This window comes from Sebastes umbrosus, chromosome 23 (genome assembly GCF_015220745.1).
Source record: "Sebastes umbrosus isolate fSebUmb1 chromosome 23, fSebUmb1.pri, whole genome shotgun sequence".
NCBI lineage: Eukaryota > Metazoa > Chordata > Actinopteri > Perciformes > Sebastidae > Sebastes > Sebastes umbrosus.
Window position 1 is genome coordinate 9348623 of NC_051291.1, and position 60948 is coordinate 9409570.

Genomic DNA, 60948 nt, shown 5'->3' on the forward strand with positions numbered 1-60948 from the left:
AAATGCTGCCCCAGCTGTTTCCTGTTGAAAATGTCTGTGTAATGTAGATAAATGTGAGGGATTTTCTCTCTAAATCCGTCTCCTGTTCGCTAAATCTCACTTCTCCAAAAACGAGCCTGCGCAATGGAACAAAGTGGGAATATTGAGATGTGACATTGCCCCTGCATCTCATCCTCTTTTTCTCCACGTTTTTTAATGACTTCAAACAAGTTCCTTTTCGCCGGGCTTTGTCTTGCAGGAGGAGACCCGTGGGGATGTCTAGCGCTCTTTCCTTTCAGTGGCATTTATGTGATGTCTTCAAGGTAACTTACCTGCTTTATATTATCACTTTCACTTGCTCACCATTTTTGCACAGAGCATCCTCAGTTTAAAACTTGTTACAGTTTCATTATTGCTCTGATTTCGAATGCATGGATTCTGATTTCGAATGCATTGATTCTGATTTCGAATGCATGGATTCTGATTTCGAATGCATGGATTCTGATTTTAAATGCATGCATGTATTCTGATTTTTTTTATCCAGTTGGATATCAACTGTCCAGCATGTCTTGATGATTTTTTTTTTTAACAGATAACAAGAGATTCTCCACCTTCTCTACCTTTTATTTACTTTTTTTTTCTCTTTTTGTGCATGACTTTTCTCGGCTCTGGATGGATGGATGAATGGGTTTCTCTTTTTTTTGCACCAGAAAGTCCTAATGCATGCAGCTCTGCAAACTTTCAGAGTAATTACTGCTGAGTGTGCATTATTATGAAGTGCTAAATATCTAACCTGAGGCTGCTGGGGGGGTTAAAGAGAGAGGAGATGAAATACTTCAGATGGATAGTGTCCTGTGTTTATTCTTTTTATTATGTATATTTGGCTCACTCAGCTTCCTCGGCTGGGTTTGGCTGGAGAGCAGTTTTCCATCTCACAGTTTTGGATCAGAAAAGATTCCTTTTGCATCTCTTATTCTGCTTTTTTTTTTTCTTTTTTTTTTTGAAGCACTTCTGGTTTTGTTATGTGCGTAATAATGTGCGTAAAACAGCTGGTTTTTGGCACAGGAGGGGGGAAACGCTGAAGCCTCATTATAAAGTAATGATTTTTTAATTTAATTGATTAATATGGCTTGATTTTAACTTATGAGGATATATATATAAAGGGCTGTGATGATAAGGAGAAACGTGTGTTTTCTATTTGGATTGGAAGTCAAGTCAAATTTATTTCTATAACACATTTAAAGCAACATGAGCTGACCAAAGTGCTTTACAGACATAGTGCAGAATAAAAACAGGTCATCAGAGCAGACAACAAAATCTCACACATCCACAGACAGAGACCAAGATAAAATCCATGAGTAAAAGACTGTTATAATGAGCATTATAAAAGGCCAATTAGTTATTAATTACAATTCAAGTACATTCAAAAGCCAAAGAAAAGAGTTGGGTCTTGAGCTGTGCTTTGAAAGAATCTGTAGAGGGAGCAGATCTGATGCTGGTCAGCCTCCTGTTTGACTTGTTTGACTCTGGCACCAAAGTGCAAGTTTGGGTTTTTAATACATTTTTCCTCCACATCTCCAAAAACCCCTGTAAAGTTACCATCTGTGGCCACTTTTTATTTCTTCTTTTATTTCCTTTTTTTAGCAAGCCTGGAAGTTAAGGAAACAAACTCACTGGGTTCAATCTTTATGTGGGAAAATGTTTAGTGTTGCCACCACTGATGTGTCACTGAGCAAAGGCACTGAGCCACCAACATGCAGATGTGCTCCAGAGGTGCAATATGAGAGCAGTGACTTTAAAAGTGTATGACTTCCCTTGAATTTAAATGGAATTAAAATGCAAATGTCTGTGTGGTGATGCTCTGTGTACTCGTACTCTTAAATTCGTGAGCCTGGTTTGATAGCTCAGGGCTTATGCCCTTTTCTATCCATAGGCAAGCGTTGGAGGGAGGAGAGAGGAGATGGAGGAGGAGCCCAGTTGGTGCTGAGGCATCATGGCTCTTGTCCGGCCAGTTGAGGATTTATTTATTTTATTATTTTTTTTCTTCCTTTTCCTCATAATAAAATAAAATGAAATGAAATATGGATAAAACAAAATGGAGAGAGAAATAAATTAAAGAAAGAGAAAAAAAATAAAGAAATAAAGAAAAAATAAATAAACAAATAACTAAATAAATTAACAAATAACGAAAGAAAGAAAACTTTAAAAAAAAACTTTAAAAAAGCCAACATAACTGGGCAAGATCTATATCATGTAAAATAAATATAAATAGGTAGATAGAAGTAAATGATGGCTAAAAGTATGGTGTTTAATATGGTGATGGCTAAAAAGATGATGTTTTAAAAGAGAATGATGGATAAAAAAAGGATGGTTGTATGTGGTGTGTGGACTGTAACTGGAGTTAAATGTAATCATGGGTTAATATTGATGGTGGTGGTGGTGGTGGTGGTGGGGGGGGGTTTGATAGAGTATTATGGAGAGGGGTGTTCTGGTGGCCCATTGTCCTTCATGGATTAACTGTGTCCGTCTCTGTGTTTAGCAGCAGTGGAAACCTTAAAGCTGTCCTCTCTCTCTTCCTTGCTGCAGAGTGCGATGTGCTGTATCTCCTGTAGCCACACCCTCTCACTACTGCTGTGCGTCCTCAGCCTGACTCCGACGGCAACAGGGGCTGGCCCAGAGACCCTGTGTGGGGCGGAGCTGGTCGACACATTGCAGTTTGTGTGTGGAGAGAGAGGCTTTTATTTCAGTAAGTGCACCTTTTTATTTATTCATAAAGGTTGGCTGTATCTGTCCCAGAGCTCTCCACCTCCAGCGAGCTCATAAATAAAAAAGCAGGCCAGTTTGACATCTTGTCTTGACTTTCCCCTGCATTAATGTTCCCTTTCTTCCTTCATCTTCTCTTTAAGTTCATCCCGTGCTCCACTCTCACTGATGGACAGGAGCCCAGATTTTTGAAAACTTAAATTAAATAATGATAATTAACTATATTGTTGGTGGCAAATCGCAGTTTTTGCCCATGGGCAAAGGGGCTTTAAGTGGAATTTGGCTGACTATCTCTAAGAAAGAGGAGGGGTAGAAGCTAAATGTTGCAGTGAAGTTTTTTCTTTTTTTCCACCAGAGAAGGGAAAGCGACCCAAAGAAAACCCTCCACCAACAATCCAGGATTTAAATCTCAGATTTTTCCATTAAGGGTACAACCCAGCCCAGAACAGCACAGGATATATGGAGCTACCGAGGTTAGGTGCAATGTTCCACCGGCTGCCAGTGGTTCTCAGGACATGTATCCTGATCCTTCTGTCAGAGACGAACAGTGTGACTGTACATTAGCAGTGTAGCTGGCTCGAACGCAACGGAGCTGAGGTTTATAACCTCATTATTCACATTTCTTTGGCCGACGTCCACCAATTAAGCCAATTTGCGTGGAATGTCCCGGAGGAGCGTCGTATCTCTTCTACAATAATTGATTGTCCCTGCGACTCCTGTGCAGCTTTGACATAACAATCCATTATTAATGGTTTGGTTCGGTCCCAAAGTTATGAAAGATTTTTCCACATGTGGTAGACTTTGTCAGCTGCCAATTTCAAAAAGAAAAGAAGATATAAGATTTCTGTGGGAAATCAGCAGCATCTATAGTGTTCTCTTTTCCAGTAATTGATTGCTTTCGCCTCAACCTGAACCTGGAGTGGTTTGTAGATACACCTTCCCGAGAACTTGGTGACTGATGGAAGATTAGGGGCCAGGAGGAAGGGGCCGGTATTTGTATCCCAGCCTCAGTGCCTCAGTACAGCAGAGGGATAAGGGAGTTATAGTGGTAGCCTGAATTAAAGGTGCAGTGTCGAGGATTTGGCGGCATCTAGCGGTGCGGTTGCAGATTGCAACCAACTGAAACTTCCCCCTTGTGCCAAGCTAACGAAAACACAACAATTCCTTTTTTCAGGTGATTATGCACTAAAGAAAAGATACTTACCCTAAATGCTACATACTGGTCCTTTCTTACAAGTCTGCTGCAGACGACATGCTCGTCTCAGTCTGCTTCAGAGTGCTGATCACTTCTTTATTTAAAGTTAATTAATACTGAACGAGTCATGGGTCCAAATTGCACCAAATTCGACAAAGAACCCACCAATACACCGCCAAGTGTGAAGAAGATCGGATGAGCGGTTCTCGAGATATGAGAAGGACATATATTAGATGCTAACGTGAGCATGCTAACACGCAATGTCATTAGTTTTGGAGGTAACTGGTCATAAACCAAAGTGTTGAACACACGTTGAAATGTTGACATGATGATGGCGCTGTAGGAACATTTAAGGGATGACCAAAGTTATTACAATTCATCAAATTTTATGTGAATCTGTCTAGTAGTTATCAATTTGATTTCACACAAAACCTCATGGTGGCGCCAGAGAAAAAAGTCATTAGGATTCATCCTCTGGGGACCATGAATGTCTGTACTAAATTCAATCATCCAATAGTTATAATCCACTGGATTTATAACCATTTTAAAGCCCACTCTGCAGTTTATTCAGGGCTTTGATGATCTATATCCTCCACCCATTTTGTTGGAAACTGCATGTGGTGCTCTTGATTCTTGGCCATTTTTGTGTGATCGTCTTCTCAGTCCACCGCCTGTTCACTTCACTCTGTGATCACCTATGTTGGTGTTGTCTAACAGCAAATGATTGCTGGTGTTTGAATAGCCCCTGCAAAGATTTCGTGGGATTTGAGCTGCCGTCCTGTTCCTCAGCACTTCACATCTTTGATACTTCTGGAAAGTCCAAATGGCTGTTTTTGAATGGGCTGTTGTTTTTTTCCTGTTTGAACCAAATCATGCTGTCGTGCTGGTTGAATTTTTTTGCTGTTGGTGGTGACTGCGCCTATGATACCTGCTTCAGCCTTTAACACCTGCTCATGATACCAACAAAGCATCCTTTTATGAGGCAGCTGAAGATGTGCTCCGACATTGTGTTCTTATAACACGTGATGTGATGGTGATGGCTCTGCTTTGCCTCAGAGGACGTTGAATGATCAAGGAAGCACAGTGTAGCATCCTTTAACCATCCAGTGCTGTCGCCAGACAAAAACATTGATACTGGACAATTCAGCAAAACCCAGGATTACGTTCAATGCCAGTTTTTAGCATCCAATGCAAACGTTATAAACGATCTGTGCATGATAACGTATGGTATGGTTCAACGTATCCTCATACAACGTTTCGTATGATGTCTTACGAAAAGTTATTCCTTATTGTTCGTTTCCTACGAATGTCGAGCAACATATGTCAATGTCTGCACGTAACACCACACATACAGTCCTTTCAAAATAAACTTCCGCCTTCACAGGAAGCAACTCGGTTAGCCGCGGCAGTATGTGACGAGTTGGGATGAGAACGTGTTGTGCACCCACGTAATTAGTTCAGTTTTGACCTATAATACGAATTTTCGCAACGAATAGAATAATAAAACGCATCAGACTCAGTGTGCAAGGTTTCTGTGCAGAACGATTTTTATCGGATGACGGATTAAAAAAACGCATAACCCCCCCAACCATAACTATATCCTACATCATTGTTGTTGCCATCCACAGACATTGTAGAAATACTTTAAAACGGTAGCATAGATTGTCCAAAATGTCATTAAACGTAATCCCAAGTTTTTTGCAGAATCATCCAATATCAGCGTTGTGTCTGGAAGTCGTGTCACCATGCACCTTGCTGCTGCTGCTGCTCCCCACCATCCCGCCGCCACATTCCTCCACCCCTTGCATGCAGCTTTTCCAGCACCAGTCAACATCATTCTCTGCATCGGGCCCTTTTTGCGCGGCGTTTGCCAGAGACTTTGTTGGAGAGGCACCAAGCTGCTGCAAAGCTGCGAGTCTTGTTCGTCCAGATGCTGCTGGCAACACCCACATGCTGTGAAGTGGTCGTGACAGCCTGCTCGATTGCCAGTTTTCTGCCAGTTAAGACTTTTTGGTCTTTGGATTCCCTCTGCTGCAGCACTTCGCTTGCATAAATGACCATGTTCTCTTCATGTAGGCTGAGAGACGGTGGAAGATGGTGGGACTACGTGATCAAAGAGAGCTTTTTAGTAAATCATGCATCACATTTAGCATCTATGTGATGCAAGAATCACATCTTTAAGACTACGATTCGTATCTCAGTTTGAAAGTTTGTAAAATGGTCCGAAGCAGCAGTAGCTTAAAGCTGAAATGTTCAAGATGTTGACATGGTATGAGGGTGTCCAGAGATTGGATGATGTGTGAATGTGACAAAGTGTTGGCTACTGATCGCAGAGTTTTACGACAGCTTTGTAAATGTTTCTCACAGGCTACAGACGTGCAGCACTACTGTCCATATTCATCTCATGAGAAAGTGTTGAACGGAGGCCAATGTAACTCATGAATCCTCATGCAGGATAGACGTCTTAAACAGGAACAGACCTTTTTGTGGTACGGGGAATGTATTTGTCTTTCCCGCATTACCTTACACTGTGCAGTCACTGAACTGCACGGCGTCCATCTATCAATGCCACATTTTCCTGTGTTGAAAAAGAGGTGTATTTCACGAACACTTTTTTTTTTTTCTGAAAAGACGATGAGGTTTGAGCAGCGGGGTGCTGTGCCTCGGAAAATATGCTGTCTTCCTCTGTTTCTCTCGCTCTCTCATATTCTCTCCGTCATTCCTTTTCCTTCTCCTCGCTTTTTTCGGTCGCCACATGCACCAGCGGCTGTTTGCGTAAAAATATCTGGAGAATCCATTTGGGTCCCGTCGTCTATGGCAGCGTAACAGCTTGGCCAAAGGAGGCGAGCTCCTTTCCCTGAACTCTTCCCCTCCAGTCTGGCCGTGTTGAACTTGGCAGCCCTCCGATTGATAATGTGTCCAGAGACGGTGTTGCAACGACTTTCTGTGCTCAGAGTGCCAATCCACCTTACGCATGTCACCAAAGTAGCACAGATTTTAAGATTTCCTGCCCTGACAGAAATGCTAAATACTAGCTGGTGGAAATCTTTTTTTTTTTTAGGTAGTGAAACAAACTGCGGTCTATGAAACAGAAAAAAAAAAAACACCACCGTAGTCAGTTTTTCCAATTATTAGCCTGACCTAGAAATCCTCAGTTGTCTTTGTAATGCTTTAGCAGGCAGGACCGCGGGGTGATTTCACAGCGATGTTCATTCCATGAATCAGATCTGTTATGGGAGTTTTTTGGCTAAAGTGTGAGTGCTAAGTGGCTCCCAGTCCTAAGTCACTTCATATTTTATCAGTTCTCGCTCTAAAATATTCACATTTATTCTAGAGCGAGCGTATATATATAATCTTACTGTTGATTTTTGTGACATGAATGATGCGCAAACTCTCTTGAATTACGACAAAATGGAATAATCCCTCATTTTTGGGCCAGTTGTTGGCACACAACGTTCTGCCAAATATGAAACGTGGCCATATTTTTAGGTGTTTTTTTTGGCTTGTATTGATGTGAAGGTGGAAAGGAGATGAGACTTCCTCTTCAGTTTGTCCCTGTCAATTTTATTCAAAGCCATTGGAGCTGGAGAGAGGTACAAACAGCATGTCACATGCATGCACGCGCACATGCACGCACTCAAACACACACATAGCTAGGCCTTGTCCCTCAGCAGCAGGGGATTATGTGGATTACAGGATGATCAGGACACCCCCGCCCCTCTCTTCCCCTGGTTTTATACTGGACCTGGACACACAGCGGAAAGCACTGAGGTCTGAAGAAAGACCTCCTGTGTCCTCTCCATCACTGAGGAAAAAGGTGTCGTTTTCCTATTAAGACCTGAACCAAAACTCTCCGACCCTTCTGTGAATTACTGCTCGGCGGAACAAAGAGGCATCTCATGAAAAGGACAGGCAGGCGTCCTCCAGATTTAGATCTGTACATTAGCTGAAGTTGAGACACGAGGGATTTGAGGACACTCTGGGACTAAACAGTGCTTTACCTTTGAGACTCTTCATCACTTTAATCCAATCACATAATGTCGGACCTCTACAAAGAAAAACGAGGATATATCTAGTTGCATTAGTGCAGAGATCACCGAGGTTCATACCATTTATGGCATCCTTTCTTGTTCACCTTAGGTAGTCTCATAAATTGTCTTTCATTTCACATTCCAGTTGTAAACGAACCAAAGAATCCTGCACACTATTGATCACTCAGCCCGATCTCATGGGAAAGCGTATGAATGACCAACACGTTCTCATCCCGACTCGTCACGTACCGCCCCTTGGCGTCACTTTCTTTTTGGCATCAAAACCACTGCAGTTAGGTTTAGGAAAGAACTACATGGTTGGGCTTGAAACTACCACGCTTGTATAGTTGTACAGTGAAAATGACACTAAAGTAAACACGGGACACGAACAAACATCCACTTCCCTCCCGCCCGACCGTTGTGTCTTTATGCTCTTTAAACTACGTGCACTTTCTCAGAGAGTTTACCATTGCCGCAGACGGGTTTACATTTTAGTTAATGGAACATCTGGTGTGTTTCATACCGGCGATGGCTGTCTCTGCATTTGACACCCTGGGAATGAGGACATGCTGGAATGACAAGGCATTACAAGGACATTTCGCGTGAGATCGCATTATAGCCTTTTTTACGCCTCTTTTTACGTGTCATTTTTAATGCCATGCAACAAAACTATGGTAACGGCTGCAGTTAGGTTTAGGCAACAAAACAACTTAGTTAGGTTTAGAAAATAACATCATGGTTGTGCTTAAAATAATTACTAAACTTAATAAAATACTTACGGAAACAACGTAACAAAAGTACGGAAAACGCATTACAAACGTCACCACCGTCCAAAAACACCCCTGTGGACACGTGCCATAACTACCCTTATTTCTAACATTGATTAAGTTAAAGAACGCTGTACATTTATTAACCCTCTCTCCGGGTTATTCTCTCCCAATTATCAATGGGATCTTTTCTTTTTTATACAATTCAATAATTTCTGAATTATGTCTTATAATAAATCCATTCTGATCTAAATCTATATTGATAACTCCGTGACCCTTAAATCTAGTGGCAGTGCCTTTGGATAAGATTCCAGTGGCGCAGTAATGTGAGGAACACTTCACTCATGCCATAAACTCTTTGTGGTACCAGTGATAAAGAGGTAGTTTCCAGTACTTTAGCAGCCCTTATAGTCCCTGCCCAGCCGTAAACTGCTTGACACTTCGCAGGAAGAGCAGCGCACAGGCTCCAAGAATCCACTGTTTTTTATTGACCATGACCAAGCTGTAAAACTCAGATGCTTTCTGTGCCACTCTGGAATGGAGGAATCCAGCCATCAGTGCCGCTCCTTGGAGGAATGAACGCTATGTGTGCTGAGGCTGTCAAACACCAAACCAAAAGATGCTAGCTGGAGCGGTGCAGTGGCATCAGATGAAACGCTTAGTCGACACTAAATCTGACAGGTTGAAAACAGTTTGTGCTACCGCATAGTTTTCTGTTAAGGCGCTCCAGTCCAAAGGAATACGCTTTATAGTTTCAAGCACTGGAAAGGTGTTTATGAAAAGTTCGTAGCCTGCTCGAACGGCGGCTTTAGTCAGCTTGGATTCACGGCAGATGCAATTTATTCGCAACAGAACACAAAACAAAAAATATGCCAGAACATATTAAAATACCCATAGAAACGTCTAAAACCACTCAGCAGCATAAGGTCGTGTTCAGACAGCACCCTCATTCATTTCAATGAGAGCGCTGGCAAGAAAAATCCAAGGTCGTCCAACAAAAAAAATATACCTGGCTCAACTTTGCCAAAATAAAATATGACATCATCTGGCAAGGTGCTGCATCGGTCAATCAAATACATGCATGTGCACATCATCGGTAGATTAATTTGTAATGTCAATGGAGTATTTGTACCTAGAATGATGCTCACCATGATAACTCTCCAAAGTTGCACTGTACAGCGTTTTGGCGTCTGATAAGCTTTCAAACTCATGGATGTTTTACTCTGACATTCGTCTCACCGTTATCCGAAGTAACGCGGCCCTACAACGCAGGCCCTTAAGTATTCTACCGATTTAGCATTGCACTTCTGTAACCGTGAAACAGTTGCGGTTATGTTTAGGCAATAAAACTACTTAGTTAGGTTTAGGAAAAACATCATAGTTGGGTTTGAAATAACTATGTAAACTAATTAAACAAAGTAACATAAGTTCACAAACGTCACTAATGTAGCTTTGGGACACGAACACCGGTCTCGACAGCTCGTTCTCATTCCCATGGCGTTCAGTACCACTGCACACGGCACCCTTTAGCGCCGGTATGAAACACACCAGGCGTTCCATTAACTACAATGTAAACCCATCCACGGCAACAGTAAATGCTCCGAGGAAGTGCGCCGGGAGTGTGGCGACGGAGTTTAAAGAGCAAAAAGACACATGGGCGAGGGGAGGTGTATGGGTCCAACAAACACATGGCTTTCATCCAGGAGGCCGCTGTTTGTGTCCCGTGCGCCACGTTACAATCAGCTGTTCGTTTGTGTGTCATGTTCACAACGTTCAGTGTCATTCTCACTTTACAAACGTAGTAGTTTTAAGCCCAACCATGTATATAGTGGTTATAGTGGTGTAAAGGTAACTATAGTGGTTTTGATGGCAACAATAATGTGACGCCAAAGCGTCCGTGACAAAGCGTCCGTTTGTGACGAGTTGGGATGACAACGTGTTGGTCTCGAACTCCCGTCTGCTGGTTGAAAGTCATGTGTTTGTTGGACACATCCATCTCCCCAACCACCCGCCCACCCGCCACTAGCTTGTCTTTCTCAATTTGTATTCTACATCACTAGTGTAGTGTAGCATATTTATGCAAATGCGTTTGCATTACAGTCAGTACAGACTACATAGCGTACACATGACACGCCAATAGCAGCAAAGAAGTTGTTATTGCAGGTGAAATGACTTCCAAATTACCGTCATTCATACGCCAATCGGTGAGACCGGGTGATGAGTATTTGATACTCAAAAGATAGATCTTCGATGGCATATTCCTGTAAATGAACTTCCTTTAGTTGTCCCAACAGACCCATTGATTCCTTATATATTACTGTAAATGTACAGAAAGTGTATGTGCGTGTGCCAAAAATCAACTCGACATAACTGCCTCGTCATGATGGCTGAAAAACGCTGACACACGCTTTTCTAACCCTGACCTGAAACCCTCCTCCATCACCGTGCGTGATCCCTGAAATCCTCCACCCAGAGTCCATGTCGAACAGCAGAGGGCCGCGAGGCGGGAAGCACTGGCAGAAAAGGTTGTTTACCCTTATTTGTGTAACAACAGTCACAGAAAACAACTCTTTATGAGGGATTACAGCAGCTATCCGTGGTATTGAAGCATTTAAAACCTTCCAAAGCTTTTAGACCTGATTATTATATGCGTGTTTTTCCCAAACCTGCCCGAGCTGATTATCCTACATGTTACAACCGGTGCCAGCTGATTTTTCTCTCCCTTCCAGCTGTTTGTGCAGCAGGGTTGCAAGCTATTTTCAGAATAATAGCGGATGTTAATTTGTAAGGCTTTATTGGGAGGGATTGAAAAACAGGCCAGGCAACGAGGCACGGCCCCTCTTTTGGCTTTCAGAAGCCATTATATAATCGCCAGCCAGGGCTCAACGTCATATTTCTCTCTTTCTAAATTCCTTGACATCAGGTGTTAATATAGCGGCCAAAGGCTTGTCCCCATGATGCACACCGCAGGGAAGAAAAAGCTTGTTTGTTCAGATGAGTGACAAGAAAGAAACACAGCGGAATACCTGGCGATAAAAGGTGAAAAATGCAAATGTAAAAAGCTAAATTTGTCATCTACATATTTAATTCAACACATCCCCTTTGGCAGTTTGAGATCTGAGTGAATCTGGTTCTTCTGTTCCCTAAATAATGCAGGTGTACAGTGTATTTTTAGCATCATTCATACCTGATGTGCAACATGAAAGCCTCTCTATTGTCCCCCCCCCCCACCGTTTCCTCCCTCTCATTCACACCTCCATTATGTGCTTTGTGTCTGGGGGTCCGAGGAGAAAGATGCTTCTGTTTCTGAATGAAAGCCGCTCTCTGTCCAGAACAGCATTGTCAGGACAAGGCAGACAGGGAGCAGAAGTTAATGCACTTTGTCAGCACTGGCAGGCTTCTGAGCCAAGAGCTATTAACTCTGAGAGGGAAAGGCATTTCCTCCTTGTAAATGCCATATTAAATTATTATTATTTTATTTGGTAACAGGGAAAAGCCCATCAGCGCTATATTGCTCAAGGTGAGCGGGGAATTGTTAATGGAGAGTCTGCGTTTTTCTAAAGGCCACCAAATAAGGGTTGGTTTTAGGGGGTAAGGGAGTTGAAAAAGGAAGTGAGTATTGGCGTCATGGTAACTTAATGTGGCCACTGAGAGTATCAAACCTTTAAATTACCTCAGTGATAATCTGGACTACAACACACCTCTACTGTTTCTTGGGTGCCACCGTCTTCAGCATCCATGTTCTCCACGGTGCCAAATGAAAATGTGAATGAACGGTGGGGTATAGCCAACGGGGGTGCGGCCTCAAAGTCCGCCTGGCTGTTCCTGCAGGTTGATGGAGACCCAGAGGGCTCTGTGGTTTGGCCTCGCCGGACGGACCTCTGTGTAAAAGATACCTGGGCCAAAATGGCTGAGCGTGATATTCTCAACGTTTGGGTGACTGCGGCCCCTTTTTTTACAGGGAGGCAGCTGCCAAAACGGGTCCACAGTGTGCAACGTGATACGCTGTAAATTATACACGGAAGAAATCCATGTCATTAAGGCTGTTTGTATCCGAGGACTGAGACCCATGACCTGGCCGTTATCACTGCTTTATTACAAGCACAGTGTCTGGCCACTAGCCACAATTAATTTGATTAAATCTGCTAACAGATATTAAAAAAAAATGATTTATATAAGTTGAATCGACTGTTCGATAAACCCCTCTCCCCTTAGTTACAGTTGCTACGCATGTCAAGCCTGTCCGTTGTCTCACAGCATGCAGTTTATGGCCTTTGCACACCAAATTTTGCGTATGCATTTTTTTAATTCATCATCAAACGGAATTAATTATGTGGATGCAATGGATAGCGGTAGTCCCAAACCAGCTAATGAATAAATGACAATAGCAAGAAGCTATCGTTTAGCTGCCTAGACCACAATCACTACTGTCTAATCTTTCCTACATCCTTTGTTTTGCGACCATCCCTGGTTTCAAGAGCCACAAACATTACATAGGTCGGGGCCGGGTAAATGGGTCTAAAAACACCCGACTTTCGCGCAGGAGGCCGCTATTCGTACCCCCTGTGAGTTACGGAACTTCCGCACTTAAGGTACTCCACTTCTGTGACTTAACCCAAATGTTGACTTGTTACGCAACTTCCGTACCTAAGTAACGCCATTCCCACGATATTTTCCTACACCTAAGTAGTTTTGTTGCCTAAACCTAGCCAAGTATTTCAAGCGTAGTTATTTTAATCCAAACCACGATCTTTTCCCAAACCTAACCAAGTTGTTTCCCGTCAAGATGGAAGTATATTTTGAGAAGACTTGTATTCACGTAACAAGCAGAAATTGAAACGTGTTCCTGGACATTTGTAAGAATACACACGAAAAATGAGGAATAACTTTTCGTAGAAAATCATATGAACCGTTTTGGATGATGACGTTTGGTTTTATGTGGCTCTTTATGTGGCAAAAACATGAATGACGGACGAACGTTTCGGAGTCGGTGTGTAAACGTGATTGACACGTTTTGGACTTGGTGTGCAAAAGCCTTTACAGTGATGAGATTTACCACTCGAAATTCTTAGTAACTTTCAGAACAACGAGTCCTTGACTTCAGAAAGAGGAAGACAAAAGTTGTTGGCTGAAAGGACAACTGTTGTTAGATTTTATCAGCTGTAGATTCAGCGGTAATGACCAGCTATGTTGTCGCCAAAACTAATTCATCCTCCTGCTTGTTCCTCTCAAACAGGTAAACCAGGCTATGGCCCCAACGCACGGCGGTCACGTGGCATCGTGGACGAGTGCTGCTTCCAAAGCTGTGAGCTGCGGCGCCTGGAGATGTACTGTGCACCTGCCAAGACTAGCAAGGCTGCTCGCTCTGTGCGTGCACAGCGCCACACAGACATGCCGAGAGCACCCAAGGTTAGTACCGCAGGGCACAAAGTGGACAAGGGCACAGAGCGTAGGACAGCACAGCAGCCAGACAAGACAAAAAACAAGAAGGTGAGCCCAGCACTAAACAGATACACTCTTAAAAAAAAAAAAGATTTACTCATCAAGAAATGTGTAAGATACAAAGAGAATAGGATTGATGTTTTGGATTGGATAAGAAGATTGATACTACACTCATATCTGTTCATTCAGTATGAAATTACAGATAGGTTCAAGTTTGCTAGAAGCTTACTGTACAGCAAGACAACTTAAAGTGGCTTCATTTTCCTCCCACAGAGACCTTTACCTGGACATAGTCATTCATCCTTCAAGGTATGCATGCCAGTGGATACTTTTTATTACATTTTATTGTTATTTTTCATTCATTTAGTCATTATAAACCATACGATCTCCACTCTGACATTCTCAAAGAGTTCCAAAAGCAGAGCAACCTTTATTTTGAAATGAGAGAGATTCATTTAAACAATCTTTGTTCTGAAATCTTAATCTCTTTGCCAAAGGAAGAAAGAAAGAAAGAAAGAAAGAAAGCGTGAGGTCTAAATGCAGACTCTGTTTCATCCTCGAGTTGCCAACCTGCGGGAGAGTGTGATCCTTTTAAAGATTCGACCGTGTGCTTTTTACCCTTCTCTCAAAAAAGAAAACCATTAGCAAGAGAAGGAACTAAGTGGTTTTTGTGGTAGACCCAGTGGCACTCCCGCTCCCCAGGCAGAATCTCCACTCTGCTACTGTACATTATGTGCTGAAATTCTGGCGTCTCACCATAACACACTGACACATGCGAGGTTCCGGAGATGAAGCGAGCATATCACGTTCAGTGTATCTCCGTGTGCAGTGGCGCCGGCAGCCGTAATCCTGTATGCACCGTGCGTACGTTCTTTTTAATGATTTTTTTTTTTGGAAATGTTTGGATCACACAAGTCGGAAACAATTCTACGCAGCCACCACTGGAATCTAATTCTACAAATAGTAGAGTACTAATAATATTAGTGTAGCCTAAACTTTATCTGCAACTGTGCAGAATTGCCGGGTTTAGACAGAATGAGTAGACATGCAAAACTCTGTTTACTATTTGTCGCTGTCCGTTGACGGGGGGTGCTGAATTAATGTTGTATATTGTGAAGAGAGGGAAGGGTCACATGCAACAAACATAAAAATATAAATCAATCTCTCTCTCTCTCTCTCTCTCCTGTTACATGTCTCTAAAATGTGTTTCTCCTTTATTGCAGGAAGTGCATCAGAAAAACTCAAGTCGAGGCAACACGGGGGGCAGAAATTACAGAATGTAGTGACGGAGCGAATGGACAAATGCCCAGCGACTTGGGAAGAGAGAAGGGAGTGGCCTTACCTGGTACCCCTGTGGAATGGTTCACTGTAAAACAAAACAAAGAGGACGCTAACAAAGGTCCGAAAAGCTCTTCAAAATGATTGAAACCGGAGAGCTAAGTGGTGTTTAAGGGTTTGATGAGGGATCTTGTGATTATTTTATACACTGCACCATTCCATATCGGGAGGAATTCCTTGTTAATGCAATGTAACAGACTAGTTTAGCTGCTGAGACACGAACAAGAGCTTATTATACCTCCATGTGTGAGCTGCAGCATCCCCCCATGGCGCCAGGAAAGGTGGGAACGGATCAGCCAATCAGAGAGCGGCGGTGAGAATGAGTGCTCCATCCCGTCCCGGAGGTAAACCCTTTCAGTCCGAGAGTGGATTCATTCACTCCTTTGGTAATACTTTGTCACCTTTTGTCACATATAACAGTTACTACCCCAGTTAAATTATCTTCAGCCTGTTTTCACCACGCATTACTGAGGATTATTTTTTAAAAACAGCTTTAAAGGACAAAGACCAGGTGGTTTTATTATCAGACATTGTTGTAGTTATTTTACCTTGAAGTCAAATCCCTTCTTCTCAGCTGTCTAAGTGGAGTCCCATGAAGGTTTGAGTCCGATCCAAAAATCCCTCTTAAACCTCAGGAAGTGTTGAGAACCTGAGGACTGAGTCGGCAATCCAAAACACTTCTACAACAACAGATCAAGCACCATTAGAGGGGATTTTAAGGAAGGTGGGAAGCACAAAAACAAGAGAAACTAATTAACCAGAAGCTAAATTGGATGAAGGTTTTTTTCATGGTGCTTGTTTGGTTGTCAGAAATGGGTCATCTAGTGGATTCAAAGTACATTTGGCATAAGCCAGTGGAATAAGTCAAATTGCGACAATCGTGGCCAAATCTGTCCAGTCCCCGGTGATCAACATTTGAGTCAGAGCGGAGGTTCAAGGTTAAGCATGAGTTATGAAAGTTTAGTCACGGCAAGTCAACAAGCGTTCTGCGAAAAGTAAAATATTTTTCAATATGTTCCCAAATCTTTCAACACCTACATTTCGAAGCCAAAAAAAAAGGAGAGGCTCCAACAATAACCACCTAGACGGGAAGTTTAACGATCAATTGATCGATCTCGGCCGGTTATATTTTGTTTGTTTTTATCGAGGCCGAGAACTTTGCTACTTCAGTTGTCGCTTGGACTGCATCACCTGCCCATCATGGCGAGAGTACAACAAAAAACTCGGCAGCATCCGTCGCAAAGTCCACCGGAGAAACATGCAGATTAAACAATTTGGTAAATATTGCAAACCAAAAAAAGTCTTCCTGGAGATACGGCGCACATATAACAGTACACAAACACACATATAAAGCACCCACATAAGAGTTGTGTAACTGTGAGCAAGGGTCAAACACACACACACACACACGTTTCATGAAAAGCCAGTTCTGAGAAGTCCTTGCATGAGGACCGACAGTCGCGGCTGTTTGTTCAAGCCTCCATGCGGATTTACAGTCATTTTATCGCACAAACCGCCCAAGACATCTCATCTCTGCCTCTGCCTCCTCTGCCTGTGTATAATCAAACAGTATTCCCATTTATGTTAACCTATGCATTACTATCATTCATTGTACATGATGGTTTCATATAACAAAACTGTATTAAGAATCCTATCCACTGTATAATGGTGCTATTTTGTAGTTTGTTACTTGCAAGAGATGGCTAAGACGGACAGATGGCAGGGCTTACATCGGAGGTCTTCCCTTTTGCACAGCCTTGTGGCCACCATTTTAATAGTGTTTTTATTTGTAAGCTGTTTCAATAAGGTAGTAGTGTAAGCGAGTAAATGTATCTGTGTGAAATCTGTGAATGCATGGAGATATATAAAAAAAAAAAAAAAATACCATGTTGTGGTCCCAAGAAGGCAAAATGCTATTTTTTCTACTGTTTTTGAATTATTTTCTCAATATAGATCCCTTATGCCAAATAACTTGACAAAAGTACTGTGAACTGTGATTCTTCCAATTGTATTGAGATTGTTAAAAGTCATGGTGTGCTTTTGTCTGTCCTGAGGTGTGTGTGTTCATGCACCTTACTGGAAGCAAAGGTTATTGATTATTAAAAACACTTAACGCGAGACTACGTAACTTTTTGCTGAACAGCGGCCTCTGTGGCTACAAGTGGTAATTACAGGATAATGGCGTATTAGATTTGCCTTCATTTCCCATGATTCTCTAGAGTCAGAAACTGTTAATCAATAGCCGTGTTTTCATTCAATGGAGATGCGAAGTCCCGCCCCTTCCCGTGGACCCCATGGGACCTTATTTTGGAGAAAAATATGAACGGTAGTCAATGGCGAGAGACAAATATTCTTTTAGTCCCGTTTGAATTGCGCCATGAATCACACATATGATGTTTGTTAATTTAAAAAATAATTTTGCAAGTCAAGAAAGTCTTTTGTCGTTTGTCGTATCATTTTGTTTCGGTGAACTTCATCTCTCGTCTCGCACAATATCAATATGTCACCAACACTAACTAGCTAACTAACTAAGCAATGATCCACGCACAGATGTAACGTTATCTTACCTGATGTGTTTTATCCAGCGACTCCTGGTCTTTTTATCAGCCAGGAAGAGACAGAACGATCAGAACCCGTTGCTGGTGTGAGTTCGTGCCAGTAGGAAAACACAGAGGCATCGTAGCTTCAGAGAGAGAGACGTCACTTGCGTCACTTTCGGGTGTGTCGTCTTTCTAATTACATATTTTCACAGTCTGACACAACAAACTGAGACTTTCTTGACTTGCAAAATAAAGTTTTAAATTGACAAACATCATATGTGTGATTCATGGCGCAATTCAAACGGGATCAAAGAATCTCTCTCCGTTGACTACCTTTCAAAAATTTTCCGAAATAAGGTCTCGTGGTGGTCCACTGGAAGGGGCGGGACTTCGCCTCTCTATTGTCAAGCGAATTTTAAGCGAACTTTTGAAATGTTGCAAAAAATGTAAATGCGGATTAAGTCGCGTTTCCATCAACTGGTTTGGAGCGAAACTTCTAACCATTGTACTATGAGTGGGTATCGAGTACGTAAGATGTTCTGAGATGATCTTTTTTACCCTTTCCATTTAAAAAAAATACAAGAGCCAAATTGTAAGGAATAGATTGAGCAGTTTCAGCTCTAACTTTAGCCCCAAACGTACTGCTTGAACTGAAACGTAATTGAGAAAGCAGTTTATGGGAACATAATTTTGTAGGAGACGGGGTCGCCTCAGTACGTTACATAGTCTCCCTTTAAGAATAAACCAGGAGTTTTAATTTATTTTGACCAAATCATTTGTTAGCAGCTCTTTGAATTATTTTCACCGATTAATTTAAAAGTGTGTTTTTATCCGTGACGATCAACACAGGAATTTGCAGATGAACTCTGGTGTCTATTCCTTAAAAATTGTATTATCAGTCGATCTGGCGGCTGAAAAAAATAAAAAAAGAAGCTGGTTGTGGAACAACTCTGGTACTCTGATTTTCAGATCTACAGTACAAACCAAAGACTTTTTAATGAGAACAAAGCCTCACTCAGCATTAGTATACCATGAACTAACCAGATGGTTATATATCAATAGATGCCATCCTTGTCTGAACTGCACTGCAGCTACAATACGCTCTTCACACACTGTCTCCGGTACCTGAAATACAGCTTGTAATGTAAGAGATAGCAACGTGAGCCAGACAAAAGTCCCTCTGTGTATCTGGTATATTTGAAGAAAAGCAACTTCAAATCATGCAACGATGAGTCATTCAAACATTTCTGTTTATATAAATAAAAATCAATAAAATGTGGGAGCGAGAGATTCACGACTCCGTGAGGTGTTTAATGAGAAAACGTAACGTAAAAGCTCACTGTCCAAGAAACTGTTTGATTACAGCGCTGTTATTTATGGTGCTCGATTGCCTTCTGTAGAAAAAAAAAATACTGACAAATTGTTCACCATTCCTGCTGAATAAACCACTTGTCAACATCACAGAAACGGCTGCAGAGTCTTTTTTTTCATGCACAGTACTAACAATACAATTTTCGTTAATGTATTAAAAAGAAAACACTGAAATATCACATTGCCACAAGTATTCAGACCTTTTGCCGTGACACAGGTGCCTCTCATTTCTCCTGATGACCTTTGAGACGTTCTTATGGCTTGACTGGAGTGCAGCTGTGGTGAATTCGACTGATTGGACCTGATTTGGAAACACCTGTTTATATAAAGGTCTCACAACTGACCTGCAGAGCTCAGAGACAGGATGGTGTTGAGGCACAGAGCTGGGGAAGGTTACAATGAAATGATATTGTGCTGCATTGAAGGTTCTCAAGAGCACATTGGCCTCTATAGTTAGTAAATGGATCAAGTTTAAAGCAAGCAGGACTCTTCCTAGAGCTGGCAAACTGAGCAGTTGAGGGAGAAGAGCCTTGTTAATAAGAGAGGTGACAAAGAACCCACTCTGGTCAAGCTCTTGTGTGGACAACCATCACTTTAACACTCAACCAAGTGGGGCATTATGGCAGAGTAGCCAGAGAGAAGCTTCTCCTCAGTAAAAGACACCTGAAAACTGCTTAAAGTTTGCAAAAAAACAAACTGTGCAAAGCTTGTTGTGCCTGTCTGAATACTTTAAATGTGTTATTTCAATTGTCTTTTTGAAGAATTTGCAAAAAAAATCATCTACAATGCAGTTTTTCTTTGTCATTATGGGGTATTTTGAATGTAGGGGGACATTTATTTGATATGATTTTAACATTAAAAGGGACATACCATGAAAAACTTGTTCAGTGCTCGTGCACATCATGGATGTATAAAGAGAACATTCATTCCTATCAGTGGCGCATGAAGCCAAAATGGCCCGACTGCTGAGTGATAAATTACCCAGATCATCCGGCGATCTTCTTCATCCATTGGGCCCATAGAGCAGGCGCACTAGCGTTTCCTTTAACTCCGCCTCCCAGCCCGCGGTCTAGCCTCGGTCTGGGTCTCATTCACATGAACGAAGGAAGGAAAATAACTCTGGATTCAGCTATTAGTGTGTTTTACAAGCAAAGGAGTATGTTTTATTTTTACTTTCTCTGAATATTGCATATTCTTAATACTGTGAACCTTTGCAAATCCCCTCCACTTGATACGAAACCATGGTTATGAAACCTTACGACAGTTTCCATTGAACAGAGGCAAGTTCGTCCCAAAGCTTACCGCCGTATTTCTACCCTACACCTTAAAGAAGGTGCATCATTCAGCTGTGAGTGTGATTACAAACGGAGTCACAGGGTGGGAGTGGGGAGGGTCTGGTTTGAGAAAGGCCCTACCTTTTGTAAAGGTGCACCATATTATTCTCACAAGCCAATCAGAGCAGACTGGGCTTCTTAAAGAGACAGGCGCTAAAACGGAGCGTTTCAGACGGAGGGTGAATACAGGTACATTCAGACAGACGGAATGCGGAAAAATAATGTTTTCTGAACATTAAAGCATGTAAATATGTTCTAGTAGGAACCCAAAATACAAGTATGAACCTGAAAAGGAGCATGATATGTCCCCTTTAAGGCTGCAACATAACAAAATGTTGAAGGGATCTGAATACTTTATGAATGTACACTCATAAAAGCTCGGGGGAAACATCCTGTAAAGACATAACTCCCTCTATTACGCAACGTCACACTGGTAAACTCTTTTATGAGGAACCCTGTGGATTCAGACACATAAACAGCAGATAATTACAACGCAGAGGTTTGTCTCTTAAGCATGTGCAAATCTTTTAAGGCTACAGATGTAACTGGAGCTGAAGCTTCGTGCATCGTGCAGTATGAAACTGTGTGTGTGCTGAATGACAAAGTGATACTTCCTAAGAGGGTGGCGGGGTCTGCCAAAGCAAACACAGCGGGGCGTGGCGCTCCCGGAGGCCAGAGCTGCATGTTCAGCTCTTTGGAGGATGCTCGCACTGACAGCGCCGAGCTCTCTAACTCACTCACTGTCAGCACTTTTTGAAAACGGATGTATGTGGGACAACAATCAAACCCTGATAAATTGGCTCTCTGGCCGGCGCAGCAGCAGACGGCGGAGATCAAAAATGTGGAGTGGCGGGGAGGTTGGCGAGGTCCCGGCCCTCCTGGATGTTATTTCATCCGTCTCTATGACTAATACAGAATCAATTATCTCACCCTAATGGTCCGATCTTGCAAGCTTGCAAGATTTAGAGTTCAAATAAATCAGAGAAATTGTGTGCAGGGAGGCCTGGGCAGTGGCGGCGAACCAAGCCATCACAATTATCAAACGGATGTACAGTATCATCCAGTTGTAATTATTATAAACGTCAGGATGTCTTAAAAATGCTCTGTTTATCCTCTTATATGTGCTAATTTTGGATTACATGGTGACTCAGGGAACGCAACAGAAAGTTGTTTTGAGTAACCTCAAGAACCAGGATGGTTCTGGAGAGAACTCAATCCGTTTCCTATTGATCTGCGTGCACTCAGGACCCGGTGCATCTGAGGACACAGATTCTGGACCGAGCCCTGAAACACAATCTCTCCACACTCTTCAACTCCTCATCTTAAGCACACAATTGTCTTTTGAATGACCTTGTGGTCTGTTTTACTACACTCACCAATTTTACTACTTATTCTACTGGTTGTTTTACAGGAAAAGTGGTCGTAAGGCTTCATCAGTCTTCAACCGTTCATTTCTTTTCCAATAGGACACACAGGATTGCTGGGTTTTTAACTTTTGCTCCTCATGCTGTTGTCAACTCAGCATTCCCAAATATTCTCATATCCGGAGGCGAGCATCCAGCGCTGGCCAGTGATGAGTTGATCATGACAAATTTACAAGTAGCCTTGTGTCACATTTTATTGGTACCGTGAGCCAAGGCCAGATGTAAAAGGAAATAGAGACGCAAGAGTCCAACAAGTGCACCGTGAGCCTCGCTCTACAGCGGGAATGTTAGTAAAAAAAGCGTCTCAACCATTGGAGGAGATTCTCCCTCTTTCTCAATTTCAGTCGACAGTGGAAATTCACTGAGGCTTGATTATAGCAGGAGCGAGTGTTGGCTCAGCTGTGTGCTTTAAGAACCCATGATGTCAGAGCCTTATTTTCCTTGGAGAGACTCTCATCAGCTGCATTGTTCCAGGAAACCATGGTCTGTTCTCTGGGCAACACAAAAAAAATTGCCCAAAATGTGGTCCCCCCTGTTTGCACCCGCATCTCTGCTCGGCCTCTGGCACAACTCGAGTCTCTGCAGCACAAACAACCAGATATCAAACCTACATCAGACCGGCGGTACGTCATCCAGAGGAGGCTCGCATGACCACGCCCCCTTTTAGGGGAAAACAATCCTCATAGACGGTAACAGAGTCAACAGAAGAAGTTGAAACCAAGCCCCCAGGAAGAGCGCTGGGCGTTGAGGCAAATTTTCATAGTGGCCAAACGGCGGTACTGCAACGTCTGTGTCCCTCAGGTGATGCCATTAGGCCCAAAAATACTTTTCTCCATAGACTTACATTGGGAAAGAGACGTCTCTAACTCAGTGGATCATTTTTTTTTAGGGAAATCAACTGCCCAGTACGAACACTTGAATAGTCAATGGATGCGGAAGATCGTCGGATGATCCGGGTACTTTAACACTCAGCAGTCGGGACATTTTGTCTTCATGCGCCACTGAGTAACTCTCATGGGAATGAACGGGAGCCCGCCTCCGAGGCTTTATCCAGTTCTCTTTATCCATAGTTGAAACATGTCTCCAAACTTCTACTTTAAACAAACCGCTAATAGTAATAACGCTAAGAGTGCTAAAGAGTTTTGTTCCCCTGCCATGTCCTAAAAAAGATATAATAGAGGATCTTTATGGCTCCAAGCTATAGGTAACAGGAATCGCGGAGCATTCTGGAGCCGCCGTCATTTTTGGAGGGTAGACTATCATTATATGTACCGTTCATCATCAGAAATGTACAAAGTATGTGCAAAAGACAAATGCCCATGTAAAGAGAAGCCGATAGAGGCAAACGGGCGATATATTACAAAATGTTAGTTAGTTTATGATATTGATCCTTATGAATTAGGACGACCTTGACAGTTTGCCACTTATTACGGTCAGCAGTTCAAAATATGTAAATCTTTGGAGGCCGATGTCCAGTTTACAAACGGGTAGTTATATGACCTTCAGATCTACAGGCCAAATGCCAACTACACAATCATCAGGACAAAGATTCATCCATTATCTGTATGTAACCGCTTATCTTATTCAGGGTCGCGGTGGCTTGAGCTGATCCCAGCTGACATTTGGCGAAGGCAGGGTACATGCTGGACAGGTCGCCAGACTATCACAGGGCTGACACATAGAGACTCACACCTACGGGCAATTTAGAGTCAACAATTAACCTATAACCTGCGTATCTTTGGACTGTGGGAAGAAACCAGAGAAAACCCAAGCTAACACGCTGAGAACATGGCCCCAAGCCGGGTTTGAACCTGCGACCCTTCTGCTGTGAGCTGTGCCGCCCTGTGTATAAAACAAAAGTTTTTTACAATCCAAACATACGTCAAATTGCATTGAAGTGTATGGGATCTTCGGTTTACCCGTATCTGCCGATCTGCACGGAGCATCAGTGCATCACATTTCCCTGCTGGAACCGAAGCCTCCCCCTTCTGTTGCGACACTTTTCTCTCCTTTTATATTTTCTATTAGAAGACGAGTGTCGGTGATGAAAGGCAGCGCGTTAATACAGGACGAGGAAATAATGCGTCGGCCCCCGGAGGATTATAAAACAATGCTGCTACTGATGTCATAGGGCCCGGACTTCTGAGGCCTCTTTATGCACAAAGCTGTAGGCGGTGTGATTGAAAAACAGCACCAGGCAACTGACAGGTGATGCAAGCGGCCGACAGAGCTGATGAAAAATCTACTCCGCAGCTTCCTCGAGTTCAAAATTTAAACCATGCACGAGGCCGAACCGAATCTGGACGCAATTACGACCGCGTACACACACAGACCAAATATATAAATCAGTGACAGCACAGTCAGTAGTTGAATAAACTCTACTGGCATCGGCTGAAGATTTGACGAGCTGTGTTGTGGAGACATAAAGATTTAGTAAATAATGTTCATGGATACCCACCGAATCACATCTGGTCCTCATAAGATTATTTGACTCTTGGCTTTTTTGTTAATGTTCTTTGTTAGAGAATTATGGTAATGATTTCTTAGAAATTCAGACCAGTTACCAGATAAAGACCTTCACCACGGCTCAGAGTTCATGAATAATACCAACAGAGCCCAGAAGCTTCGGATGAGGTGGCATTGATTTGTGTCTACTGTCCATATCGGTGCGTTAAAGCAGCGTATATCAGGAGAAATATGGGAAAAAGGAGAGATTATCAGAAAGAGAGAAAGAGCGAGAAAGGTTACAACAACAGAGCATGAAGCTCACAAGTTCAGTTGTGCTTCTGCTGGAACGGCCGTGCCCCTGTGGACAAGTTCAGTCCTTCAGTAGAAGTCCTCGCCCTCCAACAATAATACTTACAAAATAAAGGCTGACCGCTCCAAGTAAAATCACTTCAGCTGAGTTCAATAGCTATTATTCATGCCCCGGCTCTCCATCCCCTGCGCTACGGCTCCTGTGATGTTAATAAGGTAAACCTTTTGAGCCGAGAAGAGCTATGTCAACACGAGGGCCCTTTGGTTTTTGCTCGCCGCCGCCTTTTATCGTCAGCTGATGACGGTGTGGGTGCTTGTCGATCACAGAGCTGCGGCAGATCAAATTCTCCTTTAAATGAATAATTCGACATTTGGGGAAATAGGTTTATTTGCTTTCTTGTCGGGAGTCAGATGAGAAGATTGATACCGCTCTCGTATCTGTAAACTAAATATGAGGCTACAGCCATCAGCCGGTTTCCTAAGCATCTCCAGCATCTCAAAGCTCACCAATTAACACATTAGATTATATCTTGTTTATTTAATCCGTCAAAAAACTAAAGTGTAAAAGGAGTAAGAATCTACAGCCATGCTAATACCTCTGTGAGGCTATACTTTGGCACAGCCAACCATGGATGTATAAAGAGAACTGGATACAGCGTTGTAGGCGGGCTCCCGTTCATTCCTATTAGAGTTGCTCAGTGACGCATGAAGCCAAAAGGACTCGACTGCCGAGTGATAAAGTACCCGGATCATCCGGCGATCTTCCACATGCATTGGGCCCATAGAGCAGACGCAGTAGCGTTTCCTTTAACTCCGCCTCCCAGGCCTCGCTCCAGCCTCGGTCTGGGTCTCATTCACATGAATGGAGGAAGGAAAATAACTCTGGATTCAGCATGATTTAAATAAGGGCTATTTAAGTGTTCGTACTGGGAAGTTAATTTACTTAAAAAAAATTATCCGCTGAGTTACAGACGTCTCTTTCCCAATATAAGTCTATGAGAAAAAGTATTTTTGGGCCCAATGGCATCACGTGACGGACACGGAAGTTGTAATTCCACTGTTGGCCACTACTAAAATTTGATTCAAAGCCCGGTGCTCCTCTTGGGGGCTTGCAGCCAACCTAGTCGTCAGAAAAAATGTTGGCATTGTACATTTCTACCAATCACGGAATACGTTGAATTTTGTTTCTGAACCAAAAATATTTCGTATCAGCCTCGTGTCACACTTGCACAATGCCACATGGTTAACGTCGTAAAACGATTGGTTAGGTTGACAAGACTACTTGTTTTGTAAGGTTAGAAAAAAGATCATGGTTTGTGTTAAAATAGTAACGTGACAACGTAACGTGACAACGTAAGGCAACAACGTAAGGCAAGAACAAAAGGCAACAACGTAACGTAACAACGTAACGTAACAACGTAACGTAACAACGTAACGTAATGTCACGTAACGTAATGTCACGTAACGTAATGTAATGTAACAATGCAACTAGCGTAAATAAATAACAACTTTCAACCAGGAAACCAATGTTCATGACTGGTGTTTGGTTTGGAAGTTACGTTAGTGACGTTTATCACGTGTGTCCGCACTGTTGTTACGTTGTTTCCGTACGGATTTTACTTAAGCCCAACCATGGTGTTTTTCTTAAACCTAGGTAAGTTAGTGTTTTTGTCGCCCCCTGCTGGTAGCCTACTGCACCTTCATACAGGCAAAACAGGACACTGACGCTATCCTCTGGTGGACTGGCGGGTCTATTACATGCTTCGGCCTGATATCGGGTTGTACCACGTTCACCATCTTAGTTTAGCATGTTAGCAGTTTACTCTTCTCACCAAGATAACGAATAATACTTTTCTGCAATAATCTGTCGTCAAGTCTCACCAGTGGAGTTTGGAGGCTTTCATACATGTTACTGACCTTTTGTGGATGTTCCATCGTGTGTCCCTGATGCCATTCAGAGAAAATGACGCACTTTAACCACTCGACGGGCGTCTCAGTCCTCTCGCCTGCTGGGCTCATTTCAGCATGTGGATTTAGAAGCAAAAGATTCACAATTAATTCCTGCCCCTTGACCTCCTGTGAGCCTTTTTGACGCCACTCTGTGATGTGGCGGAAATAACTGCCCTCCATGTATCACCTCTTTATCCATTTGAATTCACCACATCTCTAAACAGACAATATAGACCTTATCATCATCTTCTTTATCAAAGGAACACCTATTAATGGAATAACAGCTGTGACCTTTAAACTTCCTGTGACTTTCGGCCTTTAAGATGGATGCACCTCTGCAGGAGACATGACTCTTTCTTACATTTAACAGTTTTAAGTTGTGAGCAAAATGCCGTCTCCCTGAATATATAAGACGGCCGAGAGCCCAGTTATGACACTCGTTAGCTGAGAGAAGATCGGTCGGTAGAACTAAACATTGCAGATATGATGATCTCCGTCCACTCCGTCCTGTACACTCTGGTGCTGTTCTCTGAGCTGAGCAGCATCTTAGCCATGCCTGCAACTAAAGTAGAAGACGGCGTAGCGGAGCAAGATGTCCAGCTGTTCCTGGGGGACGAGGCCATGACCGAGTCCGCCGTGGTTCCTCCTGCGTACAGACGAAGCTTCGTGCTGGACACCAATGTGAGAGATGAGGAAGATGGGAGCCCTAAAATCATCATCATCTCAGTAAGTGTCACATCGCAGCTGTTTAGATTGTAACTAATACCTTTATTCCAACACTGTCTCCCACAAAATTACTAAACTGCATTCTCAATTACGTTTACGTTTTGCACTTACAGTCGCAGTTTTAAACACGTGGTTAATGTTGTAAATTTAAACAAAACAAAACAAAAAACACAACAAAACTACTTAGTTATAGGTTTAGGCAACAAAACTACTGGGTTAGGGTTAGTAAAAACCATCCTGGTTTGGCTCTCCTGAGGTAAAGTCCGATGTTTTCTCGCTTGTTATACGCGTTATTTTATCACGAAACTTAATAACGTTACTATTCAGTCGTGTTAAGCTAAGTTCAAACTACACGACTTTCAAAGTCGTCAGACCGCTGTACTGTTCACACTACTCAACCTGCTATCTTGTAAACACGAGAGAAATACACGGTAAATGACGTGATACCATACGCGAGACACCTTGCTGATGTTATCGTTGGCACATGTTTACATATTAGCCTGTTTCCACATGTCTTTTTTACCATTTATTCCTCTAGGTGCAACAACTTTGCTCCATGTTCCTATTGCCCAAACCCCTCCTCCCCCAGGTTTTCCCCTCAACCCGTGTCTCACGCTCTCGTTGGCAGCAGCTCGTGGCCGGAGTCCCCCGACAGGTCCAGATATTTAGCATGCTAGATATCTGGAATATGTCTGCGAGGCATCTGCAAGCGTTAGCGAGCCTCTTGGCTCGTGTCTTTGAGCAGTTCACACATGACGCTCGAGCGCCGATCTGCGAGCATCAAACCGATTTGATCTGGGGCTTTTGTCGGAGGGCTCCAAAAACTGTCAGGGATTAGAAAATCAGGGCTGAAGTCGTGTAGTGTGTACTAGCTACTACCCGAAAATTGCGAAATCTGGCAAAAACTCTTGCGAGACTCGCTGCCTGACGACCTATCCTAACCTTAACCATTCGAGGTCAATGCCTAACCTTAACCATCTTGCAAGTTTTTCCCAACTTGTGGTTACCTTCTAGACAAGACCTTATTATTCCACGTAACTTTCATCAACTTGCTTTGTGCGCCATGCATTGTACTACGTCATATATGTATTTACAAATGTATTAGTGATACGTCAAAGAAAAATGACAAAACATCCAAACGTAATTGAGAATGCACTGTAGTTGTATGGGAACGTAATTTTAGAAGACAGGGCTGCTTTATTCATGGTTAATAAATGATTTACTAATGCTTTATAAAGCTTTAATAAGATAAATGTTTGGGTTGCTGTCACAACAGCGTGTGTCATTTGTCGATGCTGTGAGCCGACCCTTTAAAGTGGTTAGTTCAACATCAAATGAATGCAATCTAAAGTTACCAGCTATTTGGCCGACTATTAGTTACTGTATCCCAAATAAATGTACTGTATCTGGCTAATCTCAGTTTGCAGCCTTTTAACTCTGCCAATAACAGTCACGCATCATAACTATTCATTGTATGAGATTTCTCTCCATAAACAACCGCAGCTAACCATAGTTCAACAACAACAAAGAGCACATTATCTCCATCCTGCGACTGAACATTTGACCCCTTTCAATTGGTCACCGTCCTCGTGTCTACTGTTAAGTCAATATTTCATACACATCTATGAAAAACTTTTACGGCAGCGCTGGAAAACCGGGAAATACTATTAGCTGAAAAGGTCAAATGATCACAAGCCTATAAAGGTTTATTGGAATCACAGTGGGAAGAATGATGATATATCTGTGCTCCCTCAAACGTTTGGCTGCGATGTGCAAAGAGTTTATCTGGCGGTTGCGTCTCCTGTGTGTCATGAACATGGTGGTTATCTCTGCGGTAATGGGGAACAGGCAGCCATGTTGGAGAGAACAAAGCCATCTGGGTGGACCGGGGGGGGGAGTGGAAGAAAACAGGCCACTGCGATATAATAAAAACGGGGAAACACATTTCTTCCATTTGGGGTTCCTGTGGCTTGGATCAGCTGGTTAAGACAGATCCAACACCTGTGCTGCAAGTGAAAAGATAATCTGTAAAAGCTGTGCTGCAACCGGGACGATCCAGAGTTCAGATGCTGCAGTACGGAAATGTGTGTGGTCTCGTGGTGTCACATGTAATCACTGATCAATACTGTGTTTCATTCAGAACGTGGGGCTGAAAGGACGCAGTATTCGCGGTCTGAACTCGGCCTTCACCCGGAGCCTTCCTCTGCTCAAGGAACGAAGCTTGAGCTACGCTCCCGAAGAGCACAGTTTGAAAACTGATCGCAGAAGCCCTGACATCGACGGTAAGTATCTGCAAAAATAAAATAAAATATCTTGTTGTTCATATTTACTAATGCAAGCATTCTCCACTTTCTTTCTGCTTCTAGTGCTGCGGTGTATGATAGGCAGAGTGTACCGACCCTGCTGGGAAGTATAAATGTTTCCCCCCCGTGCTGCCGTCCTGCCCTGAATGTGCTGTAAAAAAATCTTCTTTATATATGTGTTACACTGAAATGCATTGAGAGAAGAAAACGAGAGCTCACAAACATGTAAAACAAAATAAAAAGTTTATTAAAAGTGAAAAGTCTGCATCATACTTCATTGATTTCGCTGTGGAATTTTACAAGTTAAATATATAAACTATAAAACTCGTGATTAAATACATTTAAAGTTGTCTTGATTAAAACAACAGATTAACGGAGACTGAAAATCATCATTAATTAGAACATTCAAATACTACACAGTAGTATGTACCATCTAAAAACCAGTACAAATGCTCATTAGACTCTGAAGAAGCTGGTTAACTTTCCCTGTCCAACTATCAGCTTCTTCTTACTCGAGGCCTTGCTGACATTCTTGCCAGGCATTTTGACCGAGATACTAGTGATCTGTTTCTTCTCTGGAGGCTCGTTCTCTGGTCCTCCATGTTGGTCGGAGTCCACCTGCTTCCTCTTGTTGCCCTTTCCCTGCACCTGAGCGCCAGCTTTCTTCCTACTACCCGGGCCTGCACCTCTGTTTTGGGCATTTCCACTTCTTGGCCCGAGCGCAGCCCCCCGCTGCACGCCACTCTGCTCCTTATTCGGGCATTCAGACGCAGACTTGGCTGGAAAGATTGAAACAAGGCAAAAGCAAGAGTGACAACCCAGCAGTGGGAAAAAAAAACAGAAAATGTTGTGACGAAACTGCTGACGTTAGCAGGCTGTGTGTTTATTCTATGAAGCTGAAATCTGTCATGTAACCGGAGCCTGAATTCCCATGGAACAAAAGACAGAAGGGGAAATGGGCAAAAAGTCTGTGTGAGAGTGTGTTTTTTGGTTTTTACTACAGATGTGGGTGTGAGCAGGTTTTATAGAATGGGGATTCATTTAATGGCTGATGGTAAGTACCAGTCCCAGGGCCGGGGCTGGGAAGGTGTGCCTGGGCCTCCGTCCAGCTCTGTGGCGTCAGAGGAAACAGAAATCCATCCCAGCAGAAAGAGAACGATGCATAGCTTGTGTCTGAGCTTTTCTCCGCATGCAGTGGAGCACCAAAAAAAAAAAAGCATGAAATCAAAAGTTGAATCTGTACCTTTGTTCGTCTCCTCCACATCAGAGCTGCACTCCTCATCCACAGCTGGTAGGATGGTTTGGGGTTTGGGTGCTGGGTGCACACAGGTAGGGACCTGGCTGGTACTGGGGAACTCCAGCACACGGTTGAGTGGCAGTTCTTCATCTGTGTATGTGCACGCAAACTGGGATCGAAGTCCTCTGTCTTTAGTCTGGAATAAACAGAACAAAAACTTTAATCCAGTTGATATGATATGGCGACGATGATGATCAGTAACAATGACTCAGTGCAGCTGGCCTAGCTTTTACTTTATATCAAATATCAAGAATGTCTGTACCAAATTTCATGGGAAGATATTTCACAAAAAAAGAAAAAAAATCACAAATTTCAACCTCATGGTGTCGTTACATGAAAAGTCAGGGGATCACCAAAGTCATTAGGATGCATCCTCTTGGAATCATGAATATCTATACCAAAGTTCATGGCAACCCATCCAGTAGTTGTCTACTCATTTCAATAATAAAAAAAATGTACGACTGCAACTAACGATTATTTTTATTGTTGATTTAATAATCTAATAATCTATCGATTATTTTCTCCATTAATCGATTAGTTGTTTGGTCTAATAAATGTCAGAAAATGGTGAAAAATGTTTATCAGTGTTTCCCAAGGCCAAAGATGACGTCCTCTAATGTCTTGTTTTGTCCACAAATCAAAGATATTGATGCATAGATGTACGGATACTGATATCGGGCTGCTACGGACTCAAATAGCTGGATCGGGTATCGTGACAATGGGGCAGATCTATTCAATTCACTTCTATGTTTAAATATATATATTTATTATATACTGGAATTTTAGTTCCTGTTTACGTTTTGGCCAATTTGTTGCACTTCAATTGTAATTCCTGTTAATTTTGAAGATTTTTTACCAACTTGCTGGTGCATGATTTATGTAAGGGATACTGTACAGCGGGCCAGTCATTGCATCGGGGTCTTGCATCGCCCTGTCAGGGTTTATTTCACAACAGTGACCCGCTAGCTGTACTTTATCCCAGTTATTACAAGGCTTCTCACTTAAGGAATTCATAATTTGACACAAACATGGTCCGCCAGAGTCCGACATCAGCACTACGTTTGATTTTTACGCCAAAAATCAAATGAATAAGAGCGAGGCATTATTAATAGTGTTTCAAATCAATCTCTTCTGCTGCTAACCTATATACATTTTTTTTTTACTATGTGACTTATCAAACCGATTACAGGCCACCTGATGATCGCCTCAGTCACTGATAAAGGGTGCCGAATCATTCATTAGCCCAACTTTACACTTTAAAACAGGAGAAACCGTTTTCCTCAATCTGATCACAATTACTGTCTGAGACAGTAGAGCAGCACCTCATTAAAAATCCTAGTTAGTGATAACAGAGTGAATGATAGTGAAGACTACAATCCTGGCCCTGGGGGCACACAGATCCACGGCTTTTCAAACCCACTGTTTGATCTACGCCTGCTTGGGATTATCACAATCCAAGGATTTCACCCTTCAGGCCAGCGGGCCACAGTGGGGAGGAGAAATCGGAGGGAAGAAATACAGCGAGCAAAGCTGGGTGGGTCCGTGGAGCACAAAGGGATCAAAGCCTCTGTGCTTTTCAAAAGAACTTCTTAAAAGAGCACCTAAAACAACAGCGACCCTAAGAACAAGGCACACTTCAATAATGGAGCTAAAAACGTATGCTGCTCTGGTTGCATGCTAATAAAACATATCTGACACGCCCCTGAAACAATGGGAGGGGATGGGAGAGTGAACACGGCCAAACTATGACTGACGGAGAACGTCTAATCCAATTACAACAGGTGGGAGCGCAACATGGCACCGTGTGGTCAGACTGCCCTCTTTCCTCCGAAGATGGCTGTCCTGAAATAACCCCTGCACACCGCCCGACCCGGAGACACCGGACCGAGACATTCCTGCTAGTACTTCCAGGGAGCAGGTGCAAGCAATTTCTGCAGCTTTGTGTCTTGACACGCAGGTGATAGAAGTGAGAACAGGTGCACCATTAATATTATCACTCTGAAATATATACCATTATCACGTGATCAAATGCATCATCACTGACGTCACAGAACACTCAATCGTTTAAAAGTTATTTGGATCATTTGTGGCACGAGACAAAGATTTGGAAACGCCCCAAAAGCAGAAACTAAATCAGTCCATCTCCGTGTGCCAGTTGACGTCAGTGCATGATGAAACCGCTGGAGAAGTCTGGGATAAAGTCATTCGGCAGACAACAGGAAACAATAACCTTTCAAGTTTCCCTTGCTAGTCGAATTACGCGACTGATATGGCATCTTCAAAGTGAAATTGATGCAGAAAGCTTCCGCTCGCCGAGTTCAGGAAGCGGTGAGCTGCCCAGGGACCATTACAGCGCACTCACACAGGAAGGCAGCCAGATTGTGGGGAGCTAAAATGACATCTGCTAGCGCAATCAAATAAAGGAGCCATTTCACAAAATGTGTTTAGCATACATGTTCAGAAGGAGTTCACACAGTGGAGCTGCTTCATGTTGAAAGAGCTTAAAACCTAAAGCTGGTCTGGTCAGTGGTTTTCTGGTGACTCAGCGATTTTGTAGTGCATGCAGAGATGGAAGAAGTACTCTTAAAGGTGTTGCAGTACCACACTGTAAAAATACTCTGTTACAAGATTAAGTCATGCATTCAAAATTAAAGTATGAAAGTATCAAAAGTAGAAATATTATTAGGGTGCAGAACGACCCCCTTTCAGGGTGATATTATAATGATTATATAATTGGATTATACAGATGCATTAGTATGTAAGCAGCATAATGTTGCAGCTGCAAAAGCAAGATCAATATCGGTGCAGCAGAATCACAGTCTTTTTTATTCCATGCATTCCTCTTTCTTGTCAAAACCTTCATTACCCACAATGCAATCAACCGCTGACAGTTCAGTCAGAGATTTGGGTATTGTTTGTTACCTTTTGCGAAGGAGGTTGTGTTATCGGTTCGGTTTGTTTGTCTGTTTGTCAGCAGGATTATGGAAAAACTGCAGGCCCGATTTTCATGAAACTTGGTGTGAGGGTGTAGCGAGGGCCAAGGAAGTGCATTTTGGAGGGATCCGAATCTTGGGGCTGGACTTATGGGAACGGCCTTGGCGGAAGTCTGCGCTCTCAGGCTGCATTCACACCAGATAAGGTGGAGCAGCGAAAATGCTTAATCGTCGCAGTTAATGGGCCATTAAAGCGACTCTCAAACACCGCTGCACAACCCTGTGACAAATCGCCGCAACGCCTGATCTGGTGTGAATGCAGCCTCAGGCTACATCCACACTAATACGTTTTAAAACAGATAACTTTTGCTACGTTTACACCTAGCGTCCACACTAGTCCGCCGTTTTTGAGCCCCTAAAACGAAAACGTTGGTAACGCCGCTGACCCCGTTTTAGTTTTAAAATTCCGGGGTTGCGTTGTAGTCTGGACGGACAGAAATTGAGACCTTCAGCAACGATGAAACAAACACACATGTTCGTGTCTTATCAGTCATGACGTGTCCTTCCCTGATTCGTCAAGCCCCTATCACATCGTCGCTCCAAGCAGAAGCTTACCTTTTGCCATTGCTGTTCTTCCTTCGTTGTATTTTCTGCAACTGAACAACCAACCATGCTGATTCCTGTTTACAACGGCATATGTATCGGCCTCAAAAGTCAGCTGTTTGGTGGAGTAAAAGCTACTTTCCACCACTGAGTGTTTGTTATGATAACTGCGATTGCTAAATCAAGAGTCTGATGAAATAATCCTCTTCGCTGGTAACAGATGAAATTGCAACAACTAAAGCACACAAACAGTAAAGTCGGTATCCTCAATAGTTATTGTTAACAAAGGCTGTATGATCACAATGAGACAGATTCTCTCACACGGATCCCAGAAAGCATCCAGGTACAAAGTCAGAAGAGCTGAGCTCTCAGCCAGGAAGGAAGACGGAGATATCGATATCAGATATACAGTGTGTTATATTGTGCACCGTAAGCAGATGGAGCTGAGCCCTGACAATAGGATAACTTATCATCAGGACTGGTTAATGGTTTGAATCCCCCACGAATAAGTCGTTTCATGCCCTGGATTTAAACAGCACCCTCAAACCAACACTAAGAGCTAAAACACAGCTGTGCAAACGGGAACGGTGGAAGTCAGTTAAGATGGGAGCTTCAGCTAAGCAAATAAATAATATAATACCAGGGAGAAATTACAGGATGTAAAGACATTATTTTCAATGTTTGCACATCTGATTCAATTTGAAGTAACTGATGGTTTGGATTTGGGGCTCTTGGATGAAGGGGCCCACGTTACCTTGGGTTTGAGCAGATCTAGCCGGCTCTGGACTCTGTTCTTTAGAGGTTCTGGAGAACATCCAGTAGACACTTCAGGGGATCTGAGGGGCGAGCCACAATGAGAGGCAAAGACAAGAGGTTTATAAATTAGAAAAGCAAGAAGGTTACATGGTCACACTAACCAAGAAATCGACCCACTACTGTTCTTTCTTCATCACAGCTTCACATGATCAGACATTCAAAAAGATGTTTTTACTCGCGTCAGACTGAGCTGATTTTGGGCTTTTGCAGAGAATTGGATTTCAGCCATCCAATGTCATGCACCTCCGACATAATGTAGGTTCCCCCCCGACCACAGCCAGTGGCTATTTTTTTTAATATTATTATTTTTATTTCAGATGTTTGACCAGAGAAATTGTTCCAGTGTGGTGTGGGAGGATTTTCCTCCATATGGTTTCAGTGCAGAGTTGTACAGTCTCATGTTGGTCTAATTGCTGTTTCAGGGGCTTTCCCACTCTCACTGAATCCTGCCGTAGTGAAAACAGTCAAATCTAATTCAAAGCTCTGCGACTTTTTCATAGTAAAAATATCAACTTTTAATTTGCCAGTGTTGTACTGGAACAAAGCGGATTTAAAGGGGACATGTTATGCTCATTTTCAGGGTTCATACTTGTATTTTGGGGTTTCTACGAGAACATGTTTCCATGCTTTAATGTTCAAAAAACACATTCGTTTTCTCATACTGTCTGTCTGAATATACCTGTATTCACCCTCTGTCTGAAACGCTCCGTTTTAGCGCCTGTCTCTTTAAGACCCCCTCCCGAAATAGCCTCTGATTGGTCAGCGTTTTCCGGTCTTCCGTATCTGCGCTGTCGCCATCTTCACAGCGTCACTGCAGCTGAGGACTCACTGTGTGTGTCAACTACACAGAGTTTAGCGGCGCTTTTACCAGTAACTGTATAGTTGTGACATCATAACCTTACGGAAGCTCTGACGGCTCGTTTAAAAAGGCACAGTGAAGTCATCTTCAACGGGACTCAACCAAACAAAGGATCTGTACTTCGTTCCTATTGATGGTCACTTGGCTGGTTTCTGCGGGATATCCCATGTCACGCTAGTGATGATTCTCTCTCTGACCAATCGGTGGTCTGCTGTGCTTTTTTTATCGGCTCAACTCGCTTGGAACCTCGACTGAGGTGGTACCAAGAATGGAGTGGTTGTATTGGTTCCACCCACAACCTTTGCTAATGGAAACGCTAAAATAACCATTCTAATGTGTAACGAACTGAACTGACCTGGACTGCTTGGTTGAAACGTGCCAAAAGGTATACAAGTTAGGGACCGCCAAAGTCAGTAGTTCTCCGACGCGCTTGTGAAACTGCGGTGACGTGAGCCACAGAGTGCAAAACCGTGGTACCGCCATCCACCGTCTGACATCCGTTGCTCTTAAAGTAGTGTTATTATGGTTAGGATGAACTCTGAGCGAGGTCAATGGCGTTAACGCGGTTTTGCACTCGGTGGCTCACGTTACCGCAGTGTTGGAAAGGGAGGAGTGAGCGGAGGGGTACTCAGTTGGTTGCAATCTGCAACCACACCACAAGATGTCACCAAATCCTACACACTGTCCCTTTAAAAACATACCGTCTGCTCATTATTAAACATACTGCGTGACTGTTTGTGCCAACCTGAACAAGTTGAGGACGCAGGTCCCCTCTGCTCCGCTGAGGACGGGCTGGTCCTCAGACAGCAGGTCTGCCTTGTTCCGACTCGGAGGACTCAGCGCTTCTTCATCCAGCAGCGCCATCAGCACCTTCACAGTGTCCCGACCTCCGTACGCCGTGCTGTGATTGACTGCGTACGCCTTTGGCTGCGGAGCAACACAGCTACAATCAGAACACTGTCAGCTCACATGGCTGACTGTTAGAGGAGATGAAGTGGGGTTTTGTGTGGATGTATGGAAAGCCAAAAGTGTAGCTGACTGGCTGGCGAGCAAGAGGTTATACATTACCCTGGCAGGGCTTATCCCTGTCCCGCTTCCATTAGCAATCTGTTTCTGGATCTGGTGTAGCTGGCAGATCCTCTCCTTCAGCTCCTTCGTCGTTTCCTCGGCCGCGGCGTACACGGCGTCTTCGCTGCTGCGTCCCTTCACCAGCGCTGCCCTGATGGCGGCCACCAGCCTGGCTCCACATACACTGAGAATTAAAACACAATGTCATGTGCTTGGGAGAGACGTAGGTAGAGAAAAGTGTTTGTTTTGGACAGCGATACACTCTTTCTTCTGCAGGTTTTCATCTGGATGGAATTAATAGTGTTCAAGAGTTCAGCCAATATTTGCCAACATGAATAACTCTCCTAAAAACTGAGAACCCAGAGAAGCCAGGCCTCAGCCTGAATGTCTTCAAAAGATATACTGCAGCTTCACTTTCAATTAATTGGACACTGACTTTAAGGGCTCAGAGTAATTGTTTCGGTGTTAACATCCAGTTGAGCTTTATTTCACTGTAACACGGCCGTGCCAATGTTAACAGTTATGAAGCAGAAAATGTGCTCCAAATCCCCGTTAAAGTCACCCTGGGCACGGTCACTGCGCTCACCGATCGACTGTCAGCAGACAAACTCCAGGATTTTCCTCTTTATAGTTTTGGGGGATTTTCGCCCCACGCTCGCACACAGTCTGCGCCGCATGTCCAAAAATCATAGCAACATATCACTTCTGTAACAGTCAAGTGCACTAAAGCATGCTCGCAGTAAGGTGGGGAGAGGCGGTGGTCCAACCCTGACCCGGCTCTGATGTGAGCGAGCGGGGCTCAGTAACAGAATCACTTGGGAAAACAGATGTTCGGCGAACAAGGGGCCCTGAACTCTCCATAGAAGGTGTTTGTATGAGGAAATACAGTACTCCACCGAGAGCGTAAAGGCACTGCCTGTTGAAAGACACATGTTGGCCCGGTTCATCAGCGTCTCATCAGCCTGCATGAACTGAGAACCCTCAGAAGAGCAGCGGGAGGCGAGGCCACTACTACACAAACACCACAATGTGTTGTTATGGCTCGCCACGTCGCTACTGGGACCGCTACAAAGGGCGCCTTCAACGGCTTCACCTCAGAAAAAAAGCTCGACCCCTCGCATGATTGAGCGGCTAAATCATTTCTGATAACCGCTTTTGTTGTGGTGCCAAATGCTTTGACATTCAAAATAATCTGTAATGGTATGGAGAGAGAGAGAGCTCGAGGTTTGATGATAATTCATCAAAGAAAGAGGGAAGTTATTTAACAAAAGACGGGCTTTGATGTGGCGGAAGATGAACATGCTTTAGCAATCCAAATGTTATCATGAGCAGCTTAGATGGGAGTCATTACGGTGAGTAAGTAGGACAGGTGGATTTTTATGATCACAGGTGTGATTCCAGAGCAAACAGGTGTCTGCAGGCTGTAAATACTCCTAACCTCCACACAGAGCTGAGAATTTTATTTTCAAGGGATTTCATGAATTGGCGACACCAGAGAGGAAACAGAATTATAACCTGAACTCTAATATCAGGAAGAAGTGAAGCAATTCAAAGAAAATCCCTCAGTCATTAATCACGAGTGTTCAGTGTGTTTGACCTCCGTCGCTGCCAGATACCGGAGCAACTTTTCTTGGAATCTCTCTTTTCCCCTGATCAGCTCAGGGATGATTTCTCTGTAAATGTGTATATGAGTTTTAGACATCAATCAAAGTAAATACAGCATTTTGTAACGATGCATTATTTGAAATGGAAAGTTGCTTGTACTAGTATGTTTAGGATTAGTTACTGTTAATAAGTGATTTATCTCTGCTGCAACCATTTCATGATTTTATTTCAATCTGAATTTCTCAATTTGGAGCATGAAGGGAAAAAGTCATTCCAAACATAAAGTCTGGTGATATTTTATATTATTCTATTTGCCATCAAATCCCATGAAAAAAACAAAAAACTAACCCTGAATTGAGGCTTATATATATATCGTATTCTTCTGTGTCATAGAGCTCCATTGTCGTCCAAAAACTCTTAAAACACATCAGTGAGCAACACTGTTGCACTATGAACACAAACATTGTAGTTTACTTTGACTCAGTCCCACAAATACACCGTCCGGCTGCTGGAAATACTCACCAGAGCACCAATTGTGGATTAATCCGCCGCTGAAAATAGTCCCCAACAAATGCACTATTTCCTCCTGTTTGAGGAGGGATTGATAAAAACTACAGTGCCCAGCTGTTTAAGGAAATTAGAACCTTTAAAAATAAAATAAAAATAACTTTATACTCGTGATCCCAGGGCAACAAGCAGAGACTCCAGGAAGTTACTGTACCTGGCTCGAGCTGCAAAGATTAGTCAATCTTAAATATGGAGATTTTCTCTGTTTTATATAATGTTAAACTAAATATCTTTGGGTTTTGGACTGACAAAACAAGACATTGAGACTTTGAGAAACTGGGATTTTTCATTATTTTCTGACATTTTACAGACCACACAATTAATATATTAATCTAGAAAATAATCTGCAGATTAATTGATAATGAAACTAATGAAACCCCTGTTTCCAGTCTTTGTGCTAAACTAGGCTAACCAGCAGCTGGCTGTAGCCTTACTGTATATTTAAGTGACAAATATGAAAGTGGTGTTGATCTTCTCATCCAACTGTCGACCTCATCCTTTTAGTGTTTCTTAGTGTACTTTGTCACGTTTTGAAACTGTAATTCCTTTTTTTATATATTTGATTTCATTCAAAGAGAAAACCATTGACGATTGTCGACCACACTACTGTAATTTGTTTGGTTACTTGTGGATGCCTTTTGTAATTCAGAGTGTCTCTGACTGGACCACAGACGAGAAGATTGCAGTGACTGTTAGTGGCTTGATGTTCTCCTGCTTTAGCACGAGGATCAGTTCACCAGAACGGACCTGATGAACTCTCCGTGAACTGTGAAGTTGCTGTCTAATCTGGTCTGGGTTTAAGGCACAATTATGACAAAGTCTTTTAAAGTACTGTAGGACCACCGGGGCAAAATGAAAAGTTCAGTCCTGAATGGAGCACATCGCTGCCTCCCTCGATTTACAGTAGAGAGGCATTACCTCAACAGTAAGACCGGGAGCGAGTGGAAGCCTGGATTAAGCTGCATTGTGTACCTTGGGTCAGGAATCTCCCCCAGTATTTCTTCCAGGTTGTCTAGAAACTGGACAAAGTCAGACAGGCCTTTGACATGTTTCCTCAGTGGGTCCGACTCAGCTGGAGCGTAGCCCTTCCCTCCGAGCTGGATGGCCCTCACAAAAGATGTCACAGCCTGCAAAAACACGAGAGAGAGACCCGAACGTTGTGCCAGAGAGGATTACTCCACTTTTAACGTCATCGTTTTTTGGTTTTCTAGTGATGTAACGTGTGAATACATCATCGCTAATGCTGAGCGTGGGTGTTTTCTTACCAGGAAAAGAGAAGTGTTGTTGTTACGTGCAGCGTGCTTTACGTCGGTAAATGCCTGGCGTTCAAGAGTGCGACTGGGCACGTCAAGGGTTAGCGCCAAGGCCATGTCGTTGTTGGCGTTCACAAGCAAACTCAGATAGGAGCAGAAAACTCTTCTCACTGCCAGTTTCATCTATTGATAATGAATAGATTAAACATTATTAGAGTATACCATTGGCATTTGTGGTTAGAAAACATTCAACAATTTGGGAAATATACTTATTCTAGGGCTGTCAAAGTTAACCCGATAATAATGTGTTGTAGCGGGCTCAGTTTTAAAGCAAGATACTGGTATCATATGAAACTAGAAAACCTAAGGAATCCATTGGTGTCATACTATGTCATACTAGCTTGTCAGGAAGGAGGTTAAATAATGCTCCAAACTTATGCAAAATTTTGGCGAGGAAAAACTGGCAAGGCTATTTTAAAAGGGGTCCCTTGACCTCTGACCTCAAGATATGTGAATGAAGAGCATTTCTTGCCAAATCTCCCTTTACGGTACATTTTGAACAGATAAAAAATGAGCGATTAATCGCAATTAACTATGAACAATCATGCGATTAATTGCAATTCAATATTTTAATCGATTGACAGCCCTAATGACAACATCTTGGGTTTTCTCATCTAATTCCCCACCAGAAAACAAATCAATGTATTTCCCAACATATCAAACTCTTATTTAAGTAAAACGTTTGGCTTGAGTCCAGTCCAGGTTGTGTTTATAAACTACCATAAACAGACAGCAGCTTTACAGCCTGAGTAAAACCACTAAAAACAGCAGCTGACAGCCCACATTAAACTCCAGAAAAATTACATCACTTTCGCTGGTAGTGCAGCAGCAAGCCTCCACTAAAAAACTCATAAATTCACAAGTGACAGAGAAGAGTGGAGGAAAGAGACTCTGTTACAGAAGCCCTTGTCCAGCCCCACATTGTGTTGTTTTAAACATCTGCCTGGTAATTGAATTCACATTGCGCTCTTAAATCTAAGTGATATGATATAGAGTTCCTGTCAATAAGAGCAGGATGGATTCCAGACTGAAATTAAGTACACTGAGTACTGGGAAAGTAAATGCGTGGATTGTTGCCAGCAGGAGAAAAAGCATTTCATTTTCCTGAAGAAAACTTTATACGAGGGTAGAGGGCAAAGTGGAAAGAGGGGTTTCTTATGAAATGAGTTGCACCTTTTATGAGTGTGTGACTACCTGTGAGCTGCAGGGCCGGCTTTTACTAGACGGTGTTGACGGGACCGAAGAGTCTGGCAACTCTGAGACCTCCATGTTGCCTGATAAGAACTCAAACAGCTGGATCTTTGCAGAAGAATAAAAGAAACGGAATTAGAGAGATAAATTGATTGGCCTTATCTCTAATCTGATCATCCACAATCGGTCTGATTTCAACCAGCTCACCGGGCTCACAGGCTCCTCCGGGTCAGAGTCCAGTCTCAGCTGTTTGTACATGGAGAGGATATCAACCAGGTCCACCGTGTTGGAGCGTTTCAGGAAGGATTCGTATGCCTCCAGGATGAGATCATAGTTCTCCAAGCGTGCAAAGTTGGGGGGTGGCAGGTGAAGTTTGTCTAACAGTAAGTGTTTCCAGGCCATCAGGACATCACTCAGAGCCACTTTGAACTCTCCGCCGTGCTGTCACAGGAAGAGAGAAAACAGTGAAAGCAGCAGCCATAATTACTGACGGCCTGGAACCAATCAGTTCAAAAGCAGAAAGACCTTCTCCCGCCGTCCAAAAAGCGGGCCGTGAGCGGTCTCGGCCGGAAATCTGTGGTAATGTCATCAGTTATAGACGTGATGACAGTCAGCCTGATGGTTCAATTGAATTATGCCATGATGATGATGATGTGAACTGGGCTCGTACAGCTTTTGTCTTTAGGCCTACGGATAACTTACAGCAAGAACACGGAGTACTGACAATGTTTTATTCTTCTTCTGTTCAAAGTATCTTAACTTTTTTTATTTTAATTGTTGGTTTATATCCATTTGCAAGGAGATGATAGCCTCAGCTAGAGAGAGATCAGAGATCCTTCCCACAACTCTGTACTGAATAAGAGAAGGAGGCTAAATAACGCTCCAAACTTACGCTTAATTTCGGCAAGGAAAAACTGGCATAGCCATTTTCAAAGGGGTCCCTTGACCTCTGACCTCCAGATATAATATGATAAAAAATGGGTTCTATGGGTACCCACGAGTCTCCCCTTTACAGACATGCCCACTTTATGATAATCACATGCAGTTTGGGGCAAGTCATAGTCAAGTCAGCACACTGACACACTGACAGCTGTTGTTGCCTGTTGGGCTGCAGTTTGCCATGTTATGATTTGAGCATATTTTGTATGCTAAATGCAGTACCTGTGAGGCTTTCTGGACAATATTTGTAATTGTTTTGTGTTGTTAATTGATTTCCACTAATAAATATATACATACATTTGCATAAAACAGCTTATTTGCCCACTCCCATGTTGATAAGAGTATTAAATACTTGACAAATCTCCATTTAAGGTACATTCTGAACAGATAAAAAATGCACGATTAAATATTTTAATCGATTGACAGCCCTATTATATTTATAAGATATCATTGCCTTGCGTAGAGAAAAATGCACTTGCACTTTTTGACATAATGTGTAATATTTTTAGACTGTTTCGTGTGTGTACATTTGTGTTTGCATACTTTTTGCCACAAATTGCTCCTTGTGGGATGAATAAAGTATTTTGAACTGAATCCTGTTTGAATAAAAGAAATGAATGAACTGTTACCTGCTTAGTAACTTCTGCCACGGCCAGCTGCAGCAGCATCAGCATGCCATCAGCTCCATGAATGGTGGTCCTCTCAGAGTGTAAAACCCTGTGGCACTCTCTCCTGAATACTTTAACCATCACCTTTAGACGGTCTCCGAAAGACTCCATTTTCCCCTAAAACAGCAGTAAAGCAAAAATACTCAATCAAAACCATTCTAGACTTATAATCAGGGTCTAAAATTAAGTTTTTTCCTCACGTGCCACTGTGGCAGGTCACTGAACATTTCTACTAGCCACATAATTGTTTTGTCTGCCACTTCTGAAGTCCATGTAGAACGCTTTACAATTATAAACACTAGGACTGTGCAAGAATCTGGCGATAACATATGAATCATGATACAAGGGTTACGATGCAATATATTGCGATAAATAGTAAGAGCAAAAAAAAGTTTACTTTTTTTATGCAATCATAGTAGTAGGATCTACATTTGCATTTATCACAGACGGCGCATATCTTTGCAAATAAAATAAAGTATTGACTGAGTTAATCTTTGCATGTAAACTATTAATTAGAATTCAATACAGAGTTTTGGAGAATTGATAGATACAGTATCACAAAACATAATATTGCAATACTCGATATTTTCATCCACCCCTAGTAAACACTGATTCAGTGGTAACAGACAGTAGAAATATGGATCATGTAACTTTAATCCATGACTATTTTTAATTTGGGAATTGCTTTTTAAAAATAATATTTCTTAATATAAGGAATCTGGCCTGAAATGTTTACCTGCCACAGCCAACATTTACCCTGTTATTTGGCAGGTGGCAGGTGCTTATTTCATTCCCTGCTTACAACAAAGATGTGAAATCACTTTACTCTGGTTTCTCTTTGACATGGTGCTGAATAAACCAGGTTTTTACTGAAGAAAATCAAAACTAAAAAAAAGGATTATAACCATAAAAATGTAACTTTTAAGGAGCAACGTCACTGGACTTTCAAGTAAACACAAAAGTAACTACTGAATAGGTTGCTACAATTTATTTCCCTTTACATTGAAGGGAAACCCTTCAGGTAACTTACTATTTATTACAAAAAATGTATTATAATGTGTCTTTATGTCATCTCCCACAAGCTGCATGAATATAACTAAGAGTATCATACTTGTATGGCTACACTAAATCACAGACAATGTTAATTTAATGGTGCAAACCTCTAATATTGTTGCAGTCTCCAGATCACACGTCCACCACAAAGGCTTGTTTTGAATTTTTAAACTTTTAAACTGATGACGTTTTAATGCCTCTGGACCAATCAGCTTTTAGTAGACAACAATGGGGGAAATCCAATAAATAAGATATTTCTGTACTGTATTATTTTATCACAATTTCGTGGCAGAAGGCTAGAAAGCGTTATTTAGCAAAGAAATTATACTTTAAAACACAACAATATGCCAATATATCGCGACTTTTATTAGATGTTTTCATTTACGTTGCGCCAAATCCCCCTTGAAATTTCTACTCAATGGTACATTCCATGACGTAACCCGGAAACAGCTTGAAAACATCTCAAACGTGCCATTCAAAGAAGTTATTGACAATAAAAGTGGTAAAGTATAACAGTTTGTGCTGTTTTCTGAATCGTAATATACTCTCGTAGTAAAGAGGTAATTGTTAAGTTCTCAGTCGGAGCGTTAAATGTGTAAAAAAGGTCAGTTTTAACCATTATTTGGCTTATTGCTAGCTATCTGTGCACTAGCAGTGCAGTCACGTTTTAGCTCTAATATCTAAACTTGAGTTGAATATATCTCAAATAAAGTACTGCTTTGTGTGTTTTGATGTATGCCGAATTGAAGGGTGAACAATATAGTTTTGTAAAAATGCCCACATGCCTTACTAGCTCTGCATGCTTAACTAGATAATCAGAATATATATAAAACAAGCAGATATCTGAATGAGGTTTGGTCTGATGTTCTCTCCAAGCATCCTGGCAAAGATGGAAGGTAGATAGATGGATAGATAGATAGATAGGTAGGTAGGTAAATAGATAGATAGATAGGTAGGTAGGTAAATAGATAGATAGATAGGTAGGTAGGTAGGTAGATAGATATAGATAGGTAGATAGATAGATAGATGGATAGATGGATGGATGGATAGGTAGATAGATATAGATAGATAGATAGATAGATAGATATGTAGATAGATAGATGGATGGATAGATAGATAAATATAGATAGATAGATAGATAGATGGATAGATATGTAGATAGATAGATGGATGGATAGATAGATGGATAGATAGATGGATGGATGGATGGATAGATAGATAGATAGATGGATAGATATGTAGATAGATAGATGGATGGAAAGACAGATGGATAGATGGATGGATGGATAGGTAGATAGATGGATGGATGGATAGGTAGATAGATATAGATAGATAGATAGATAGATAGATAGATGGATAGATATGTAGATAAATAGATAGATAGATAGATAGATAGATAGATAGATAGATAGATTGTAACTTTATTGATCCCGAGGGAAATTCAAGTTTCCAGCATCTCAGTTCCATAGTGCAAAAACATGTTAGTAAAAAGGCAGTAAAAAAGTTAGTAGTGCAAAGTACAAAAAAAAATACCAGAATTAAAAATACAAGGAGATGAAGAAAACTGTTAAAACTGAATATAGTGCAGGGTAACAGCTGTGATACACGACTATTAAAAAAGTGCAGAAGAGACTGTTAAAAATGAGTATAGTGCAGGGTAACTCCAGTAGCTTAGTCTAAAGTGCACTGTATGCATTATTATCTGTCCTGCAGACCGTCTGATTTAAAGGTCCCGTATTGTAAAAACAAAAGTGAGATTTTCATGTCTTTTATATCATAAAGTAGGTTTAAGTGATATATAAATACTGTGAAAGTATCAAAACGCTCAATCCATGGAGAAATACACACAGCCCGTATTCAGAAACTGTGCGTTTGAAACAAGCCGTCAAGATTTCTGTACATTTGTGATGTCACAAATCTACAATATTTAGACAATTTCACAGTTTTAAATGTAAACATTCTAAATGTGTCCCAGTTTATTTCCTGGTTGCAGTGTATGTGAACGACATCAGCTGACAGGATGTAAACATGGACCCAAGCTGTTTCCTAGCAACGCAATTCTGTTGCTATTCCGTTGAAATGCACTAAAACGGAGCGTTTCAGACAGAGGGTAAATACAGGCATATTCAGACAGACAGTATGAGAAAAATAATGTGTTTTTTGAACATTAAAGCATGTAAACATGTTCTACTAGAAACACAAAATACAAGTATGAACCTGAAGATGAGCATGAAATGTCCCCTTTAACTGTCTAACGGTGCTCTACAGAGGTTTAGGATTTGATCTATGACACCTGAAGTTATATTTTTTTTTGCTGTTAAACTGATCATGAGTAGTGAGCATAATTCCCACATTTTTATTCCACTATAAATTATGTCACAAACAAAACATAATACTTGAGGTCCTAATCAAGCTTGGAGTGGGGGGATATAGATATCCTCTATCATTGATATGCAATTATATATTGTGAAATGCATATATTGTAGTAAAATCTATGTCATTTCACGATATATATTTAGTCATATCAGCCTCCTTAGCTCAAGTTAATGCCCAAAGTTGTTCAGTATCGTCTACAGGGATTTATTTGGCAGATGTTGCTATTTTCACAGTGATAAACAGCTTTTATTATATAGACTAATGATTCTCTGTTTTATTCTGATGTATTACAGTTGAAGCTCTGATCTGAGACCAGCTTTACCAGGACTCCCAGCAGCATGCAGGAGGACTCTAGCCGCAGTCCCAGTTACACTGTGGCATGTGAGGACTATGTCCATGTGGTTGAATTCAGTCCTTTCAGCTCTGGTACCCCTGCCTCTCTTCTGGCCTATGGTGGAAACCAGTATGTGGTCGTGGGCACCTGCTTATTCCCGGTAAGAGATGCAGCTTCACACAACCTGGTTTACCTGCAGTAATGCCCAGTGTGTTGTTTTCTGAATACATACTTGTTCCCACAGGAGGAGGATATGGAGATTGAGGGAGTTGAATTCAATGTTCTTAAAGCTTTCCATCATGAATTGCGTGTTGATGCTCTCGCCTGGAGCCCTGAGTCCCGGCTGGACAGGATACCCACTATCAGGTACTAATACTTTGTTTCCAGCACCTTTTTGGTGTGGTGATATTATGTCCCCACCAAGTTGCATAGTGCAGGACAGTCTGGTGGTAGTGTCTGTCTGTTTTGAGTAGATTTAGACAAACCAGCAACCCTACGTTCGATGGTCATGCCCCTCTACCAGCTAAGCCGCCCATATATTATGTGAAGTGGTGCTGACATATTTGCTGAGTCATTAATCAGTTTAAGTAGTGACCTTATTAACACAACTGGCTGTTTTTAATATAAGATGGTGTTTATGGTGGGACATCTGCAGCTCTTGTTATGTAGGAGGTCATCAGAGCGGTGTAATAGGATTAGGAGGTGTCAAAGTGTCACACCTCACTCCCACATCAGAAACCTGACATCCATGTCTTTAAACACAACAGTATAATTATTCCCCAACACTCGTCCATTGACCAGAACAAGAGGCAGTTGTAGAGAAAGCACAGCAGTCACACTGTGTGAAAGTAGTCATCGCCGCCTCTCACTGTCACGCTGCAGCTGCCAAGATGTGAGCCAAGTTGTTTCAGGTGGCCTTGGACAGGAGGGAAGTAGCCTAACTGTAGATTGTTAGAAAGCAAGAGTTTCCTCCTAATTGGAGCGGTGGATGGGAAGGTTCCACGATCCCCCCGGAGGTGTTTAGGCTTTCTGTAATTGAAAAGGAAAGGCAGCGATAATTCCTGGCCTTCTGTGGTTTACTCCACAGGGCCCTCGAGCCAGCGCCGTGACGTGCGCACATGTTATTGCGCTGATGACTGCCCACTCAGGTTCCATCCCCCCTTTCGATCTGCACGTAGCCGTGCCTTCCAGGAAAAGTACAACGTTCTCACGGGCTTGCCTCAAGCAGGGGCCCAGAGAGAGAGAGAGAGGGATGAGGGGAGGAGAGGGGGCTCGAGCTGCAGCGTTGCCACCATCCACCACAGCAGCCAGTAAAAGGAATACATGAAGTATAATGAATCCAACAAAGACCGGACACACAACACATAACAACTTCACGACGTCACGATAGCAGAAATTTAGTAGTCGATACCGATACCAGTGAAATTCCACGAAAGAACAAAAGTAAAACAATAAATCCCATGTACTTCAACTAGGGCTTTCAATCGATTATAATATTTAATCGTATTTAATCACACATTTTTTATCTGTTCAAAATGTACCTTGAAGGGAGATTTGTCAAGTATTTAATACTCTTATCAACATGGGAGTGGGCAAATATGCTGCTTTATGCAAATGTATGTATATGCTGACTTGACTATGACTTGCCCCAAACTGCATGTGATTATCATAAAGTAATTTACTGTCTGTAAAGGGGAGACTCGTGGGTACCCATAGAACCCATTTTCATTCACATATCTTGAGGTCAGAGGTCAAGGGTACCCTTTAAAAATAGCCATGCCAATTGGAGCGTTAGTATGCAACCAGTATCTTCACTCTAGCTTTAAAACTGAGCCCACTATCACCTCCGAAAGATCAAGTGCGTTAACGCGTTTAAGAAATAAGTGGCGTTAAAACGAAATTGCGCTGATGCATTGTTATTGCGTTGACTTTGACAGCCCTAACTTCAACATCCACTACTTTATTACCGTTTGTGTACTGGTTTTTACTGGTACTGTGAAAACATCTCCTCCTAACAACTGGATTTATCAAGTTTCTCTCCAAATCTACATTTTACAAGATTACATTTCAACACATCATGATAGCATCATAATTTACCCATTTTTACTGAATAGAGCCTGAACGCATCGTGACGTAAATCCAAAGTATCGGTTCTCGTGACATCCCTAATAACAAAAAACTTTCACCATACATGTCTTTATAGTCAGAAAGAAGAACATATGGAGAAAAAAAACATGTCATTTTAGCATTTACATTGCAATCTACAGGTGTGCAGTGTCACGTATCGTTCCATGCAATCTAATAAGACAAATTAGGCCCACCATTGTGCACTATATAAACCAATTTACTGCTTGTTAGAGAATAAAAGACTTGCTGTGGCATGGCTGATCGCAAAGACAAACCCTACCCCCTCCGACAAGTAACAGCCTTATTACATTTTGGTCACAATCCTTTCCAGAGCAGAGTTGTTCAGCATACAATGGAAAAATGAAGCTAACGAGTCGGGAAGAAGAGCTGTTGTGGAAAGAAAATGTTACATCTGCTATTTGGAAGTAGTTTGGTTTAAAAAAAAAAAAAAAAAGATGATGTGGAACAACAGCGGGGATTTTTCTTTCCGTCAGAATGGAGGTAAATGGAGGGGTCACTATTGTGTTGACAAGGATAAGATCCCTCACTGGCTTCCCACCCGTTCACACGGCCAATTGGGTTTGGTGGAGCGCCCAACCAAGCTGAAGATGCAGCTACTGCGAAGGGTTTTGGGTTTTTGAACTTTGGACAGAGCCAGGCTAGCTGTTTCCCCGGTCTTTATGCTAAGCTAAGCTTACTGGCTGCTGTCTGTAACCATAGACTGTATATAAGAAATGGACGTAGTCATCGTGACGTCACCCATATTGGTTTGTGGGCTGCGGTTTTGAAGCCTCGAGTTTGGTGTTTTGGCCGTCGCCATCTTGGTTTTTTTGCAACCAGAAGTGAAACCAGAGGGTGGAACACTGAATAAGACATTTTCCGGCGCCCAGCTGCCGACGGTCGGGACGGCGTTATCAGCTGTAATCGCCGTATGAGAGCAGTGGGGCACACTTGCATGCACCAAAAGGGCTCGCTATGTTGACATAGTGCATTGTGCATGCTGATAACGGCCGTCGTGTAAGCGTACCACCCGCCCTCCAGTTCCCCCTCAGGTTAACACTGTTAGCTCTGTCAGCACTTTCACTGTTAGCGCTGTTAGCCGTGAGCCACCGGCTCACCTTCGCCATGTTGAGAGGCAATTGAAATACCCCCAATCCCATATTTAGCACCTTTAATGCTCTGAATATAGAATTTCACACCCTAAACATATTCCCTCTCCCCAAAAAGTTCTCCTGTCCGACACAAAATGAGTTTTAACTTTGTGTTTCCCGGTCTCTTGGTTGAGGAGTCTTTCGTGGTGACATCCCCTAGGAAAGGATAAACTTGTCTCTCATTTCTGTCTTGTGTTAAAACAATTATCACAGTGCTCAACAACAACAAAGCTTAATAGTAACTTTATAATGTATAACACAAGATAGTTGGAGATCAATAAAGAAAATGGCTTTGACATTAAAGTAAAAAAAATTAGCCAGAATTTGTTCCATGCTTTACTCCAAAGTACAGCACTAATTTGTGGGGTTAGAAGGCCTATCCTAATTTAATCTAATCTACTGTAGCAGTAATACCCCGAAGCACGTTAAGGGTGTTTGTAGTGACATCATGCCAAATCCATCTGTGCCTGCGACTGAAAATGTGTGAACCTCTGTCTGTTTATTCTGGTGATATGTGTGTGTTTTTCTTGTCATAAGTGAGTTAGTGTAATTGTGTGAATAATTGCAGGCGCTGGTGTATACTACGACTGATTAGAGGGAAAGTCCTCTGTCTGGCGCTGCACAGGTTTTTGAACAGAGACCTGCGTAAATGGCGTGAGGAATCTTGTCTTTCTCTGTGTTTATCTTAGCTTGCAATTAGAATCTCCCTGGCAGCGTTTCTACTGATCACCGTCCAAGTTTCTACCACACACACGGACGCCTCTGATCCAGAGGTGTCAGTCTCGGCGGCTGCAGGCATGCATGCAGGAAGAGACGTCGTCTGTCATTGGGTCCACACAGTCTGACTCTGTTTTGATGTTCTCTCCCTTTGTTTGTTTTTATATCCTCCCTTTCTCTTCCTCTTCCGCTCTCTTTTGCAGATTTTGCACCGCTGCAGCTGACAGAAAGCTACGCCTGCTGACTTCTGATCTTCAGGATAGGCATGAAGTCAAGGTAGTGCAACATCTGGAGCACATTTGCGCTTGTCAGTTGGCATCAAACTTTCTCTACTTAGCACTGACGTTTGGTACTTAGTGCTACAGGAAATGTAGCCGTACACACAGAAAGCAGAGCCGCAGCCGGTGTAGTTAGCCTGAAAATGCTCATTTAACACTTTATTGATATGTTTTTTGTTTACATATTGTTTTTCTATACGGTTTCCTAGGTGATGGAGGGCCACACCAGCTACATTAACCATTTGGTGTTCGAGCCCACAGAGGGGAAACAAATTGCTTCCGTCAGTGATGACCACACTTGCAGGTCCAAACCGTTTTATTTCCATCTGTATATATATATATATATATATGTGTGTGTGTTCCCAGCTTCTGATTTTCAGTTCTGTTCTCTGGTAATGGTGCAGAAAGTCCTGACTGTGTTTCCACAGTGAAACATGATGCTAAGCACAACATGCTCCGGTGTGACCGTGCGTAAGCACAGAGCTGCTTTGTAGCTTTTCTAGCTAATTGGTTAAATATGGAAATCCAATTAGCTGCAGAAAGATTTTCCTCTCTAAGGGGGACCTATAACAAGGTCCCCAAATTTTCCTTTTCAATTAATGCTAGAGGAGGGAAAAAGTGTGTCAGTAGCCAGGGTCACCTCAGGGACGACCCTCTCAACCCCCACCCACCCTCTACATCAGCAGGCTGGTTCTGCTGCAACATGCAGAGCTGTGCTACAGTACTGGGCCCCATTGTTAATGTACAGTAAGAGTATAGATTCTTTGTTTTGATACTAAAAGTTGCAGGCAGATGAAGACCATGGCTGCAACTAACAACTATTTATATGACAGTTAATTTGCAGTTTATTTTGCCAGTTAATCGTTGTGAGAGAAAATAGTGGAAAATGTGCATCACAGTTTCCCAGAGTCCAGGTAGTCACAACACGCGGTGATGCTTTGCCGGTCACGAGCATGATGATCGTCCTGTCCTGCAACATCAGGCCATCTGAGTCTCCTCCACTCCCGTCCACTCTCCTCTTCCCCTTCCTCCGCTGACCGGCCAGAGAAAACAGCAGTGCGCTCCATCTGCTGAAAGATTTAAATTCTGTCATGTTGAGAAAATATGGGACGCGGGAGGAAGACAGAGGCGGAACAAGGGATAGATCAAGTTAACAGGAGAGGAGCTTCCAGTCAGGCCACACAAACCGAGCCTCGATATGAGAGGAGGAAGCTGAGGAAAGGGAGGGAGAGGCATGTATAGGCTCATGACCTCTCCATCACTCTGTTAGGTTTGGCAGCAGAGCCTCTACTATAAGTTTGCTTAGCTTTGTCATCACTGTCCCCTGCAGTTGTGGGAACTCGGCTGTTGCCAACATGCAACCTGACGCTGCAGCATCGAGGTGGGGAGCCAGACTCGGCTCCCTCTGGGGAGTTTGCATTTGGTTCATGTAGTCTAAACAGCTCGTGGTATCAGTATGGATGGAGCGGGTGAGTCTGTGGGGAAATGTGCCACCTAGAGATCACAGAGGCACACTGCAGGATCCTGAGGGGATTTGGGGTTGAGTGAGTTCGCAGATGAACTCAGGAAAACGCACACCTGCTGCTGCTGCACTATGTATATGTTTTAAAGCATTTTGTCCTGTTCTCAGTGATATTTAAAGCATTTGTCCTGTTCTCTGTGATAAGCTGTTGTTTTTTCTTTATCTCTTATGTTGTGTAAGGGAAACAACAGCTTGATATATCATCCATGCACCCAACTTATCTTCCATCGCAACCTTACATACCCCCACGGCCTCATTAGATGTGCTCTGGTACCCTGTCATGTCCCATATATGTTCTTATGAATACTTTATAAACTGGATGTTATTCAGCACTATTAGTTCTAAAAAAAGGTAATACTTTTTTCTAGGATAAAATAAAGTTTAGGTTTTTTTAGGGCTGCCCTTTCTCGGTTGTTTTTGTGTTAGTCAAATAAGATTTCTTCAGTCGATTTTTATGCTGAATGACTTATTTCCAGGAAAACTTATGAGCACATCTCTGGTAAACACAAGATTTAATGTGGTGCTTTTGTATGATTCTTTGTGATAAAAACCTTTATATTTATATATAAATAAATACACAAATTTAAAAATAAATAAAAAAATAAATGCATAAATAAATAATAAATGTATAAATTAATAAATAAATTTAAAAAAAATTATAAAAATGAATGCATAAATAAATAAAAGGTCAAATTAAATGGAACAGTAAATAAATAATGGAATTAATACAAAGATAAATAAATAAAGAAGCTAATTAAAACAGAGCATTTTATCAATTAATTAATGTCCATTTATTTGTAATATTATTTTTGCTACATTTAATGACTTATTTATTTATTCATTTATTGTCTACATTTATTTTTAATATTATTTTTGCTACATTTAATGACATATATTTATTCATTCATTTATCAAGTCATTTATTTATTCATTTATTTTTTATTTTGGCAGGTTCCGTTCTCCATATATCACTACTCATCCCTACCCATAAGCCAAACTTGTTCATTTGTGTACATTTATCTTTACTAGGCATTATAAGGGGATCCCTGATCTCGCCAGGTGTATGGGGGAAACGAGCCTACCCGAATGGTTTCAGTAACTCTTTCAGCAGTAAAATTTTGGGATTTTTAAAAAACAATAATGTCAGACTGTCAGGATCAAATGTTGAACTGATCCCGTTAAAGTAGATGCTGATGCAATCATTGAGCACCCCGACCAGAGCGACCCTGTGACGCACCGCGATGGAATCATAATATTGTTTGTCTCTTCCAGTTCTCTCCCTCCAGAGAGTCACCTCCGATTATTTACCCTGCTCTCTACAATAAATCACATCACGTAGCGCTAACGGCATTTCCCGCTTCCTCCACTTATGGGAAACGCCGACAAACCGTAACGCTCCGGCCGCGCTGTTTTCTCACTTAGATAGCACAATACAGGGACTTCAGATGTCCTTTTCAACCCTGTTGTACATGGAAGCGGAGTGTTATTGCTTGATGTAGTGTTATGCAATTACACAGTGTTTTATCAGAGGCGGTCACGCGTGTTTTCGTGTCTCATGTCTTTCACCTCGTTTGGCGAAGGTTATGTTTTGTTGGGGAGCCGGTGCTCTCCGTTTGAAGGGCAGAGTGGTTGACCACAGTTTGGCCGTTGGTGGTGTAGCGTGCAATTGAGCTCTGCTTGGCTAGTGGTCTGAAAGAATAGGGTTTAGTCGTTGTTTTGTTGGTGTGGTCTGGGGGTTTTTCTTTTTCTTTTCTTTTTTCCTGCGTAGCCTCACTCCACGGTGGAGGCTCTGGCTGAGTCTGCACATGGGCAAAGCAGAGACAGGGCTCTGTCCTGCTGCAGGGGAGATGAGGCAGGAAAAGTTGAGTGTTTACTGAGGTCTTCATCTGAGACGGGGCATATCCTCCCCTACACCGCACCACCGAGGACATCAATCTCTCCAACAACACACTTGACATTTAGATGTACTTTTGGAGGTACTTTTTGGGCTTTATTAGATGATGTCTTCTGCATGACCTCATCAGTCAGCGCCTTCCCATGCTTCACGCTTTATATTCCCAGAAACACTTGCACCCCCTACGCCCCTCCATCTCCACCTTTTCTTCTCGTTCAGATGTGGTTAACCATAGATCGCAGGACCCGCAGCTCTCCCCCCCCATCCAAGTGATTCATTACATCTCAGCTGCTTTTGCTATCACAGCTCTCATTTAGCTTTACAATCGGGTATTATTTGAATGGAGAACGGTTTTGAGTCTCGCTTGGCGTTTGCGTCATTTGCACACAAAGTAGGATGCTGTTCAACTTCTCCCCGCTGCTCTTCCTCCACTGACGTGCATCCTGCTGCCCTCGCTGTACTCTCCGCAGAAAATGAATGGCAGCGGGCCGCCCACAGCGAAACATTTGCTGTAATGTGAGTGGAGCGTAACGCCGACTCAGGCGAGGGTGATATTCTCTCCCCCCCCCCCTCCTCCTCCTCCTCCCTCCTCCTGCTGCCCCTGCTATCATAGCTCAGTGTAATGTGAGGCTGGTGTTTTCCCTGAAAGAGGAGTCCAGCATAAGTCGGTCTGTCCTCACAGCTCAGGGCCCAGATCTGAGAATAAGAACCCTTTTTCCCTGGAAAAGCATGCGGCACATCACTTGTGCACAACAAGCAGAAGCTAGATCAATTAGGAGCAAACATGAAGTTGGATGAAAACATGTCGTCTATCATTGCCCACAGTGTGTGCCATGAAAGCCTCACAATCCTGTGTCTTGTATTGAAATGCCTTTTGGCACTAGGTAAGGAGGAAACTTGTGAAAGCTGTATGTGTGTTACATTTAGGCCATCTGGACAATGAACCATGTCGTTTTGTTTTGCATCCAAAGAAAGAAAACCTTGGGAAGGTGAACTCTCCTCAGGTGTTATGTAAGCCTCTCAGGGTGGCTCAGATGCCGGTGCTTTTTTTGGAAGTTGCTCTAAAACCCTCATCTTTGTTGTTAATTAAGAGGTAGTGGATTTTTGTTTTGGATTTTAGGCCAAGAGCGGTTCACACATCAAGTCGAATCAGTCCATAACATTACTAATGAGAACTGATTAAAAGTCTTGTGTTTGTTACCCCACCTTCACAATATCCTGAGAACTATATGGGTTTTTCTCACAACACTTTCAGTTTATAAGAAAATAGTTACACTCATAAAAAACGTTTGCAAATATGATGTTAGTAATAATACACTAAAAGCATACTAGGTCATATAATCGCTCTGTCTCATCAATTATATTTAATTTCTCTCTGCAGGGTGTGGGACCTGGATGGAAATGAAAGCTCCACTCTCAGACTTCGCTCTCCTGGCATCAGTGTGTGTTGGCACCCAGAGGAAGCATTTAAGGTAGGAGGGGTTTGTTTCACATGCATGCTGGTAGGGCTGCAACTAACTTCTACTATAAATACTCAATTATTTTAATTTTGTTTGATCTATAAAATGTCAGAAAATGGTGATAAAATGTTGATCAGTGTTTCCCAAAGACCAAGATGACATCCTCAAATGTCTTGTTTTGTCCACAACTCAAAGATATTCAGTTTACTGTCATAGAGGAGTAAAGAAACCAGAAAATATTCACATTTAAGAAGCTGGGATCAGGGAATTTATAGACTTTTTTTTTTCTTAAAAAATTACTCAAACCGATTAATCGATTATCAAAATAGTTGACGATCAATTTGATAGTTGACAACTAATCGATTAATAGTTGCAGCTGTACATGCTGATATTCTGAGGTCAAACTCTGCAACTAACGCTTATTTTCATTATCGATTACTTAAATATGTCGGAATCTGCTCTTTTGATTTACAGAATATGATTTTACAGGGCAAACATTTCCAGAAGAATTAAATGTTCAGACTAAGGCTGTTGTATCTGTAGGACTAAATAATCAAAGGATTATTTAACTATAGCAAGTTTTGTCTTTAAGCTTTTCTGGCGTAATCTATAGTGATAATAATGGTCCAAAATTATGTAAAATTGCAGTTTTAAGTCAAAAGTAAGATACATGTAAATAAGATAAAATAATAAATAAATGGAACTATTTATCCCAATGAAATGATTGTGCAGCAGCTGCAGTACAAAGTAGGAAACAGTGCAAATATACAATATTAATAAACAGATATCCAAAATCCTCCAAATCCAGAATAAACACAGTGCCAAAAATATAAACAAGGTTAACCATAAGGTTGCTTCTTGGTGAGTTGTGTATAAATATGCATGAGAAGTGGCAATATCAGATCTTAGCTAATGAGTTTAAATGGTTAATTGTCCATGATATTGCACGTTATGTCCAGTAAAACAGAAAGTTGTAATGATTGTAATCCAGACAGAGCTGTAATGGAAGCTGGAGATGCTCCATCGTAGCAACATGAACCATAAATATTTTGTTTAAACGCCCCGTCTGTCCTCTCCAGTTAATGGTGGCAGAGAAGAAGGGAACAATTCGCTTCTATGACCTGGTGACCCAGCAGGCCATCCTGTCTCTGGACTGTGGTCAGTCACCTCTCATGTCAGCCGACTGGTGCCTCACTAACACGATCAAAGTTGGCGCGGTGGCGGGAAACGACTGGCTCATCTGGGACATAACTCGCTCCAGGTAACTGGGGGAGCGTGGGTAATAATATACCTTTAATGCTGCATGATGAATTGATTCAGGACGATGGCACACAGGATGGGATGTGCTTTATTAAACCTTGTTTTTATTTGTTTGCAGTTACCCACAGGAGAAAAGACCAGCCCACATAGATAAAGCACGACTATTCAGGTAAGAAAAATGTATTCTTCCTTATTTTTATGCTTCCGCGCTGGCGACACGTGGTCGGAGGCATTATGTTTTCGGGTTGTCCGTCCCATTCTTGTGAACGCGGTATCTCAGGAACGCCTTTTTATGCACCCAAAACTTGCTGATTCAGGAGCTTAAGTTTTGCGTGCATGTAGATAAAACATCTGTGTTGATTGTCAGGTGTTTTAAATGTACAAAAATGGCAGTAAATTCCCAAAATGTTTTAATTTTTGATTTAGTTTTATTGTGAGATGACATATAAGGAGACGTTGCTCTCCTCTTCAGGTGGTCTCGAGCCAATGAAAACCTCTTCGCCACCACTGGATGTCAAGGAAAGATCTGCAGTCAGCTACTCATCCACCATCTTGGCCACCCACAGGTGAGTGGGATGCTTCTCACAGTCCACATCATTGTGTTTTTCAATGTTCTCCACAGTCTCACATCACACACACCGGTGTCGTTACAGCCGGTGATGATCGGATCGGCCGCGGTGGGATCGGGTCTCAGCTGGCACCGGACGCTCCCGCTCTGCGTGGTTGGCGGCGACAGGAAACTCTGCTTCTGGATGACTGAAATGTAGACATCTGTGCAGCTCTTTCCACGGTGGATAACTAAGTGTTTTCTATTCTAGTAAATGTCCAATAAAATAAATATTTTTCTGAGTAACTGCTGAGTTTGTATGGAATTTGAAACTGGCTGCACGCTCGAGCTTTGTTCTTTTTTATTTCTGACTACCAATTCAGGTCAGCTACAGATAAACTGCGTGCTGGTCGGGTTTATGCGAAGAGCTCGTTTTTCTTTTCTCTTAAGAGTAGGTTACATCAGCTGTCTGTTATGTCCTGCCAAGAAAGCTGTGCTTCAAAGGAATGCATCGAGGCGTCAGCGCCAGCTCTCCACTTCACCAGTCAACACGATCATCCTACTACAGGTGTTCTCTCTCTCTCTCTCACGCTGTCATTGTCTCACTATCAATGACTTGAATCATATCAATAATGCATCTTTGTAGGGGCTGTTCCACCTGCTGTGGTGCTCAGAAACTCCACAGGAAGGTCAGAATGAGGAAAAACTAGTAGGTCTGGCCGTGCTCCAGCTGTTGGAGAAGCTAAGAGTAATCATAGGAAGAGCTTTTAGGCCATTTCAGGTGAAGTGAGCGGTCGGTGAGGATGCAGGGAGAGGAAGAGATGCGCATCGCCTTACCTTGGCGAGTAATTATAAATGCTCCACAGACCAAACATGGAAGATCATTTGGCAGGTAAAACAAGGGACTCATTGTGCTGTCACAGGAATGCCATGTGTGAGAAACCACCGTCTCCCCTTTCAAAGCTGCAGAGGGCACTCATTTCATTAACTTGATCATGAATCATTCGAGGTGACACTTGTTTCCACTTAATCTTGAAAGGGTGCAGATAAATGTGCGTTCATACTCTCACAGAGCTGTATTAACGTATATGTCAGCTGAAAAGGTTGTATTGTGCCGCAGAAGCCTCTGCACGACAGAAGTCGAGGCCGCGGAGACCTCCACTCTTTCAAACCCAGTTCGTCAACCTCGTATATATCTTGGACTGGACGCGTTAACCGCCATCCGCAAAGCATAACATGCTACTGCTCTCCTGCTCCACGCTTTTGTTTGAACAAATGTGGTCTCCACTCTTCCTGCTTTAGGTGCTGCAAGCAGCTGCATATAACACGGGAGATGTCAACGTCAGACGCAAGAACGCTGCCATTTTCATCTGTGCACACTCTGAGCGGTTTCCAAAGAGTATAAAAGCTCCCTTAGAGGGCACTGGAACCGCTAACTTTTCCTCTGAAACATGAGTCATGGATCTCTCTCACAAATCCCAGTGACTCAAGGACACCATCTGATGGCTGATGAGCAGAATAGCATCAAGATTTCATTCTTTCTTGCAACATATGATCCATCTTGGAGATCTTACAAAGTCACCTCTTTCCTGGAAGCACGTCCTCAGATGTCACTGGCCTCCGTGTTACCTTTTTAGATGTAACCTGAATGAATCTATTGTGCCTCACAAACAGTTCTGATCTCTGGTGGTGTGTGTGTGTGGACGAATAACAAACTGGATGAAAGAGAGATCAGACCGCCTTAAAATCCTCACCAACTTTCTCCTTAATCTCCCCCCCTCAGATGATTCTTCAGCGGCCCTGCCAGCTTTAAGCCCGGGCTCAACAAAAAGAGAGCAAATAAAAATAATGAGGAGCGTGATATGAAGGGAAACAAAGAGAAGAGATTAGAGCTCTTTGAGGCTGGTGTTCGATTTAATCTCACGGCGGGGTTGTTGTGCGATGCTTTTCCCAGAATGGAGCGATTATGTTGATCTTGATGAGTAGAAGAAAGTCGGACGAAAAGTGCTCCATCACTACTTTTGAGTAGTTTGTTGGTCATCTAAACTGATGCTGCCACAAAGTGTTCGACAGTTGCATCACTTTCTAATATGGCAAAAGTTGTAACTAATGGTCAAAGTGTTTATTCTCCTCCAGCATGACTGGAAAATTGCTGCAGAGCAACTCAACCAAAGTCCATTTACAAATTGTTAATTTTTACATCTACAGACTTGATTAGTTATTAATAAGAAACCTTTATTTTTGTTTTATTAACATTTATAGATGACTTACCAGCTTTTGCTGTTGGCTTACTAGAAAGAGAAACTTATAAATGACCTAGTAACATTTATAACTGCAGACTTGATGGTTGATTAGAAGGTGAGGAATCTGATGAGCGTTCATTAATTGTGGGTCATTGAAGGAGTTGTCACACAAAGTAAAGAATCTGTCATGCTTGAGGAAAATAATTA

General features: G+C 42.4%; 4 protein-coding genes across 8 annotated transcripts in view; 3 read left to right on the forward strand and 1 right to left on the reverse strand.

The window, feature by feature from the left end:
• igf1 (insulin-like growth factor 1) overlaps window positions 1-17633 on the forward strand; it is a 17974-nt gene extending 341 nt beyond the window's left edge. The window contains exons 1-5 of one of the 4 annotated variants that reach the window (XM_037761112.1): window positions 1-302; window positions 2566-2725; window positions 13972-14225; window positions 14451-14486; window positions 15401-17633. The exon at window positions 1-302 is cut by the window's left edge and continues 333 nt beyond it. In XM_037761112.1, coding sequence (XP_037617040.1) covers window positions 255-302; window positions 2566-2725; window positions 13972-14225; window positions 14451-14486; window positions 15401-15460 — 558 coding nt within the window. In that variant the 5' untranslated portion in view covers window positions 1-254 and the 3' untranslated portion in view covers window positions 15461-17633. The other 3 variants (XM_037761110.1, XM_037761109.1, XM_037761108.1) reach the window with 3 other exon arrangements.
• A 9194-nt stretch (window positions 17634-26827) lies between these two features.
• Window positions 26828-30119, forward strand: pmch (pro-melanin-concentrating hormone). The gene is made up of 3 exons (XM_037761302.1): window positions 26828-27617; window positions 29758-29899; window positions 29984-30119. The coding sequence occupies exons 1-3, from the start codon at window positions 27375-27377 to the stop codon at window positions 30031-30033; spliced, it is 435 nt and encodes a 144-aa protein (XP_037617230.1). The 5' UTR covers window positions 26828-27374; the 3' UTR covers window positions 30034-30119.
• A 27-nt stretch (window positions 30120-30146) lies between these two features.
• Window positions 30147-45026, reverse strand: LOC119483188 (PARP1 binding protein). Its single transcript, XM_037761301.1, has 11 exons — window positions 44940-45026; window positions 43741-43896; window positions 42380-42613; window positions 42176-42280; window positions 40934-41104; window positions 40641-40795; window positions 37497-37680; window positions 37174-37355; window positions 35508-35589; window positions 31164-31353; window positions 30147-30699 (listed from the first exon to the last, which is right to left on the reverse strand). Exons 2-11 carry the CDS (start codon window positions 43888-43890, stop codon window positions 30377-30379), a joined length of 1776 nt encoding a protein of 591 aa, XP_037617229.1. The 5' UTR covers window positions 43891-43896; window positions 44940-45026; the 3' UTR covers window positions 30147-30376.
• Window positions 45027-45193: 167 nt separating this feature from the next.
• On the forward strand, window positions 45194-58804 carry nup37 (nucleoporin 37). 2 transcript variants are annotated; one of them, XM_037759814.1, is made up of 10 exons: window positions 45194-45334; window positions 47502-47702; window positions 47787-47908; window positions 51741-51813; window positions 52025-52119; window positions 56613-56703; window positions 57771-57952; window positions 58070-58120; window positions 58424-58517; window positions 58605-58804. In XM_037759814.1, exons 2-10 carry the CDS (start codon window positions 47547-47549, stop codon window positions 58716-58718), a joined length of 978 nt encoding a protein of 325 aa, XP_037615742.1. In that variant the 5' UTR covers window positions 45194-45334; window positions 47502-47546; the 3' UTR covers window positions 58719-58804. The 2 variants fall into 2 exon arrangements, with proteins under 2 accessions (XP_037615742.1, XP_037615743.1); XM_037759815.1 differs by lacking the exon at window positions 45194-45334 and adding an exon at window positions 46882-46942.
• Window positions 58805-60948: the final 2144 nt, after the last annotated feature.

What these genes read in the sequence shown, in the direction of transcription:
- pmch (XM_037761302.1), top strand. Translation starts at nt 27,375, where the DNA reads ATGATGATCTCCGTCCACTCCGTCCTGTACACTCTGGTGCTGTTCTCT. An exon ending in CTAAAATCATCATCATCTCA is followed by an intron (nt 27,618 to 29,757) that starts GTAAGTGTCACA and finishes TGTTTCATTCAG; the next exon opens with AACGTGGGGCTGAAAGGACG. An exon ending in CAGAAGCCCTGACATCGACG is followed by an intron (nt 29,900 to 29,983) that starts GTAAGTATCTGC and finishes TTCTGCTTCTAG; the next exon opens with TGCTGCGGTGTATGATAGGC.
- LOC119483188 (XM_037761301.1), bottom strand. Translation starts at nt 43,890, where the DNA reads ATGGAGTCTTTCGGAGACCGTCTAAAGGTGATGGTTAAAGTATTCAGG. An exon ending in CGGAGGAGCCTGTGAGCCCG is followed by an intron (nt 42,281 to 42,379) that starts GTGAGCTGGTTG and finishes TCTTCTGCAAAG; the next exon opens with ATCCAGCTGTTTGAGTTCTT. An exon ending in TAGATCTGCTCAAACCCAAG is followed by an intron (nt 31,354 to 35,507) that starts GTAACGTGGGCC and finishes TGTTTATTCCAG; the next exon opens with ACTAAAGACAGAGGACTTCG.
- nup37 (XM_037759814.1), top strand. Translation starts at nt 47,547, where the DNA reads ATGCAGGAGGACTCTAGCCGCAGTCCCAGTTACACTGTGGCATGTGAG. An exon ending in TGGGCACCTGCTTATTCCCG is followed by an intron (nt 47,703 to 47,786) that starts GTAAGAGATGCA and finishes TTGTTCCCACAG; the next exon opens with GAGGAGGATATGGAGATTGA. An exon ending in AGGATAGGCATGAAGTCAAG is followed by an intron (nt 51,814 to 52,024) that starts GTAGTGCAACAT and finishes ACGGTTTCCTAG; the next exon opens with GTGATGGAGGGCCACACCAG.